This window comes from Pinus tabuliformis, chromosome 1_2, assembly GCF_031772625.1.
Source record: "Pinus tabuliformis cultivar Carrire ecotype Pingquan chromosome 1_2, CPIR1, whole genome shotgun sequence".
Classification (NCBI taxonomy): Eukaryota; Viridiplantae; Streptophyta; class Pinopsida; order Pinales; family Pinaceae; genus Pinus; species Pinus tabuliformis.
This window is the reverse complement of record NC_142298.1, coordinates 711,721,836-711,793,924: the sequence shown is the minus strand read 5'-3', so window position 1 is coordinate 711,793,924 and position 72,089 is coordinate 711,721,836. Positions and strand designations below refer to the sequence as shown.

Here is a 72,089-nt window from a genome sequence, read left to right as displayed (position 1 = left end):
AGGATTTCAACCCAATTAAAGACATTGCCTCTAGAAACAACTAGGTTGAGTAAATAAACCCAATTTTCTTCAAAATATTATGCATTCTTCCACTCATGCAATCTGCAACACATCACCATAAGATACTGGTAAACCTTTCTTAAATATTTAGTCTTGTAAATTGCACTTAGTGTTTGGAGAAATTTTGCATGCTCTTGCCACCATGACTTGAGGACTTCTTTGGTGTTCAATTTAGCCAAAGTCGCATAGAACTATGTATTCAAATATTTCTCAGGAGTTACCATCTTGTAATAGGAATGCAAATGATGTATTAATGGTAGGTGGGAATCTCATTCTCGCTTTCACTTCTAAGAACTAGATTCTTATTATCCATATGTAGCAAGATCCATTCAGTAGCTTCTACAAAATGTAGTATTGGAAATATGCATGCTACTCTACGCATCTTAGAACTCTTGATGTTTATGTATACTTCCTTGTCTTCTAAATTTTCTAGGAATTCCTTTTGCATGACTTGCATATTTTATATCTTTCCATGAGATTTTGAGAGAATTATCAATGAAACATTATGTGTATGATAATATGGGAATAGTTGTCTTGGAACATTCTACTACCTCCTCAATACTAGATTTTGAAGTTTCTTTTGATGTAACCTATTGAGTGGTGGAAGGAATTGTCTCGATCAATGATGAGAGACTAATATATCATGTATCTGTAGAACTTACAAGTTGAAGATCACTCATGGTGAACAAAGATCAGTTCTTGGAAATCTCCTATCTATTGCATCCAAATCTCCTATCTATTAAATATGAAAAAGATAATAACTAAGAAGGATGGCACAAGTTGGGAGCATAAGCTTGTAAAGATGAGACAAGGTGGCTTCACTAGTCACTGGAAGTGAAGACTGCACAAAGGCAAGAAAGAGGGTGCAAGTTAGGATCACAGTGCATAAACAAGTCAAGACTAGGGCTTACAACTACACCATGTGCACTTGCGAGAGAGAGGGACTCCTTCTGGGCACAGGCTGCATCAGTGACAGACAAGGAGAGGCACATTGTTTAATGGAAGTGCATAATTGCCTAAGGAGGTTCAACAAGGGTGTAGGTCACAATTGCAATGGGAACATATGCCTCATTATAGACTAGAAATGCACTATGTGATATGGAAGAAGGTTTCTTCTTAGTTGGGCGTAGTTGTGAATCACAATGAGTGTTTGTTCCTGCAAGTATGCTATCCTCAATGAGAGAAGGATTAGCTCAAAAATGGCTAAGTGATGGTCATTAATATTAAATATCACATTAAAAGCAAGAGAAATAAGTTGCAAGTGTTTATATATCTCATCGCAATCATGACTAGAAGGTGAAAGGTCATGGAACATGAAGAGTCAATATAAACACCACTTGTGACAACATGTTGACACCTAAATAAATAATAAGTGTAACTGATGTAAATAAATAATAAGAAATATGAATAGTCAACAGGAGATGAAGTGAACAGTCTCTCCCTAATGTATATAATAAAGACAAACCTGAATGAATAAATGTGAATTGATTTGGAGGAATTACTGCTTGGCCTAACATGGTATTAGAGCCAGTGCCATTTTTGGCTTCTAACTACCATTGTAACTCCCTTCTACCATTTTTCAGAAATCTCGGTCTACCCACTGCGTAATAATCAAGATCTACCCTCTGCATGATAATCTGGGTAACGCTTGAGCGAGGAGGCCATGAACATTGTTCCATAAACGTTGTTGCTCTCCTCTCCACGCTAGTATAACAATGCTCCATTGCCAGACCTACTCTCTCCACACTAGCCGGCATCCCTCCATATGCTGCTGCTCTCTCCACGCTAGTATGAAATTCTTGGTAAACGCTGGTGTAAACGCTGTTTTATATATACACTATTTCATATATACGTTGCTCCCTCCATATATAACAGCGCTTTCATATATACGTTGCTCCCTCCATATATAACAACGCTTTCACATATATGATGCTCCCTCCATAAGTCTGCTTGCCTGACCTCTACTATAATATATAACATTTCTTTCACATAAATCCGCTGCCTCTTGATTTGTGTCCCTAGAAGACTCGCTTGAAAGTCCAGAAGATGAGTTTGAAGACTTATTTAATTTCCCTTATCAGGCGGCGCCTTACCAAGCATCAGACATCATTGAAGACTGAGAGACAAAAAAAGAAAGAGATGTATTTTCCAATGAGAAAGTATGTAGTCAAGGTGTAAAGCATAGGATTTGAGCATAGGGATTTATATTTCCGTCCAAGTGTTTGGAAAATTCTGATTTGCATCAGAATTTCGATTCACTTTTGAGCAGTTGATATTGTTTATCCTTTATTTCTCTTGAATTGCAACCATATTGTAACGCAAAAAAGAAAAATGGTGATATTCTATATGGATAGAATATAGTTTTAATCTTTGTATATTAAATCAATAAGGAAGATTAAGGCTATATTATTTTGAAGCACATTTTGCCAAAAAAAGTATTTTTACAGTACACCGATTTTACAGTACACAGATTTTTTTGCCAGCAGAAGTTTTTTTTTATAGTATGCATTCAATCATATCTATTGTGGGAATAGTTCTTACTGGGAAGGAGAACTATCTTGAATCGTCCCGGATGATAAAACACACCCTCATTTTCAATGAGCTGTGGAAAGGAGTGTGTATTGGAGACGGAGACAAAGAGCCAGAACAACCTACCTTAGACAAAGAGTTCGCCATTTGGGAAAATAAGAATAGCATAGCCTATGCATTAATTGCATCATCTGTAAGTGAAGAGGTGAGTCACCATATTTCGCCATTTTCAACTTCTTTTGAAGCCTTACAAAAGCTGAAAGGACTCTATGACTCACATTCTGCACTTGAAGTTGTTCAACTCATGATTAAACTCTTCACTCTTGAATTACAAAATAATGATCCTCTTGCTCTTGCATCCGAAGTAAAATCTGTAATGCATGATATCAAAGCCACTAAGGTTGAGTTGGATATTCCTCTTTTTTCTTTTCTCAAGGAAATTTATCCTACTTTCTCCAATTATCTTGAGTCATTGCAAGCAAATGGAAATCTCAAAGATATTACCTTTGACTCTCTTGTGAAAAAAATTGTTGAAAGAGAGAAAGCTTTTGGAAAGGAGACAACCCCTGAATCTTCTAAAGAGGCTGTGTGGCTTGCTCATAAAGAAAAGAATCTTGCCTAAGATTCTTCCAGAGGAAGAGGTGGTCAAAGAGGAAGAGGAAGATATTTCATAGGCAGGGGGGGCAGACACTCTCAAGGAGAAAAGTCAGATTTGCACTACATACGCTGCAAAAGAAATGGATCACATGATGCCTCTACATGCAAGTTACCTTGGGACAAAATTGAGCAGCAAAGAAACCAACCCAAAGGTAAAACTAATGACACAGACAAAGGTAAAGCACCTGAATCCGCTCATTATGTTTTTGCACAATGTAATATCGGAGTAAATGAAGATTTATTTAATGCTTCACTTGCTTCTTAGAAAAATGATTAGTTTCTTGATTCAGGAGAAACTTGCCAAATGACTCATAATTTTTTTTTTTTGAAGAATTTACTGACAATGTTGATGGAGTAGTATACTTTGCAGACCAATCAATAATTAAGCCATCAGGGCTTGGCACAATTAGGCTTAAATTGCCCAGTCTTCCAGACTTTCTTCTGCATCATGTTCTATATCTTCCATTGCTGAAGAGAAACTTGTTGTCCTTCGTCCACATCCACCAGCAAGGTCACTCCATTCATATGTTTGATGGCAAGCTTGAGGTAAGAAAAGCATCTAGATAACCACTCACTTGTCATGAGGGGAATAGAAGAAGAAAGGCTTCTCAAGCTACAAGGTACCTCTGCTCGTGCACAACATTTCTCATACAATTCTGATTATGAATAAGGTACACTTCCATCAAGTTTATTATGGCATGCTAGATTTGGACATTTGAAATATGACAGCCTCCGCTTGTTGAAGAAAAATGGTGTTGCTGGTTTGCCTAAAATTCCTAGGAAACTTAAGCAATGTGATGCTTTCATTCTAGGAAAGCATAGCAAAAAATATTTTCATGATTCACATTCAAGAGCACATAGAAAACTTCAACTCATTCATTCAAATTTATGTGGTCCAATGCCTGTTCCTTCTACAAATGGAAATAAATATATGATGACATTTATTGATGAATACACCAGAATGTGTTGGGTTTATTTATTAAAGAAAAAATATGATGCTTTTCAAACATTCAAGAACTTTCATACATGGATTGAAAATGATGCACAATCTCATACTGGCTCTATTCGCACTGATAATGGGAAAGAATATACTTCAAATGAATTTGAAAACTATCTTCACCAACATGGGATCAAACATCAAACAATTGTGCCTCATAATCCCCAACAGAACGGTGTAGCTAAAAGAATGAATAGGAAAATCTTAAATATGCTGTGCTCCATGATGTTTTTCAAAAATGTAAAGTTGATGTTTTGGGCTGATGCAGTTCTATGTGCTGTATATATAAAGAATAGATGTCCACCTAATGTTGTTAGAAACAAGACTCCATATGAAATGTGGTATGGGCATGTTCCTTTGGTAAAGCATCTCATGGTCTTTGGTTCCACCTGTTATGCCTTGATACCAAAGGTACATAGAAAAAAACTTGGTGCAAGAAGTCATAAGTGTATCTTCCTGGGGTATTCAAACACGTCCAAAGCATACCGTCTCTATGATGAAGTCAATAAAAAGTTTGTTGTATCTAGAGATGTAATCTTTCTTGAATCATCCAAAACTGACAATGTTGTTGAGCAACAACTTGATCGCTTGGATAGATTCACAAATGCAAAATCATTTCAAGACTTTGATAATTAGGTTCCACATCTTGAAGGGGGGATTCCTATACTAGATCAACATGTGGAATCTTCTTCTGAAGAACTCTCTCCCCCACATGAAACTCCAACAATGGATGATGCTTTAAGTGATGTGATTGATAGAATTAGGAGACTCAATCTTGATTTAGTCCCAACTCAATCAACGGAGCAGCCTGGACCATCTGAGAAAGGTCCTCCAAAGTCGCTGATAAAGACACTTGAAAGTGTTCATCCTGATGAGGTTGGAAAGACAGGAACTAGAGATTGAAACCAGCAAAATGGAGGTGATGTAGATGACTTTGATTCACCTATTGATATGGATGTTTCTTATGATTGTGAATTGAATTTGTCTACAGATTTCGAACCAACTTCCTTCAAAGAAGCTGCTTCTCATGATGAATGGAAAGAAGCGATGCAAAAGGAGTATGATGCCCTGATAAATAATGGCACTTGGAATCTGGTTGATCCTCCATTAGGAACCAAACCAATTAGCTGCAAGTGGGTCTACAAGAACAAGTATAAAGCTGATGGATCACTTGACAAGCACAAAGCCAGGATTGTGGCAAAAGGTTTTGCACAGAAGGAAGGGGTTGATTATGAGGAAACTTTTGCCCCCACAACAAAATGGACTACCATCCGGACACTCTTTGCCCTAGCAGCTCAGAACGGTTAGAAATTCCATCAATTGGATGTAAAAACTTCTTTCTTTAATGGAGATCTAAAAGAGAATGTTTTTATGTCCCAACTTGAAGGATTTGCTGTGAAAGGACATGAACATAAAGTATGCAAACTTTTGAAATCATTGTATGGCCTCAAACAAGCATCACAAGCCTGGCATGAAAAACTAACTGAGCATCTTCTGATACTCAATTTCAAACATTATGATCTTGATGATGCAACTTTATTTGTCAAGAAAGTTGGCAGAATAGTTGTATATATTGTGGTATATGTAGATGATCTTTTGATAATAGGGAACAATGAAAGCTACATTGCATCCATAAAGAAGGAATTGAGGAAAGGTTTTGAAATGACTGATTTGGGCTATGTTCATTACTATCTTGGTATTGAAGTAACTCAACATCCAAAGTCCATATTTTCCTTTCTCAAAAGAAGTACATTGGAGATCTGTTGAATACGTTTGGCATGACAGAATGTAATCCTCTTACTACTCCAATGGAACAAAACTTAAAGCTCACATCCATTGAAGGAAAAGAATTTGAGGATGCAACAAAGTATAGACAGCTTGTAGGAAGTCTCAACTACCTAACTACTACCATAACTACTACCAAACCAGACACTTCGTTTTCTGTTGGAATCCTCTCCAAGTTTATGCGAAAGCATTATGAGGGATATTGGTCTATTGCAAAAAGAGTTCTAAGGTACTTGAAGGGAACTCAAGACTTTGGAATCAAGTATACACAGGTGGACGACTTTAGCTTGATTAGATACTCTGATTCAGACTTTGATGGAGAAAAAGAAACTGAGGTATCTACTTCAGGTTATGCTATGAGTCTTGGATCAGGAGTTGTCTCCTAGAGATCACGCAAACAATCAGTTCCAGTAGATTCCACAACAGAAGCAGAATATGTGGCAGCAGCTGAGGCAACAAAAGAAATTGTGTGGCTTAGGAAAATTCTTGAAGATTTGCAGGTAAAATAAGAACAATCAACTCCACTCATGATTGACAATACCTCAGCAATAAAGTTGGCCAAGAACCCAAAGTTCCATAATCGAATGAAGCGCATCAATACTAAATATCATCTGATTCGACATCATGTTGAGGCCAAAATAATCCATCTCTGCCATTGTTCCATTAATGAGCAAATTGCAGACATCTTCACCAAAGCGCTTGGAAGAGAAAAGCCTGAATGATTTAGAACGATGCTTGGACTCACCAACATCCCTTCAAATTAAGGGGGGGAATGTTGACACCTAATCATCAGGATTGTGTGAATATGTTTGACTGATGTAAATAAATAATAAGAAATATGAATAGTCACTGGGAGATGAAGTGAACAGTCTCTCCCTCGTGTATATAAGAAAGACCAACCCGAATGAATAAATGTGAATTGATTTGGAGGAGTTACTGCCTAGCCTGACACAACAAGATGAAACTTGTAGGAGCAAGAATGGATAAAAAAGACACTTATTATGCAAAATCATATTGAAATTCCATTAAGGAAAACAAGATGCCACTAAAAATGATGAAAGCAATCAAAAGCGAAGCTTTGCAAAATATACCAAGAATCGATGCACTTGTGATGAAGAGTGAAGAAAAATTCCTTGTGATGAGAGAATTCTCTCAACCTAGAGTGAATAGTGATAGTGGGAATGAACAATGAGTTGGGATCCTTATCAAGAAAATCTACATGCAAGGGAAGGCTAGGTTTTTTATGCATTTCTCGCTACTTGTCACTTGATCACTTAGTTAGGTGAGTTAAGTGGGATAGGGTCCCTATTTTCTAGGAGTGCACTATGCATGCAAGCAAGGAAGTGTGCATGTGTGAGAGAGTGGAAGTGTGCACCTGTTGATGACAAGGAGTGCACAACTATTAAGGACAAGGAGTGTGCACTCACTATGGACAAGGAGCGTGCTTAACTGTGAATGAGAATTGTGCTCAACTAGGAGAAAGATGTGTGATTTGGCTCATGATGGCATAGTTTTCTTCGACAATGCATGTGTAATCACTAACTTCAGAAAGTGTGCTTTCACTCAGGAAAAATATTGTGCTTTCTTTCTTTTGTGTGGTGTGCATATTAAGTAAAGAGAGCTTGGCTAAGTCAAAGAAAATCTAGTGCTTTTCCTATCATTGGAAAGTCGATAAGATAACTACTAAAAGATGAGAAAGAAACACTTAGGACATTTTGACCCAAGAGAAAAAACCACACTTAGAGATGTTGAAAGAATGGTCGTCACTTAGGAAAGCATGAAAAAATGACAAGACAATACAATATAACTAAGAGGAACAACTCATGAAAAGATAGGAAGGCTCCAAAATTAAATGAGACAAAAAATTTGGAGAGTCGTTGTCACAACAACAACAATATTAAAATAAAAAACATATGTATATGATAATTTTGGAAAGTTTTTGATCTGTTTAGTAATAAAAAGATTTTAGGAAAAAATTAGATAACCTATAAATTTTAAAAATAGAATAAATCAAATTATATTTATCTATATATATATATATATATATATATATATATATATGATAAAAATTTAAATGTAATGGAATACAATAAACAACATATTAATAAATAAAATTTTATTAAAAAACACTTTTAAAATAAACTTTTCTCTCTTGACATTATACATAATTTATGTTTTTTAAATTTTTTTGAGTTAATTTTAATTTACATAGTTAAACATTTTATTTATTTATACTTTTTTGAATTAGAAGAGTGTTTTTATTGATTAGAGAAAACAACATGTATTATATTTTTTCAAAAATATAGAAATTATTTATCATAAAATAATTATAGATTTTAGTTTATCAATTAAAAATACTAATAAATTTATTAACAAATTATCAAATACTAATAATGAAAGTAAAGTATACTTATTCTTTGATGATTTCGGATGAAAACTTAAAGGTTTTGTGCATTGAGAATGATAAATTGCCTTCGACATTGACATGGCATTCCCTAAGTTGACTAACTTTTCTCCATCTCCTTGGATGAAGGCCTTAATTCTCTTGTGTCCCTTTTTCTGTCCTCCTTAATCATTATGGGGGATCTTTTAAAGATTTTGTTGAACTCTTAAATGAGGATTCAAAGAAATCCAACCAGATTGACTATTATCTATTTGATTCTTAGATATCAGCTTTCCCTTGTAAAGAGTCATCATATGATGTTCTGACATGGATTATGGATATTTATTGAGGCAAACCTCTACCAGAATAATTAGCAAGCATGGACCATCTAGATCCATGTCTTCTCGCCTTCTCCAATTATTGAGTTAGCTACCTCCTTTGGTAGAGAATTTTTCTAGTTACCCAATGGATTCTTTTGGGATTTGTTGGGGACAAAAAATATTTGGGAATACTTCCAACGAAGGGATGGGGGAATGATTGATTATCTTCTTGTGTCAAGGTCTCATTATTAGAGGAGAGATATGTGAACCTCTTTCGAAATATGGGGTTTTCACTGGAATTTGGGGGTCCCTATGGTCACAAATTCCATTTCATTTGGGAGAATTTTGAAAACCATCTTTCTCTTTATGAGTTGATTGTTCTTCCAATCAATTCTTTGGAATTAAATTATGGTCTCTAAAGGGATACCCATAGTCATGACAATGTCTGCATTTAAATGAGACATTTTCATAATCTAGTTTCTATTTCCAAAGATTATCCTAACAATAAATGTCTATTGAAGTTGTAAGATGCTGTGAGATATCTATATATATATATATCTAGATAAAGCTACCTCATAATCCTTGATAAAGCTACCGATGGAATTTCCAATGCCTTCATGGATTTATTCCTCCTAATATTTCTTTGGAAGAGGAAAGAGTTGAACCCATAATGGGGTAACAAGGAAGTCTTCCTTCTCATGATTGCATTACTCTTTCCAAAATCAAATGAAGAACATTGTTAAAAAACTAAGGCCTTTTCTGGTGTGTAGAGGGTAAACCCCAGTTTAGAGGAAAATAGCCAACAAAACTCCACAAAAACTAACCCTTTTAGCATCACCCATGAGTATGTGCTGCATCACCCAAGGAATCTTATGAGTGATTGCAAGGACCTAAAAAAGTCCGCTGTTATGAAGGAGACATAGAGATTGTGTTATTTATATCATTCTCAGCATAAAAGAAACTTTTAAGTGTAGCCCTAATCTACATAGTAAACCATTCATTAAGATCATATAATAGATAGATCAAATAATTCACACCATATTGCATAACAATAGACAATTAATCCAAAGATACATTTATATTACTTCTAAAAATCCTTCATTACATTGCAAACGTTGCCACCCACTAGCCTAATCCATCAATTACAATGTTAAATATTTACATAGCATGTGATATCTCTTTATCTTTATCTATCCATATATATCCATATCTATAAATTACATCACAATTTTAGCTACTTATAAGTTTAAATTGGGGCACGATGCCGACAAAAAGCCTACTTTTACTATGGGAAATTTTTATTACCATGGGAGAAAACCCACAAACTAGCCTAAAATTCCTTCTTTCCCGTAATTCACCTGTTAATTCTTAGTGAAATTATCACTTAGAATCCTCAAATATTTCCTCAAACTGCTACTCCAAAAAGACCCCACCACTCACTTGTGGTTCATGCTGAGCCACTCAATCCTTTTGTTATTCCATGATGCTTCCACCATTGCAATAATTTTGTTTCCCCATCATTCGTATTGGCTTCAAAATTTTGTACACTAATCCATCATCTTATACTTATCTTCCTTTCGTTACTTTCCCTCAAGGATACAGGTATTGGCTCTTGCACTTATCTTTTCCACAAAAATCCATATGCCACTTCTCAGTGCATGGAGGCTGACTCTTTTTGGATATTGTTGTCTCCGCAACTTCAAACATCTTCATGTTTCTTTTCAGTAACAATATTCCATTGTAGATTAGGTGAAGTGTCCCCATGAACTCTTTGGACTAATGCTACACTTGGCTTCATTAGTGATATATGGTTCTTTGAAAACTGCCCCTTTTCTGCATTGTCCAAAACTAGTGTTTTACTAGATTTTCCATAGATTGCATAAAATAAATTCAACCAGTGCTCCTTCCATCTTATTTTTAGCGTTGTTCTTTGACCCTCATATCTGGATGGTTGCATCTTTATCTTGCCAACACTTTCTCACTCTATAATTCAGAATTATTTGAACTTCCTTGCATCGATTGCTATTCACCATTCCTTGTAGACATGATGCATTCACTCAAATACTTCTAAAATTTATAAACTTCTTTCAATGTTGTGGTATAATTCGAAATTTGTCTTATCTGATTCGATTTTTTGTTGCATTTAATTCTCATGGTATATATAACTTTAGTGTGCATACTTGGGCCATTAAGCATATTATCTGCAACCTCTCTTGTTAGATTCATTACTCTAAGTAGATCCTTCTCATCATAGTTTACTCATTCGATCATTAGTGAAGTGGCCTTTAATTCCTATCACAGACATGGTGTCCAGGTAATGTTATTGTGGGTGACATTTTCTAGTGCCTTTCTCCACTTTCTACTTCTCGCTCCCCCCTCTCTCTCTCTTTCTTTTTATTTTTTTTAGTCATCCCAATTACACAAATCCCTTTACTGCATAGTGGATTAGTTGCTCCTATAGAGTTTCAACTAGCTCCTATTTACAAATCCATTGATAGGTTCCCCATTCAGTTTCTCTAACTAAACAACTCCTACCTCTAGCACACACTAGATCGTATAAGGACCCAACCAATGCATCTAAAATCTCCCTAGATTCTTTGAAAATTTATTGTCCAAAAGTAGAAGCAAATATCATGTTTGGAACTTCTTTTTCTTTATGAACCTATCAATCAAGGCTTTCTCACGTTGTTTTTGAACATTATGGTGAAATATGACCACTACATGATCTTCCTCCAATTGTAATAGTTCTAACAATATTTTCTCTACTACACCTCTATCTGTTAAATTAGCTAAGGTAGAAATGTGCAAGCTTGGAATTATGAATTTCATAGGAATTACTACTTTATGTCCATAAACCAAATTGAACATCATATATCCTGTCAGTTTCTTACATGTAGTCTTGTATGTTCATAGAAATGTTGGAACTCGTAAATACCAATCATCTATATTTTTATTTCATACTTTTGTTAGTGTTTTATAGGATTTTGTTAAAAACTTCAATATTTCCAGTTTCTTGTTGATGATAGGGGGCACTCTTCTAGTAATAAATATTAAATTCTCCTGTCATGGGAACAATTTCTTTATTTAGTAATGAATACCTTGATCATTCATCAATATTTTTGGGCATCCAGATCCCATAACTATCGTTTCAAAGATAAACCATGCAATTGTCTCTACATTGCAATCATGAAACTGTTCTACTTCTGCCTATCTATTGAAGTAATTTATCACAGTCATGTACTTGTCTCTTAATCTCTTTGTTGGCGGGTTGATTGGTCCAATGAAGTCTATCACCCATTTGTCAAATTCCTACAATGTTACCTGTGGGCATAATAACATCTCATCCGTCCTAAAGGTATTGTGAATCTTTGACATACATCACAATTTCGACATAAATCCTTAACATATTGGTGGAGAGTGGGCCACCACAATCCTACATGCAAGATATTGAATGTGGTAGCTTTCCCCTCACAATGACCTCCTGCAACTGCTTTGTTTTCTTCTAAAAGTATTAATTGCCTTTCATGTTCCAACATGCATCTTTGAAGTATGCCATCTGTGCCTAACTTGTGTTCCAACATGCAGCGTTGAAGTATGCTATCTGCACCTAACTTGTACAAGAATCCTACTACTAGTCGGTAATATAAAAATTTCACCACTAGTTTTTTCTGCTCCACTATTGTAGGAAATTAAAGAAATGTCTACAAAGTAATCATCAACCATTTCTACCCTGAATAATTATGCATCCAATAAATTTTCATCAAGATTTGTAGTATCTTATCCAATCAAAATGTGTGACAAATGATTTAGTCCTATATTTAGTCTTCCTAGTTTCACAATGACCTCAAAGTCATAATATTGAATAGCAACAACCATTTGCATAAGCGCCCCCCCCCCCAAACACTAGCTTATTGACTAAAAACCTCAATGCAGAATGGTTTGTATATATTTTGAATTGTGATCCTAACAGGTAATGTCTTAATTTTTGTAATTAATCTATACCATTGGCAACCCTTCCTGTTCTATCGTGGTATAGTTTTATTATGTTGTTGATAGTTTTTGGCTAGGAAATGCAATGGGGTGATCTATATCCCCCTCCTGGTTGAGCTAATATCGCACCCAAAGCTATGAATGAGGAATCCAAATGAACATGGAAATCCTTTCGCCATTATGGAAAGACAAAAATCAATGCAACAACCTGTTTTTCCTTTAACATGTCTAGAACTTGCTGAGATTTTTCATTCATTTAAGCTTTACTTCTTTCTTCAACATTTTATCCAAGGGGGTTGTAACCTTCGCATACCCTTGTATGAAATTTATATATTAGTATGTATCTCCTAGATTCATGTGCAACAATCACACTGATGTTGGTGGGGGTAAACCTACTATGATAACAATCTTCACAGGGTCAACCAGTAGACCTTGTTTAGATGCCACATGGCTCAACAAAATACCAAAAGGTGAACAAAAAATGCACTTCCTCAAATTTAACGAGATTTTCAACTGTCAACACCAATCAATCAAGAGGCACAATTCTTCGATATGTTCTTTAGTAGGATAAACATTGTCCAATCATCGATATATACCTCCAAGAACTTATGGATAAACTCTATGAAAGTTGGTATGACCACCCCATAAAATATTGTAGGTGTCTTATTTAAAGGGAAAGACATCATTGTATACTGAAAATATCCCATTCTACCACAAATGTGGTCTTATGCGTATCTCCTGGTCTGATATTGATCCTATGGTATCTTGATAATCCATTCGTAAATGAGTAGGTCTCTTGTCCTCCTACATTTTTTAATACTTCATTTATGAACAAGGTGGGGAACATGTTATGTACACATGTATCATTGAGTTTATTTAAGTCCACAAAAATCCTCATTTTTCCTATCATCTTATCCTGCACCATCATTGGACTTACCCACTCCAATTCTTTTATTAGTTCAATAATCCCTAATTCTAGCATTCTGGCTAATTCTTTGTGCACTTTCTTCTTGTAGATTGGGTTCAACTTGTAAGCTCTATTTTTTTAATGGCTTTTCATATAGTGTCAATGGGATATTCCTTTATTTGATATCTTCTATTATTCCTTTCATCTTCGAGAAAGTGGTTGGGAACAAATCTTGATACTTGCACAACATATCAACAATATTTTCTATTGTCTTCTCATCCCAATAGTCTCAAATAATGACAAACTTAGGATTCTCTTTTGTTCTAATGTTTACCTTGCACATCTTCATGGGCTTGGAATAATATATAGATTCAAGTTATAGGCCCACTATTATGTGATTTCCTTTTGTTTCTAGTATCCAAAAATTTTTCAGGTCATCTACTTCTTCATATTCCTTTGTTATGATGTAACATTCAACAAGTTGTTGAATAGGTTGGGATTGTTGATGCGTAAGATACAATGGTATTGATATCTAAGAAACTAGATCATCTACTGTAAAAATATTTCCTTTAACAACTTGTAATGTTGTATCTACAAATGGATCATCTGATTTGAAGCTAAAATTCATCTTGAAGTTCTATATCATTTGTTCCAAATCCATTGTTCCTCTATGTATCTCTAATTCAGTATACCAACTTTCAGGGATGGTGTCTAGTGTATGTACAAATTTGTGCACCTATTCTTCTTCTGATAATCTTTTATTGGTCCATACTATGACACACCATTTTAGATGAGTGTTCAAACACCCCATGCCATCATATTTAGTTCCTTTATTTTTCGGGTCCAATCTAAATCTTATGTGTAACAAATCTCTACATTTCTGCCAGTTTTCTATCATTTCCTTGTGTGTGGCCCACCATCATGCAGGAGTTGCTTTCAGTGCTACATCCAAGGCTATCAATATGAGCTTCTCTGGTATATGTGACTCAAAATGTTTCACAAAGGAACACACATATATCATCCCATCATACTTTTGGGTATCATACACCTCTATTATGATCCAACCCACTACATGGGTTTAAATGTGGGAACATCTTCTGGTGGATACTTCATGCAACCTATGTTTTTAGTTCTCAAGTGCTACGTTTGAATAGGATGCGTAAGAGATACAAATTTTCCATATTAACTCTCCATTAATGGATGGATTAACATAATCATTCATATGCATTATCACATTTTAAATATTATCGAGTTCTTCTGCATTGAACCCATCCCTTACTGGTTCCATGTATCAATCTCCCTCCATTAGATCTAATGGCTTTGTTAACCTCAAGTCTCCAAATTTGAAGATGATCTACCTTCTCACAAGGCTAATTATAACTTGATTTCCAAAGTCCAAATCAATCCCAAGTAATGCTAGATAAGTATTAGTATCATCTATGATTTCAATCACCTCAATATGAGTAGTTCTTTTTACTCCATCAATATTAATGTCTACTCCCACCCATCTACCAATAGAAAATATTCTTAATTGATTGACCATTCTTAACTTGATAGGTGAAAAAATTAGCTTTGGTCTTCCCATTAACTCTTATGACTACATCAGAAGAATGTTAACATCTAAACCATGGTCTATGATAATATGGTCTATTTTGTATGCTTTGATCTATGCATTAAGTCTAAACTCCATGCTTTTTCTCTTCTTACAGATAATGTTCTTCATTGCACACCTAGAAGGAAATTCTTTCTCCTATGCACATTGGTTGATAATATCATGCAACTTATCTAGAGCCAATCAATCCTTCATAATTTCTAGACAACTCTTCAAGAAATTATGAATGAGACATGTCTCTTATCCCACTTCTCTTAGAATAGACTTGACATATATCAGCGTAAAATCATATACAGTTTGTGCATATTGCACTATCGAACTCATTGGACCCCATTCTATTGCAACCAACTCTCTTATGGCCTCCTTATATATCTTTTTCTCTATTTTTGGCTCAAACCTAGGAGGTTCCCTTGTTTCCTTTCTCACCAATTGGTATGGTTATCTTCCTTATCCATTTTCATGATCTCAGGTCCTGATTACTCCATGCGTAGCTGCTTCCATTTGTGGTTGATCTACACATTCTTCAACAATTATCATTTGCACATTTTGTCCCTGCTTCTCCTTCTAATTCATAATAAGCTAAGGACAGTCTTCAATTACATCATCTGGATTTTTATAGTAAGTACATCTCATGTAGGGGCTAGGTAAATCTCGCATGAAATGACCTCGCTACCCATATCTATAAAAAATGATCAAGCCCCTATCTCTCCCAAATCCTCGTATGCCTCTACCCTAAAATTATTGACCTATGTCTTGCATCCCTTAACCTCTTCGTGGTTTATATCCTCTAGGCATGTTATAGATCAACATTGCAAGTTCAGAACCCTTCATATCATGTACCCTATATGTATCACTAGTGCAATCCCTTAATAAATCCAATGTGCTACACATATGAATTTCGTGTTCTAGTGACTTGAAAAAGTCACAAAATGATGTCTTCACCAATGTTTTATATTTATGAAACATCACACAAGATGTTGGTATATGTTCCCAAACTCTATTAACTTCATACCTTATTCTTATACCTTTCACTAATGGATTCATGGCTCCCATGGACATGTATGTTGTGACAGTTTGACATTTATTCTTATGGTGTCCCTATTTCCTATATATGGTGCAACAAGATTCTTCACACTTCTCCCTACCTTTTACTAAGTCTTGCAATTTTTTTTTCAATGCTACCAACAACGACTAGAATTATGTTATCCTTGTGCTACTTTCACTACCTACGGGGAATGCTTCTAACTTCATGGAAGTCTCTAGCCCTTTAGATTGCATGGCAAAATTCTACTAAGTTAGCACAATATCAATATGTGGAAATAAACCTGTAATAAACCATTCTCGATGCAACACATTTGGAATTGAAGATGATAAATGGTCTAGTAACATTTTGAAACTATGGTCGTAATCCCATATTGACTCACCAACATGTTGTTTAATATCCATAACCTATGTGATACATTGGCACTGCAACTTCTGCTTTTGGAACTCCTTTAATAATGTTTGTTTAATTTCTCTGGATCCTCTACCTTGCCCTCTTGGCACAATATTTTGAATTTCATATACTAGGTTAACGCATGGTTCGTAAAAGTGGTTTCCAATTGTGCCACCATTTCATGTTCGTCTTGTACCTACTTGACAGTCCAAACTACCTCACAAAAAAAAATATGTTATTCAGGATCCTTTGATCTAATGTCGTGAAAGACTAAGATTTGCATGGAAGGAACAACATATGTCATGACTCTTTACACATTTATATTCTATGATACCTTTGGATGATTCAAAAATACCTTAGGTCCTATCTGACTACTTCCACTATTATGACAATTTTTACTAGTTGAAACTAACTGTAATAACTTATTGAGTGATTCTTAGTTCTTGGCTTGACAATGTGTGTGGGGTCATGGGTTTGACACAGGGTATGGCCTGAGTAAGGTCTCTGGGATACATTGGTTATTCTTGGTTTAAGTTGAGCTAAGGGTCTCCTTCCTTGTCCTCTCCTTTGCACAATATCTCGTTATTCTCTAGGTACTACACTCCATCAAACAAGTGATTAATGTTGATATACTCCACTATTGTTCTTCCTTCTTATTCTTTATCAAACCTTTCATATAGTCCTTTTATATATCATAGTTCCAATGCAGATGTCTCTCTCACTTCACTTCTGCACTAAAATATCACACCACTATGCAACACTTCAGCTTCTTCCATCATGTTTGAGCCTCCTTCTCTGATGTGCATGCTTTAAACCTTCTTAATTCTTTTGCACTTCTATCCCTCTGATATCTCGACATCCTCAATTCAATCATTCCTTTCCATAATGTATTGTATCCCCTGCCTTCATTACCTTAGGCCATCCATGGGTTATCCCCTCGTCTCCCCATCACACGCGAAGATATTCATCTACTCATGGTGTGAGATTCCAACGACATTATTTATTTGTCACACAAAAACATCTTTATCCAAGTAAATAGTGATTTTAGGAGTTTCCCTTGCAAGTCTTTGAAAAATTTCCTATCAGCTTCACTGCACAACTAAGTAGATTTTATGCAAAATCAATAATATAAGCCTCCAATATATTGTTTAGCCAAAAATCTACTTCTTGTGATACTTTGTTGTTCACAAAATTCACTCTTCTAATCAATTTAGGTTTCCAATTATATGGTACCACAATATGTTAGTTTACGACATTCTTCAGAAGTCTTGGCCCACCACTTAGCAAGAATCACATGAAACTTAGTAAAGAAAATCTTGAGAAAATCTATAAAAACATACCTTTGCAATAACTTTTCAGGATCAATTCACTAGTTTCTATTTTGTTCTATCACAAATTCACTTTCCTTTATTCGTATCCACTATTGTATGTCTTCCTTATTCATCCTCAAAATGCCCTTCAATTACAGATTTTGGTCCTGGAAACATAACTATTTGTTGGCGCGTAGAGGGAAGACATATATTTAGAGTAAAACAACCAACAAAACCCCTAAAAAATTGACCCTTTCGTCATCACCCACAAGAAGGTGAAGTCTTAGTCGAGGCATCTTATGAGAGACTATAGGAACCTGGATACTTCTATAGTGATGAGGGAGAAATGGAGCCTATCTAGTATCACTATCATTTTCAACTTAAAATAATTTTTTAAGTATACCGCTAATTCGCACAGTAAACCAAGCATTAACAAAATATAACAAATAGATTAGATCATTCACAACATAATGCATAACAATAGACAATGAACCCAAACAAACATTTATATTACTTATGAAAATCCTTCATTACATTGCAACTGTTGTGGCCCACTTTCCTAATCCATCAAGTTACAACAAGAAATATTTATGGAGAATGTAACATCTCCCTATCTTCGACTATCCATTTGTATCTAGATTCTATCACATTTTTTCTTTAACTATTTAGAAGTTTATATTAGGACATGAGGCCAACAAACAACCTACTTTTACTATGGGCAATTTCTATTACCATGGGCAAAAACCCACAAACAAGCATATAGTCTTTCCTTCTTTCCCACAATCTGCTCACTGATCCTTGGTCGACATTCCCATGTGGTATCCATCTACATGGTGTTACTCTATGTGAAATCCTGAAAATCCTTCCTAACACTATTGCTGCAACAACCTTCAATCAAAAGCCCTCATTTTATCCTCCAAGTTGGAAAAAGAAATGTGAAGAGATCATTTTCTTCTAGGTCCAGATCTATTTTTCCTTAAATTATGTTCCATTTATTTTATATATAACCTATTAGGGACCCTTTAGAGGGTCATAATCCAATGAAATTTCATATTAGAGTATAATCCTACATATATTGTACATATTTTTCAAAATATTATTGCATTTGATCTTATACTTTGGGTCTGAGATTTCTGTGAGTAACCAAAATCTCTATTTCCTCCAACCTAGTGTTGAAAAAGATGCAAACAATGAAAAATTTAAGAGATATTTCCAAAAAATACAACATTCCTACAAACTCATTAAATAATCTTATCGAGGCTATGCAAAAAAACACAAAAAAATTGAATAGAAAAACCTTTTATATGCCAAAATTCCCCATATTGTTTGAATATTTTATTATTTTTACACTGATAGGAATTCCTCTGTGGGGTTGGGCTTGGAATATCTAGCCAATCATATATTCTTATTTTCATCCTCCTCCATCCAATAACAATTTGACACGTGGATGCTAGCCAATGAGCTTGACGACCAATGAATTCGTTTGTTTTTTATTCTTATGCTTCAATGCGAGATACTCTGGATGAATGCCTGGACTACATCTTCTACAACTTGAACTCCAAAGACTAATGAAAATGCTCTCTAGTGTGCAAGGGATGGTTTCTTTTCTAATGGGTCGAGTTGCCAGTGGCTATCCTTAGATGCCCAGTTGGATATCTCAGCAGCAATCCTAGGTCTCTTTAGTAGGTTTGATCATGTGACCAAGCCCGCTCTCAAGTGCGAGTGCAGGATGGTAATTATAAAATATGAGGGCTTGATTAAATTTGGGATTCATTGTAAGAGCCTTAAACAATTGAAATTGAAGGCTTGTAGTGAGTTATCTGATTTTGGTATTGAGGATTTTACTAAGTTGTGTACTAGTCTTAAAAAATTGTCATGTGGATCTTGTACTTTTGGGGCAAAGGTGATGAATATTATTCATAAGTATTTTGTAGGGTTATAGGAGTTGTATGTTAAACGATTGAGGGATTTAGCTGAGGGGAGTGTCGAGGTTATCGATTTAACACCCTCCTCCCACATCTACCTATTATAGACATTTTTGGGCACTGCAACCCCAATCATATATGTCCATAAACCAAGGGCTTCTGAGTCCCTAAAAGTGTTGTTTCATGCCCTAAAGAAACAAGGTCAGTTGATTACATCATCTCCCAGAAATTCTCCATAGGAAACTGCTAAGAATTGGTCAAAACTGGACCATACAGGTTGCTCAGTGCTAAGGGTACGATGCATCTCACCTGCCCAGTGTAGAAGGTGCGATGCATACTGGAAAGCCCTTCTATAGGGTGCGATGGGCGAGAATGGACAAATGGCAAAGACAGTTTGCGAGGTGGATGATCATGGAATCTTCCAGAAACTTCTCCTGTGACACTTGCCTCTCTAAATTCGCCCAGGGATGAGTAAGAGATCATCAATCTCCAAGTGGAATCAAGAACTATCAGAGAGAAGACACTAATCAGAATCCTAGAAGTTGACTCACCTCCCTGCAATCATCTATATATGGATCCCTCATCCCAGAGATCTAGAGGCTGGAATTTTGTATCTTGTAAGGAAGTGTTGTTGGTTTCCTGGTGGAATATCATAGTGTTGGGTGATATAAGCTTTTCATGAGGTGAAGAAGGGCTTTCATGCTGGGAGGATAATGCTAGGTCAGATCAATAGGTTGTAATCCTCTCTTCTAATCTTTATATCAATAAATCTATTGAATTTTTCCTCCACATTCTTGTATGTTTGATAATATATGCATTTGTGTGGTCAATATATATCTGGTCCTATATTGCTTATGATTGTAGATCTCTGCACTTTGAAGGTATTATGCTACTTTGATAGAAATAAAGCAATATATGTCCATAAAACAAGGGCTTCTAAGTCCCTAAAAGTGTTGTTTCACAACCTAAGGGAACAAGGTCAGTTGATTACATCATCTCCCAGAAGTTCTCCATGGAAAAACTACTCAAAACTAGTCAAAACTGGATCATCTCACTTGCTCCATGGCCAGGGTACGATGCATCTCACCTTGTACACATGGGAGGTGCAATGCATACTTAAAAGTCCTTCTATAGGGTGCGATGAGCGAGAATAGACAAGTGGAAAAGACATTTTGCTAAGTGGATGATCAAGGAATATTCTAGAAACTTCTCATATGACACTTGCCTCTCAGAATTCGCCCAGGGATGAATAAGAGAAATGAAATCTCCAAGTGGAACCAAGAACTATTAGAGAGAGGACACTAATCAAAATCCCAGAAGCTGACTTACCCCCCTACAAACATCTATATATGGATCCCTCATCACAGAGATCCAGAGGTTGGAGGCTGGAATTTTGTATCTTGTAAGGAAGTGCTGTTGGTTTCCTGGTGGAATATCATAGTGTTGGGTGATCTAAGCTTTTCATGAGGTGAAGAAGGGCTTTCATGCTGGGAGGATGACACTGGGTCAGATCAATGGGTTGTAATCCTCTCTTCTAATCTTTATATCAATAAAGCTATTCAAGTTTTCCTCCACATTCTTGTATGTTTGATAGTATATGCATTTGTGTGGTCAATATATATCTGGTCCTATATTGCTTATGATTGTAGATCTCTGCACTTTGAAGGTATTATGCTACTTTGACTTTACAGGTACTCTTTGAAGCAGAGCGGTCAAGGGAGAAGCGGCAAACACCTGTCGGTGGGGAGAAGGAACAAGCAAAGAACCGAGCGAAAGATCGAGGTTGGTATTCTTTGATCCTCTCCTATCTACTTTTCATAAAGGAAGATGAAAGTAACTTTAATCTATTTGTTTCTAAGATAGCTACCCGTCTTAGTGGGACTAGCAGCTCTGCATAGACACTAGATTTCCTGATAACAAAATGGCGACTCCACTCAGGAGCGAATAGCTTGTTTACTTGTCTATACTTGTTTGCTTTATAAACTTACAGACGGAGCCTGAAGTTAAGCCAGCTAGCCTTTGAACTACATTTGCTATGCAAGTGCAAAGTAGATCAACGGTGCTTAAGTCTATCTCTGGGTTTTGTTTATAAACTGAACAATCAATTTGCAAACATCCTAATTGCCCTAGTGGTGGCTCTAGTAACCTCACTAGATCAGCCCCTGTGATTTCTATTTACTGACTATCATTAGCTTGGCCTAAATCCCTGAACTAAGCTGCAAACTGTGACCAAGAACCAAGTTGAAGTCTCATCCCTAGACCATTGCACTTTCTCCTCTTGCGAATCTAGATGCATTGCACCTCCCGTGGGTTGTAGGTGCACTGCATCGCACTTTCCCTGTGTTGCAGGTGCGCTGATCAGATAAGACCTCTTCTGCTCTCAGATTTTGGTTTCTTTGTTCACTCTCTTCAGCTTTATTCAGGAGTTTTGCTGTCTGTGATCAGTATACCACTGTGGAAACTCCCTTCCTTTGCATGATTCTGCCTCCATAGTACAAAGAATTGTGAATGTTTTTATGTATTGTGCGCCATTTATAGTTCTCTTTTACAAAAAGTAGCGTAATCAAACTGTCGTCTTTTGATTTGGAAGTGTCGCAAGTGTCATTTTCAGTCAAAGAAAATAATTCTATTGTTTTTTATTGTCGATTATACAGTTACTATTGTATTTGATTTCAATTAGTAGTTTTTCAAGTGTCGAATGCAGTTTTCAATTCAAAGTCGCAAAGTGTCGTCATTATCTTCCTTTTGTTTTTGAAGGGAAATTTGTTAGTACTGTCGCTTTGAAAAGATAATTTAGATTTGTACCTAGCATTCTTCTTGTCATTCGCACATTAAGAAGGCTAAAAACAAATACATGCATGTGCATTTGCATTTAGACTGCTTGTTGGTTTGATTTAGGACAGTGCATCTAGTGTGTGCTCTCTGCTTTATGTTGAAAGAATATCATCTCTCTTTCTTTAGTAGCTAGGATTTTCATTGCAAAAATAAGATTAAAAGATTGTTTATCATCTTAGATTACATTTTAGGAATTGTATATCTACATCATGCAGTGAACCTGAAAGGAAAATTTCTTAAGAAAGATCAACTGTAAAATAAATTCAATGAACATAAAAACGCTTTGGAACCTAACGCACAACATTTAGAAGTCTAGGCTAGAGATGTATTCCGGCGTCATAAAGCCTGGTAACTATCGCTTTCATTGTTGGTTGGGTGATTCCTCCTCTTTGAGACGACAAGTGTGAGTACGGACTTGTGCTCCCACGTACCGTCGACTATATATTGGGAGACAACAATAGGCTATATCCTTTATCCATAGGAAGCCGTGTCTGCCACCCTATCGATCGCAATGCACCAACACAACATTCAGGAAGATTGACTGCTGTACCGTAAAAAGTATTCCGTAGTTTTGCGATTGGTTTGGTAATCCCTCTATCTAGATTTCCAGAGTAGTCTCTTTCGTTCCTTTTTAGACTCCTTAAAGGAAAAGGTCCATCTTAGCACTTGTCACTTGAGGCTCATTAAAAATTGAAGGCGACTAGAGTCATATTTTGTTTTTTCTCGACTCTTAAAAATTGAAAAAGAAAGTTGTGTCAAAGTGTCTAAAATTCATTTAATTTGGAAACATTTTCCCCTTTATTTTTAGTTGATTGAGTCATCTGCAATCGTGGAGGAAATTCAATCAAAACCCCGTCATTTGTGGAGACTTATGAGTCAACCATTTTTGTCTCTGGAATCAAAACTATTCCGGACAAAGCAAACTCATTTAACCGGTTCAAAGTCCCCTGGTTTGGTTGGAACAAGTGTTCCAACATCCTCAGAGACTCTGGTTACTCCAAACATTTCTGGTATCCCTGCCTCTACAGAAAAAGTTCCGCAGCCACTAAAGGACAATAGAACTCATCCTAGTGTGAAGGTAAACACTTCTATTCCTAAACCGGCTCCATCTACAGCTGATTCGGAAGGTGTTATTCCCCAAACATCTTTCACTGCAGAATCAATACATTCTTCGGCACCGGAAATATTTTACGAACCTGACAGTCTTCCTCTTCCACCTGGATTGATTGCTATAGAAGAGATTGTGGAGGATCCTCCATCTAGTACTCCATCGCATTTTGGAATTGGGATCACCCTATATCCTTCTTCGTCAGAAATTAGTCTACCGTTATCAAAAGTTCATGTAGAATTGCTAGGAAATCTTTTGGATAGACTAGATGTGTTTGAACAACCGTCGACATCTAGGACTGTGTCATCTGACACAGCAGTGGCAGAACTTCCTGTTGTCACTCCAACAATGTTCACCGGCGTACCGTCTATCGCAACCATCTCTCAATCGCTGGATTGAATCCATCCAGCGGATGTTTAGACAGTATGGTCTACTCCCGTTTGTTCGTCCGGAATAATATCTGGAATCTCTTATGTTGAATCTCAGCAAATTGATCCTTCGCAGTGTCAATTTCGGCAGTCCAGTCCTCAAAGGCAAATCATTCCTTTGAGCACTGGATTACCGCCGTATGGGGGGCAATATACCCTTTCATTGTCTCCTCTAGGAGAACAGACATACGAGAGTTGACAACAAAATTCAGGTTATGTTGGAATTACATCCAGTGGTTGGGTGCCAATACTGCCTCAACAACCAAGAGTTGTATACTCCATGCAACAAAGTCTGCCTATGTCAAATATCCCTACTACACCGGCTATTGTGATGGTGTCGCAAGTACAAGCATTGCCTGTTGTATGCCAACCTCAAGTCTCTTAGGTCGCAATTCAACAGCCTATTGTCTCTACGACGCCACCACAATCACCGATTAGTGGATCCTTAACTAGAGTGACCCAGGCTCAAATGGGTACCATCACCCCTCATCTTGGTCAAACAACCAGTATTGGACAACAGCAAATGGTTTCACAACCATGGCTGGTGCAATATCAACAACCGCAATTCCAACAAGTTTACCAAGGATCTGAGCACCAAATCTTTGCAAATAATGGGCAGCTGTATATTCAAAATGGTCAAAATCAACCATTTCATAATGGTTATGCCCATCAACCTTACCAAAGTTATCAGCATCAAATGCATTATGCTGGTATGCAAAGACCCACTGCTCAGGCAATCCCATCTTATCCTAGGTATGCTTCACCGAACTTGAATCAACAGTTGCCCTTCATGGCAACTTTAGAGTTACTAGATCTAAATCGACTAACAAACGATCCAATTTCTTACGCCCCTTGGTGGCCAGTGATTCCTCATAAACTTCCATCAGATATTCCTAAATTTAATGGAAATCCGGGTGAAGACCCGTCGAATCATGTGATGACTTTTCATCTGTGGTGTTCATCTAACACTCTAAATGATGATTCGATCAGGCTTCGCCTTTTTCAGTGAGCGTTAACTGGACCGACAGCAAAATGGTATATCGAATTACCTAGAGCTTCATTTGATAACTCCAGCACCCTAACCACAACCTTTTTAACCCATTTTCTGTTACCCATAAGGTACGCAATAGGAATAGAGCTTCTTACCAATCTCAAACAGACAACGGCCACTCACATATCTGATCATATTCATGAGTTGTGATGTCATCGTAGAATGGTGAAAACATATGTTCCTGATTAGCTGCTAGCTAAATGGTTTATTAAGTCATTATTACCTTCTATTACGGAAGATGTGGAAAAGGGAGGGGTTGTCACTGAAGATCAAGTAATTGTTCGTGCGCAATATCTAGACTTGATATATACTCAGTCTGGCATGCTCTACGATAAAATCCCTGATGCTCCTAGACCAGAATTCTCCATTCCTCCCCCTCCTAAATCAAGTAAAGACTCTCATGTCGGAGATGGCGTGATAGGTGCAACTAGCACGAAAACCGTAAAAGCTACATCAAAGAAAGCTCGTACGGTTCTAAGTCAAAATGCAAATGAAGAACTTCTTGCCTCAAAGGTAAATGTTGTTTCAACTGACAAAGGCAAAGAACCAAAGCAACCAAGGGGCAAGAAGAAAAAGAAATGGAATAAGAAAAAACAGGAGGAGTTGTCTCCTGAAAAATCTTCTGCAAACCCTTCTGGAGATAGGAAACCAAGTCATCCATGCTTTATATGTGATGAGGATCATTGGACGAAATATTTTCCATACAAAGCCGAGCTTAGAAAATTCTTAAAGAGTTCAAAAACCTCAGCAGTATTGACTGATCTGTTTCCAAATCCAGGAACAAATATGGTTGCTAGTGATAATGCTTCCCCGTCCCAAGTGCTAATGTTGTCTGTTTCGAAACAACAAAATGATGCTTTAATATCGACAAGGAATAAAGATTACGGGAATCCACAGCTGTCGAACAACAAGTCTAATGATCAACCTAGTAGTTCAACAACAACTTCGACTGAAGTTGTGCCACCCATCATTCCTGAACTAATGATAAAGCCGCCAAAGGGAGTAGTACACAAATCGACATTTAATCCTCGTGCCAGAGCAGCACAACATTATAATATAGTGGAGGATCTGGCCCAATTGCTGTCCGCTATGTTGACACTTGAGGTACTGCAAAATTGCCCCTCCCAAAAGCAGGCTTTATTATCAGTAATAGGTGGGATTGACCCAACAGATTCCAAGCTTGTGTCCTTTAATCACAAAGGATATGACCCTCAGTTACTAGTTCAACTAGCTTTCCTTATTCAAGTGAAAGTCCTCAACATAACTGTTCATCAAACAATTATTGATGAGGGGGCATCTACATGTATTATGTCGATGAGTTGCTGGAAAACTTTAGGATCTACACCCTTGTCGTGATCTTCGACGACATTAAAATCATTTGATGGACGAACATACACCCCATATGGGATTTTAAGTAACTTGCAAGTCGAATTGGGGGGAAAAACAATAGAAATTGATGTTGAAGTGATCGATGGAAACCTCGATTACAACATCCTACTAGGAAGGCCCTGGATTTATGTTATGGCTGCAGCTGTGTCAACATACTTTAGAAATATTGCATTTCCTTTTCAAGGAGGAATTACAATCATCGACCAAAAAACATTTCTCCCCAACAGTTCACAAGTTACGGGAAGCATTCCAATTATCCACGGAAGCCCTCATCCACTTCAAAATATCGGAGTAGGCCTCCTAAAAGACCCTGCGTTAATGGGTACTTTCGCCCTACTGCCTCCGAGTAATCTGGCAGAAGTGGCCACGGTGGAAACCTGTAATATGATACCTTCTATATCTAAAAGATTCAGAAGATTCCTGAACATTTTGACAGCATGGATCATCGCCATTTTAGAAATATTGTAGCAATCAATTTTCTTGGCCTGGGGGGCAAACCCAAATCAACGCTCATCGAGTGTTTGGATAGATAGGTCTAAGGAATATGGCACCTCTTCAGATCCTTGGTCACATGTAGATTCTACAGACGAAAGAATCAATCCATCAAAGATGATAAGAGAGGCACCATGGGAAGATTACCACCATCGTTCCCATCTTCCGAATTGCCATGAAGATTATTCCAGCGACCTCAATCATCCTTCAGTTTTTGATTTTCTATCAAATACTATAAATACGATGGATTCCAAGGATAGTTATTATCTTGTGTCAACCTCGTGAAAAAATGAAACAAGGAGTCATGAGGATAGTTCTTTTACTGTGTCAACCTCATTAAAAAATGAAACGACTCCCTTTCCAAATCGAGTCTTTGATTACGATCTCGTAAAATCCAAGTCAAGTCTTTCAAAGATCTCAAAGGTAATCCTTCATTCCAACCACCATGTTGAATGCAATGAAGCTTGGAGGGCATGCACCTCGATTTGCATTATTATGTTGGGGGCATGCAAACTTATCATGAGCAATGTTTCTGCAAAGTTCAAGCTTGTTAAAAAATAAACCTAGCCACGAGAAGTTTTACGCAAAGTTCAAGCTCGTTAAAAATTAAACTTGACAATGAGAAAATGTTCCACCAGAGTTTAAGCTCATTAAAAAATAAACCAACCTCCGGTAAATAACCATTGTGAATGCATTATCATCAGCTTTTGAGCCTTGATCGTGTTCTTATCAGCACCTCCACTCTGTTTTAGCCGATCATACGCCTCCATTTGATTGTTTACCCTTTTGAGGAACAGCTGCAACGAGTGATCTTGTTAGCCATCCTTGTGACACTGCCGTCATTGGAAAATTCCAAACCTTAACTGGAATCTGCTACTACCAGAAATTATCACTGGTTCCTCAAAAATGAGTCTCCTTTAAGCTCTTTTCATCTGACTTGTAAAATATGAAAAGATTGCCGAGAGCAGTTGGCCTCTCCAGCTCGTTAAAGCTACCAGGAGTGTTATCCCTCCTCTAGATTTTAATCTTTTTGGACTTGAGGGATTTTTACACAAAAAGATCGAGCACTTGTCTTGTTCGGCTCGTTAAAACTATCAAAAACTCATCCCTTTCGTATTATTTTATAATTTTTCGAACTTAAGGGATTACATGACGAAAAAGGATCACTAGAGTTTCCTTTCCGTTCCTCTTTCAGACTCTCTAAAATTGAAAAAGGACCGAGTTGTCTTTGTTGTTAAACTCGTTAAAACCAATAGCGACAAACTTGTCCATGCAGACAAGAACGAGTTTCACTATCACTAGGCTCGTTAAAACATAGTGACGGGTTTGCCCGAAGGGAAAATTATAGAACAAGCATATGTTATCCTCCTCAAGCTTGATAAAAATAAAGAGGTACTGGTCAGAAATAACTGGGGAAAAATTGGGAAGAAAACTTGAAGAAACTTTATTAGTAGCAAAGTCGCTCTTGAACATGACACTTTCACTCCATCACCATGATTGAGTCGGGTTGGGTTATTCCGTTCACCGGTCATATTACCATTGGTCCACCGTACCATCCATCTTTGGGGTTAACGCTACCAATCCATTTCAGTGTCACTGATATGTTCAAGAGAAGTCGATCAGAGAATTCACCAACCCATCTTGTGTCTCATCCGCTGCAATACATTCACGCTCCATTCTTTCATGACCGCCACCCTGAACCTTGTATCATCAGATCGTTTTCACCTCCACAAAATCATTTTCTCTGTTCCGTGTCGTATATGTGGGATTCATTAAGGCCCTCCTACAATGGGTCACTTCTTGTCGACGACAGCTCATGATCCAAGAAGTCGACCTAGGAACAACCCTTTCAGTACTTTGAAGCTTGCATGCCTCAATGGCAAGTTTCTCACTTCCAGTGACAGGTTTACATCAATGGCCTTTGACCGAAAGATTTTGCGTGGTGTTCAACGCCAAGTCCCATTTTCACACCACGTGAATTGTACTGTCGTACCTTGAGGGTGATCATCATTATCAGTGATTCTTCTCGTGCCTGTTAACAGCTTACATCATTGGCTAGTAATCAGGCGATGTCTTTCCATGTTCGACTCCAGAGCATCTTTTCACATGGATCAACTTGTACTTTAGGTGAATATTGGACGAGTTTGAAGACCCCGAATCTAGTTTCATCCATCCGGGTTGCGATATATTCAGGAAAATAAAGACATCATTGCTGCACATATGATCATCTGAATCAAATGATGATGTCTCTATCAGAATATTTAGTCTCCTACACAAACGGTTGTCTGTCCTATGTACATGAAAATGAATTTATAAAGCTAAGCATGGGAATGCCCGCCTCAGCTAGATCATGAAAATGTTATGAAGATAATGTATTGTATTGTATCTTATTACAAGTTTCCTTCCAGTTGAAAAAACCTCGGATCCTCATGATAAAACATTTCACCCGACATCAAAAGATTAATGACCTCATGCTATAGGGGGCAACTGTTATAGACATTTTTGGGCACTGCAACCCCAATCATATATGTCCATAAACCAAGGGCTTCTAAGTCCCTAAAAGTGTTTTTTCACACCCTAAGGGAACAAGTTCAGCTGATTACATCATCTCCCAGAAGTTCTCCATGGAAAAACTACTCAAAACTGGTCAAAACTGGATCATCTCACTTGCTCCATGGCCAGGGTGCGATGCATCTCACCTTGTACACACGAGAGGTGCGATGCATACTGAAAATTCCTTCTATAAGGTGTGATGAGCGAGAATAGACAAGTGGCGAAGACAGTTTTCTAAGTGGATGATCAAGGAATCTTCTATAAACCTCTCATATGACACTTGCCTCTCAGAATTCGCCCAGAGATGAGTAAGAGATCAATTAAATCTCCAAGTGGAACCAAGAACTATCAGAGAGAGGACACTAATCAAAATCCCAGAAGCTGACTCACCCCCTGTCATGTGGAAAGAGTCAATTTTGCGGACAAAACCGACCTCCCTAGAAGATAAGGCTTTCTAGTGACAAACAAAACAATCAAGCACTATCTTTCCCTAAATATGCATTTAAAATAAAAGCAACCAGGTGTTTAAGGCTTACCTTTAGTCCAACGCTTGTTTGTAGTAGCCAAGCCTCTTCGATCCAGATGAGCTCCTTCTCCTTGAAGCCTGAATTCACCAACAAGCAAACGATTACATAGCACCTGAATAACTCATATCATAAAACATATTCATCATAAAGACCAAGGAGTATATGAAACAAATTATATATAACAACTTGTTGAGAAAAATGAACTTAATTGTATTAATTGGAAACAAAAGAAACCATTACAACCAGTGCCTTGGTGTTGTGCAGGTCCCTCCCAGGGTCCAGCAAGAGTTCTCCTCTACTTTGATCAGCTCACCCACTTCCAAATGAAGCTAAGAAAGGATTGGAATCTCTCCTCTCAAGCTCTATAAGGGAGTCCTAATTTTAGCAGCATCTACCCTTAGGAATGTTCAGCTTTCAACCTCCCCTCCCTCTGGCCCAATGCCTGTATTTATAATGCTTTGGAGGAAGTTAATCAGGTCCACCATCAATGGGATAAGCCCCTCTTTCAATGGGATAGCTCCCCTCTTCATGGGATAAGTTCCTCTTTCATTGGGATGCATGAACCATCTGGAGGCGCTCAATACACGTCAAACCATCTTCTAGAATGCTCTAGAATCGACCACAAGTAACTTTTTTGAAGTAAAACTTGCGCCTTTTGACCTTTACAAGAGTACGCACCCACCCCTTTACAGAAAGAGCGTACAAGTACGCAGGTATTATGAACTTGAGGTGCGTACACGCAGGTAAGGGTAGGAGAAACTGCGTAACCAGAGTTATATTGATTTTTAAAGACTTTCTCTCTTTTTTGGAGTTTGACATGATGAGCAGAGGTATAAGACTTGCCAAGGAGGACAGTATGGTTGTTGATGGAGCCATACTGACTGCAAATAGTCATGGTGACAAATTTTAGTGTAACAGATTGCCCCCTAAAGTGCGAAGCCTGTAGTAGATTAGGGTTTTTATATCATCTAGGAAGGGTGAAGCACTTTATCATTTCGAGGATTATCTTGTGGAGAGCCTAGTTGGAACCTGCAAATATTCAACACAAAATACATATATGAGATCATATCATTGCTGAGGTAGGCATTCCCATACTCAGATCAAAAGCTTTAACTAACAAACTAACTACTGCTCTGATATAGGAATGATTTTGCAATACATCACAATCATAGACATTTGTAGACACAGTATGGACGCAGCCATCTATTTATGATTAGTCTACTATATAATGAATACAAAACTCCTCGCAGCCTAGATGGTGGAAACTAGATCCAGGGTCTTCATTTCTAGTTCTCGAAATAGTACGATTCTATCCATGCGAATAAATGAGTTGATGTCGAACATGGTAGAAACCACTTGATTACCAGTCAATGATGTAAACTGTTAACAAGTGTGAGAGAGACCACTAGTGATGTCAATGGTTCTCAAAGTACCCAGTACAATCCATGAGATGTGAGTAGATGTGTTGGTGTCGAACATGTCACGGAATCCTTCGATCGAAAGTCAATGATGTAAACTGTCGTCAAAGGCGAGAAACCTGCCATTGAGGCATGCAGATTTCAAGGTACCGACGATTCCTTGATCATCTTTCTAGATAATGTGCTGATGTCGATAGAAAGCGATCCGTTGCAGGCAAGCCCACAATACGAAATCATAGGTCAAGTTGAAGAAATATAGCTGTAAGGACTGACTCAGGGATGGTCAAGATGGATGACAGATATTTTGTAGATGAATGTTTTATTTGCAGTGACCTCTTGAACACATAACGACACAACAGATGGCTTGGTGACAATTGACCCAAAGTTAATACCCAGAAACCGGCTGAAGACTTTCAATGTGGTCTGATCAACTATTAGGCAAAGGATTTCCCAACCCAGGTGAATGAAAAAGTGTCGTGTTCAAGAGTGGTGATAAGGTTTTTCTGAGACAAAGGATAACAAATAGGCTCATTTTTCTCTCTTTTCCCCCACCATTTCTGGCAAGTACCTCTTTATTTTTTTACAAGCTGGAGGAGGATAACATTTGCTTGATTATAAGCTCATCCTTCGGATGAGTCCAACTTAGTTTAGATTCGAACCCTAAGAAGGAGTGGTCCGTTCCTGTTTGTAATCGAACATGTCCTTTACTGTGAAATTTTAACGAGTCCAGTATAGGAGAAACTCGGCGTTTTTCAATTTTAGAGAGTCTGAAAAAACTTAAGACTCCAGGGTTGACCTTTTTCGTAAGTTTGTGTCTCCCAAGCCCGAAAAAGTATGAAATAATACTTGAGAGAACCGCTTGATCTTTACGACCAAGGAGTACTTTCATGATTAGTGTCTCTGATCTGAAAAGTAAAAAGCGATCAAGGACACGTCGTTTTATTTCCAATATCGAATTTGAAACGACAAAAATCCGGCAATCTTTTCATGTTTTTACGGTAAGAAAAGGGCTATAAGAGGACCATCTTTTAATTCCGTTTTAACGAGTGTAAAAGAAACGCTCGGCAATCTTTTCATGTTTTAGGAGTCAGAAAAGGGCTTAAAGATGACTCTGATGTTTTTGTTTGTAAAAAATGACAATTTTCCCTGAAAATCCTTTATCCTGCACAAAAACCAACACATTACTCATACCTGTTGAAGATAGATAAAAATACTTTGAAAAATACCTTTTCATGGTGAAAAATAAACAAATTTACCATTTATTTACCCAAAAAACCTATAAAAAGGGCTTTTACCAATTCATTTTTACCATTTTACTGTTGAGGAGAGAAAAAGGGCTTTTGGCAAGAAACTTCCCGTGGACATTGCGGAGAATCCGACCATCGAAACCGAACACTGTCTCTTCCAGGTAATTTTCAACATCCTCCTCTTCAATTTCATCCGTTTAGAATTCTTTTTTAGGCCCCAAATTTCATTTTTCGGAGGTTTTGGGGTTTCAAGAACCGCCTCTCGGGGTACGCAGGTGCCACACTAGGGACCCACGTACCCCAACATTTTTTCAGTTGGGAAAATGTCGGGAGTACGCACCTTGCCTTCAGGGAACCCGCGTACCCACGCTCTGTTCCTAAAGGCGGGGTGCGTACTCCGCGCAACAATTTTTTAAACCCCAAATTCTCCAAAATGGACCAAATTTTTTTTATTTTATGGAATCTAATGGATGTTTTTTGGTGTGTAGATTGTTCACCATGCTTGATTGGCACAAGAGAGAGCACAAAGATGTTGATTTGGCCGCCATTAATCATCAACCGTCAATTGATGCTTTGAAGGCATGCGGCCTTTATAAATACTGGGCCATACCTGGCATGAGGGCCCAAGTGAGCTTTCTAGAGTGGCTGGTAGAAAGATGGAACGTTCAGGACTAGTGTTTTTATATTGGAGGGCACCAGCTCGAGATGGAGCCCACAGATATTTACTTTCTCACTGGTTTGCCCAAGAGAGGCGAACACTTAACTCTTTTCGGGACTAGGCCGGGTGGCCAGTCCATCGCTAGTCTCCGACTAGAGTGGTGTAACACTCAGACTCAGGAGAAGGGGATAGAGATCAAAACTATATCCCGCCCTGAACTTAAGGTGATTGCTTTTACAGTTACCAGACTTTGCGGGGCTGCTGCTTTACACATTGCTACTGGATCCCAGATGCAGATGGCGATTGATTGCTATCGAGGTACCATTTTCAACTGGTGTGATGATGTGTTGGCCAATATAAAAGGCCAACTGACTAGAGCCAAAAACGGACAGCTAAAGACTTTTGGTTATGGGCCTTTAGTTGTGAGTTTTGGCTTAGAGAGCGTTCCGATGCTGATCCCACAGCAGCTCACTGTTGGGGCTGGGCTTCCTCGAGAGCCCAAATTGATGCGATGGGTTGCGGTTATGGCCCGTCATCCTGATGAGGGAACGGAGGTTGTCCGATTTACTCTGGAGTACTTTCGCTGGTTAGAAGACCAGGTATTTTCTATACAGGATTTTCCTTATGCCGGAGTTGATTTTCGTGGAGATCTGGACATGGTTCTTCCACCGGGAGAACAATGGGATGACATAGGTAACTTCATTTTCCACAAGTTTTTTAAACTATCTATTTTTTTTTTGTTTGTTTTATATCGTCTCAAAACTGATAGTAATAATTTTCAAAATGCAGATGTAGGCCCACGACGTCCAGCCAATCTCTGGCCTTACGAGAGGAGACTACCAGTTGCAGCGGCACCGGCCCAACAGGACGAGGCCACAGAGACTTTGGCTGAGTTGGAAAGTGACCTAGAGTGTCTTATAGCAGATATACCAGAGACTACCATAGATGACATTCCAATCCGGCTTCAGCGCTATGTAGTCGGGGTCCCAGGACCTTTTAGGAGGTTCTTGTGTAGGGTGGCTCGTGCAGTGGTGTCATATAGAGATCATCACCAGTGATTGGATGGTCGTTTTGTAGACACATGTGACATTTTGGTTTTTTGTAGTTATCATTTTTGCCAATCATAAGGTGTTTTTCAACCTATGATCGAAGACGATGTATTTTTTGACACACTCCTATCTATATATATATATATATCATTATTATCGGCTTATCTTCTAAATCATGTTATGGAATGGTTTTAAATTTACATGTATGATTATTGCAAATGTCTATTTAACATTCGAGAAGAAATTGCATCTGCTAATGTATTTAAAGACCTTGGAATATGCTGATATTCAATGTAATCAAACTCACGTTCCAAGAGACGCACTCTCAAAAATAACCTTAATAACACTGGATTTCTAATGGCATACACTCTATTAAGCTGTAATACAACGAGTTCAGAATCTAACCTCACTATCAAACTCCGAATCCCAAATGAAATAGATTCAGACAATAACTCAATCACTGCACTGTATTCGGCAATGTTGTTTGTTGTTTGACCGAGGCTCACCCCATGCATAGATACTAACTCGTCAGAGGGTGAATAGATAACCCAAGCTGCGGAAGAGATATTCCGTGTACTACGACAAGCACCGTTAGCGAAACCAATGTATGTTTGGAGAGGCATCGACATCTACATCATCAAGAGTAAAACCAAGATAAGCCAGAATAACGACGGAAACACACTTTCTAAGCTAAGCACACTGTCTAAACTAACAAACACACCAGCTAGAAAGAAAAACTAACCTAACTAAAAATTCTCCATACCCATCTTTTAAGCATAATACGTCTTTAGGTAAAGTCCATTTCTGGGTTTACCCAAAGAGTCCCCGTCAAATTCTACCAGCTCATAGGCCCCTTTTGCTAGCTTTCGCTTGACAATATAGGGCCCATGCCACATAGGAACAAATTTTCCAGCACCTAATTTATCATTAGCTTGATCATATAATAACACTAGGTCTCCTTCCGAAAAATTTCGAGGGGTCACATTTCGATCATACTGAGCTTTCATACGTTTTGCGTGAGTCTCAATCGCCAATGCAGCATCACGTCGATTCTCATCTAATTGAGCTAAGTATAATAAATGCTTCTCCTCTTCGGAAGTAGCTGGAAGTAACTCGATGGCCATTTGCAGTGACGAGATTTCGCATTTAATGGGTAACACAGCTTCCAGACCATAAACTAGTTGGAAAGGAGTGAACCCTGTTGATGTTTTCACTGAGGTTCGGTACGCCCAAAGCACTGAAAATAACATGTTGTGCCAATTCGACCGATGAATACCAATGATTTGTCGGATCATGATAACTAAAACTTTGTTGATGGACTCAACCAGACCATTCGCTTGTGGATAATAAGGAGTTGAACTATCGTGACGCAAACCAAGCTGGCCTGTAAGTTCTGTCATCATAACGTTTCAAAAATGGCGCCCATGGTTAGTGATTATCGCTTGTGGGACACCAAACCTAGCAATTATATGATTGAATACGAAAATTGCAGCTGTCTTGCTGTCTGCCTCGAACGTAGGCATCGTCTCGGCCCACTTAGTAAAATAATCTACCGCAAGGATGATATACGCATGCCCCCCAGCCGAGTGAGGGTTACATGTAATAAAATCGATACCCCATTTGGCAAAAGGACCAACGGCAATTATAGGGTGGAGAGGAGCAGGTGGAGCGCGCATCTTTCAATCAAACACTTGACAGTTGTGGCATTTTCGGACCGCAATAATACAATCTTTAAACAAGGATGGCCAGAAGTAGCCAGTGCGCAATATCTTTTGGGCTGTGGCATACCCAGACATATGACCGCCACACGCTCCAGAGTGACAGTCATTTAGAACCCTTTCAGCCTCTTCGTGAATTAAGCAATGTCGAAAAATAGAGTCCGCCCCACGGCGATAAAGAGTATCTCCAATAATTTTGTATTGTTGGGACTGGAATCGAATTTTCTGACGTTCCGACTTGGAAGCTTCGGGCCGAAAGGATTGGGTCTGGAGATAGATGATGATATCCCCATACCACGGATCTAAAGTGCTGATTAGAAACAAAGATTCGTCCGCAATGGGCTCCTTTGCCACAGTTTCCGTATCAGCACGCGGGAAGTCACACATTAACTCTGCAAAAACTAAAGATTTCTTAGACTTAGATTTCTCAAACTCCAAGTCGAACTCCTGCAGGATAAAAATCCATTTAGTGTACTTGCCCCCTAGCAATTGTTTGGTCAAAATGTAGATCATAGGGTTGCAATCCGAAATGACTGTAGTTTTACGAAGTAAAATGTAGTGACGAAATCGTTGGACAGCTTGAACGGCTGCCAATGCCAATTTCTCCACATGTGAATATTTTAGCTCAGTTGGATTTAACGTCCGACTAAGGTAATATATCACATGTTCCGTTCCGAATTCATCTTCCTGAACTAAGACCATCCCAATGGTGGAATGAGTGGCGGCGAGGTACAAAAAGTAATCCTGGTTGTAGTTGGGAGGATGCAACAACGGTGCATGGGTCAACGCGTGTTTGAGTGCATCAAAAGATTTCTGAGCTATCTCATCCCAAGAGAATTGAGCGTTCTGTTTCAACAACCGTGTAAAACCCTTTGTAACCTCGGCGTAGTTAGGAATGAATCGTCGTAAAAAGTTTGCTTTCCCCTGCAAACTTTGGAGTTGGCGAAGACTCGAAGGAGGAGGCAATTTGATGATAGCTTCTACCTTCGAGGGATCGACGCGAATGCTGGCCTTCGACACTACAAATCCCAGCAATCGTCCTGCTTCTATACAGAAGACACATTTGTGTGGGTTCAACCGAATACGATAATGCCTACACCTCATGAAGATTGCTCGTAAATGGACAAGGTGATCATCTCGATGTAACGAATGAGCAGGCAAATCATCGAGATATGATTGCACAATGTGTTTGATGTCATGAAACGCATAAGACATCGCCCTTTGAAAAGTTGCTCCGGCATTCTTGAGCCCAAAAGGTAATTTGCAATAAGCAAATGTCCCCCATGGACAAATGAAAGTCGTTTTTGGTTGATCGGCAGGTAGAATATTGATTTGATTATAACCGGAAAAACTGTCCATAAAGGAAAATATTTCGCTGCCAGCACAATCATCAATTATTTGATCGATGTAGGGTGTTCGGTAGTTGTCCTTTGGACAAGCTCAATTAATATCCCTATAATCGATGCATATTCTTATTGTTCCCTGTTTTTTGTTAACAGGAACAATATTCGATACCCAATCTGTTAACGGGATTGGATAAATGAAACCTGCTTTCAACAGTTTTTCAACTTCTGCTTTAATTGTAGCAGCTTTCCATGGGTGAATCTGACGCAAACGTTGCCGGACGGGTTGGTAAGTCTTGATCTCATGAACAACAATCGCGGGATCAATTCCTGGCATTTCCTCATAGGACCAGGCAAACACGTCACGGAATTCTTGAAATAGGGCCTTGTATGTCTGAATTTCGTCAACTGTACACGAGGCACCTATATGAGTGTTTTCAATAATTCCAGGCTTAACCGAAATGTCAATGGGAATAGTTCGAGAGATGTTTCCTAAATTCAGCTCTGAATCAGGATGTTTCATGGGATTCTGAGCTTCCTTGACATATTCAGCTGTAAAAATTGATGAGAAATCATTTTCAAAACGATCATCCTCAGGTAAAAATGAAGATCTACGATGGAGATTGTCCCATGGTAAATCATCTATACACAGGACTTCACGAAGTTGCTCGTCAGATGACACAACTTCGGGAAACGCTATTAACTCCGAGGTTGATGTGAAAAGCGATTCCTCACGGACCACATTCATTAGGTCGATTTTGGTTGAACACGGGTCGGTAAAAGACTGCACGGCTTCATAGGCAATTTCATATGGACTCAAAGGCATAAAATTACCAAATGAGTCTATTTCAGATTCAGAAGGAACGATCCAAGGATCGTCATAATAAATAGTGTCTGATGTAATCATATGAATGGTTGCAAATGAAGATGATGCGTTGAGTGGAGGAAAAGGAAAAGTTCCCAGTAAACCGGAATCTTTAACTAATCCTACTCCAACATCCTTATATGGGATAGTCGTTTTACTAACATGCTGAATACTCTCTGAAGAGGCTGGGTCGGATGAAAAGTACGACAGCTGGTCTATTGTTACGATCTTTCCATTATGTGGGAACTTTATGACTCGGAAGACCGATGAAATGACCGCTGTCATAGCGTAAGACCAACTTCAACCCAAGAGAAGGTTGTAGTCTAGAGGGGCATCAACCACCTCAACATCTAGACTAACGGTTTTTCCTTCAACCCCTATAGGAAAATCCTGTAGAATGCCAAAAGGATGAAACCCACGGCCATCAAAGGCCTTAAGAATAGTCGGGGATTGATTTAGTGAAGGAGAACCAAGCGATCTCCAACACTGTATCGACATAATACACATTGAAGCTCCCTCATCAATTACAATCCTATGAATAGCCTTGTTTTTGACTATCACTGGGATCTGGAAAGCCATTTGATGAGGCAAACGCGGTGTACTATTTTCTAGATCAAAGATTATTAGGTTCGGGTCCTGAACATCAACAGCTCCTATAGCCGACAAAAGTAATTTTCGCTGTGCTGGGCATGATTGCAGCACTTCCAAAGCCGACATTGCTGAGGGTGAAACAGCTAAGTCCTCAACAATATTGTAATTTTGGGCCACTCTCGCATGTGGATTGAAAGCAGACCTTCGAAGTACACCCTTGGCGGGCGGTTTGATTACTAAGTCTGGGTTAGGCTTCTCGATCTGTAGTGGATCGGAACCGGGAGCTGAGGTTGATGGATTAGAATGAGAAGATTCTGCTTCTTTGCCATCAACAGGACTTTTACTACCATAATCTTGCGATCGAGTCGCAATCCTTACATGGGACATCATCAATATGGGTTCTTCATTGGCACTCGAGGAAGAACCTATCATTTTGCTATCTTTTGGAAATGGATCCTTCAAGACAGCAGGAATTTGGGAACCTTTGACGATTTTCGCAACCTCTGCTCGATGAGGGCAGTCTCTTGTAAAATGTTCCTCTTCACAAATGAGACATGGATAACGAGGTTTGCGCTTTTCATCATTGGATTCCGCTTTTTCAGTTTTCTCCTTTGGAGTTTTGTCTGCTTTATTCTTCTTCTTCCCTTTCTTCTTCCCACCGGATTTTGATTTAGCTGTAGATGACTCTACAGCGTGAATATCGGCGGAGAGTTCAGCAGAAGAATCTCCTGTCGGGGAGTCTGGTAAGGTTATAATAGGAGAAGAATTCTTAGAAGACTTCTTCTTACTTTTAGTGTTCACCGTACCAATCATGCCATCAGCAGCATGAGACCCTGACGGAGCAGCAGCGATTTGATTTGACTTAGGAAGATCAGGGATCTTTTCGTGTAACGTACCTGACTGAGTATAAACTAAGTCAAGGTACTGCGCTTGAGCAATCACTTGCTCCTCAGTAACTACTCCAGCCTTAGCTACGTCTTCAGTAATCTTCGGTAACATTGATTTAACAAACCATTCAGCTAAGTTCTGGTCCAGGATAAAAACTTTCACTAACCGCCTTCGACGTCTCCATTCATGAATATGATCGGAAATATATGTGGACGTCGATTGCTTTAACGAAGTTAGTAACTCCGTGCCATTATCATATCTGACCGGCAACTGAAAATGAGTTAAAAACAAGGTAGCTAACTGGCTAAAATTATAAAAAGAGGCCCGTGGTAACTCAATATACCACTTGGCCGCAAGACCAATGAGAGTGCGCTGGAAAAGACGTAAGCGGATCAAATCATCCGAGATGGAATTAGAGGCACACCAGAGGTGGTAAGTCATCACATGATTCGACGGGTCCTCTCCAGACTTACCCTCGAACTTGGGAATGTCACTGGGCAACTTATTTGGCATTGGCGGCCAAAACGGAAGATAATTAATTGGATCGTTCGTTAGGCGCGACAAGTCTGGTAAGTCCAAAGTTGCGATAAATGGTAGCTGCCGATTAGGATCCCTAAAACTCTGAGTCATTATACCAGCCCCAGGAGGAGGATATCCAGGATAACTAGGAATGGGAATCGCATTCGGGATATTGTATCCTCCTGGAAAACCAGGATTAACCAGACCGTACTGGGGTTGCTGTGGTTGTTGATAAGTGTACCCAGGATACGGTTGATACTGGTAAACTGGCTGTTGGACAGCAGGACCGAATTGGTACTATCCCTGGTACGGTTGATAAGTGAATTGTGGTTGACTAGTGACAACCGTACTTAGACCAGGTTGTCCTACAGGCATCTGAACCGTAGTTTGAATCGTGGATCCAGACGATGGTAAAGATGTCTGAGGAGTAGATACAGGAACAGGAGAAACCGGAGCTGTCGATACTCCAGAAGTAAGTGGGGTAGATTGAACAGATGTTGCGGCAGTTGCAGCAGTCGTTTGAGATGGAGTACGAGGCGAAATAGGCCCAGACTGAGAAACTACCGAAGGTACATAAGTTTGAATATTAGACTGGACTGGTTGCTGGGGTGAACCAGAAACTAAGGGTTGTCCAGTTTGAGATGACAACTGTACATTTGGTTGCAACACCTGTTGAATTTTCGATGGATCCTACACTATGTTTATTCCGGGGTATTGACCCATAACAGGTTGAGGATATTGAGATCCATAAGCAGGTTGAGTGTAGGATTGATAATTGAAAGGTACATTTCCCATGCCTTGAATATAAGATTGACCTTGGGGTGGTTGGAAACCTTGGTTCGAGTACTGACCTTGGGGTAGATACCCTTGAGGCATGTACTAATACTGGGGTTGACCTTGAGGTATAAATTGATACTGGGGTTGACCTTGGGGTACATATTGAGTCTGGGGTTGACCTTGAGGAATGTATTGTACCGTAGGCACGTACTGTCCTTGAGGTTGCCCCCCAGATGCAAATTGTGTACCTTGAGGTTGCCCCCCAGGCATTAATTGAGGCTGCCCCCCAGGCGGTAACTGGCCACCTTGAGGTTGAGAAGTGGGAATAGAACCTGACATCATAAGAATGTCTTCTACACTCAACGGCTTTGCACCATTGCTTCCAGTGAATATCCTTTGTTCAATGGGTTGAGGAGATGCTCCCGAAAAAGTACCAGCAAGAGACTGATACCCAGAGGGAACAGAAGGACCGCCGTACAAAAAAGATTCAGGCGATTGAGTAAACATGGATGACTAACCTGACATATTTATGGGAGTATAAATACCCCTAGGTGGATAAGGAGTACGAGGTGGTGAAAAACTTAAACCTGAGTTGTCCAAATAATTAGTTAAAGAAAGATACCAAGTAGTACTTCTAGGTGGACTGTAAAAAATCGATTCACGCTCCCTTAGATCAATAGTAGGTTGATTTTCAGGGATAGGGATGCCTATTTCTTCTTCTGGAGCAAGTTCTTCAATAGCTATCAAACCAGAAGGAAGATTTTCGGTGATGACTCTTTCTACCCTAGGTGAATCAGGAGCACTAGAAGTTGGAGAGACTAACCCCGATGTTGGAGTAGCAGGTTCAGATATCTCAGGTTCTTCGCCTATATCACTAGTAGATGAAAAGCTACCAGCAAGTTCGTAAACCGAAATAGCTTCAGGATTATAACCTGTTTCTAGAGTTTGGTAATCAGGATGAACAACCAACGAAAACTCTCCTTCTTCAAGTGACCCTACTTTACTGCCACTAGGAGTTACGAGGACTTTCAAACCTTCGTAATGGCCCAGAACGTCTTCAGGAGGTTGGCCCCGAAGTGTACGGGACTTCCTCAACAAATCAGCCACGGTTACAACCTCAGGAGACTGGCCCCGAAGTCTACGGGACTGTCTTGGTAATTCAGCCACAGCTAAAAACTTTTAACTACTGCACACGCAAAAAAAGTAAAATCTCAAAGCAAACCACCTAAAGTCTCTAAAGAACCAAACAAATTCGAATCACACGCCTAAAGAATCTAGGGCGTCAAACCACACACAAATAGTAACCTTCCGGACCGAAAACACTAGTTGGTGATGAAATCCAACATCGCAGAATTTAGTACAGAAGTGGCGGGTGGAACAGTTACCCCGGCAACCTGCTTAATGAATAGACTGGACCAAGTTCCTCCACTTTAACTGTCTCGAGTGAAGTGAACCCCCCAGAAAATCCAAGTGAGTCTAGCCGACGTCTGCTCCAGGTACAGTGGGATCTTCCCTCCACCGTCACCTTAGGAAGAATCCTAAAGATAATAGTCACTAAGGTCACCAACAGCAACAAATATACCTGGGGGAACAGTCTACGATCCGATACACACGCAAGAGCAGAGTAACAAGCTCAATCCCCTTGTTGGCTCCTTGACAATAATCCAAGGTTTACCGACAAGTGACCCCAGGCTCCTCGACAATGGTTAATCCGAGGTTTACCGTTTGTAGTACGTGCATATCTGGCGTCGTTCCCAATGAAGGAGGATTGATTCCCTCACTGGTTCGGACACGATATCGTGCTTCTCCTTTAAGAGGAGCTTTCCCAAAGCATAAATGTAACAGTTGGATTTATCCTACCGCAAGATAAGCTACTTGTTTGGTTTTGTTGTCTTGGAGAGTTAATTACTCTCCTACTCCAAGACACTAGCCTGATCTATATTGGTGTATCAGAGCCCTAGTAAATAAAAAGTTACTAAGTGAATTTTACTTTAAGCGTTAATTTTTATGGCTTTTCTTTAGGACAAAAGGTAGTGGAGATGAAACTGATGGTGTGTAGACTCGACTCAAATCCACTAAAAAGATGCACCTAAGATGATTTAAACTATCTTTCCTTTTCAATGAATTCCCTAGCTAAGAGAGTTGGAGAATGTAAAATTTATAAAGACAACTTTCGTAGCAATGAAAATCAAAGAAAAATCTCTTTATCTTTTCCAAAGCACACAACACAAGACCACTAATTATTTCATGAAAACTTCCTTTCTCTTTTCAAAGACTTCAAACGCTACTAAAACAAACCTTCTTCAAAAGAGATTTTTGTATTTTTTCCTATTTTAACAAAGCATATAAAACTAATCAAAAATCAATTGTAAGATCTATGAAAATCTAAGAGAAATCTATCTAAAAGCAAATCTGAGAGAAATTTACCTAAAAGCAAATCTAATGAGGTAAAAGCCTACAAAATATAATTCCAGGATGTTTTACTATGTTACAATTCAACCAAGGACTAATTCATGCAGAATCATAAATCAGTCAAAAACAAAAATAAAAAACTTTTGTTCTTTTTCTTAAGAATGAAATTCACAGCTTAACAAACAAGCCTTCTCGAAATTCCGCAAAGAGACAACACAAAGGTAGGTTTCTCAAACAAAGGTGATTTTACGAAAGGTCTAACTCCTAAGAAGACTGAAAAGACCAGGGATATCCAAGGTTTTTACAACTTCTAAAGCCAGAGTCACTACAAGACCAATACAAAATCAAACCTAGGGCTAGAACTTCTATGAACTTCACTAAAACCCTTGATGCTAATGAAACAAGCTTAGATGAAAACTTTTGACAGGTAACCAGTGGATCTGGGCAGCAAAAACAAGCTATAAACAAAATCTAATGGGTAAAAAGGAAAATATGGAAATTTTCTAAACTTTTGACAGGGTATGCAGGCAGCCTGTTTGCATAGGTGCGGCCACGCTCTGTGTACAAAGCCGAAGTGCGTACAGGTACGCACTGTGCTTAACGCAGAGGGTGCATACTGCTCTCAAAATCAAGAAAATAAAAAACTAACTTAATCCTAAGCTATTCCACCCAAATTCACAGTCAATCAGTCAAAAACTAGAAAGAAATCAGATTTTCTCAAATCAAAGTATCAATCAAAAGAGAAATCAATCAAATCCATGGATTCCCTAGTGGAGTCGCCATTTTGTCATGCGGAAAGAGTCAATTTTGCGGACAAAACCGACCTCCCTAGAAGCTAAGGCTTTCTAGTGACAAACAAAACAATCAAGCACTATCTTTCCCTAAATATGCATTTAAAATAAAAGCAACCAGGTGTTTAAGGCTTACCTTTAGTCCAACGCTTGTTTGTAGCAGCCAAGCCTCTTCGATCCAGATGAGCTCCTTCTCCTTAAAGCCTGCATTCACCAACAAGTAAACGATTACATAGCACCTGAATAACTCATATCATAAAACATATTCATCATAAATACCAAGGAGTATATGAAACAAATTATATATAACAACTTGTTGAGAAAAATGAACTTAATTGTATTAATTGGAAACAAAAGAAACCATTACAACCAGTGCCTTGGTGTTGTGCAGGTCCCTCCCAGGGTCCAGCAAGAGTTCTCCTCTACTTTGATCAGCTCACCCACTTCCAAATGAAGCTAAGAAAGGATTGGAATCTCTCCTCTCAAGCTCTATAAGGGAGTCCTAATTTCAGCAGCATCTACCCTTAGGAATGTTCAGCTTTCAACCTCCCCTCCCTCTGGCCCAATGCCTGTATTTATAATGCTTTGGAGGAAGTTAATCAGGTCCACCATCAATGGGATAAGCCCCTCTTTCAATGGGATAGCTCCCCTCTTCATGGGATAAGTTCCTCTTTCATTGGGATGCATGAACCATCTGGAGGCGCTCAATACATGTCAAACCATCTTCTAGAATGCTCTAGAATCGACCACAAGTAACTTTTCTAAAGTAAAACTTGGGCCTTTTGACCTTTACAGGAGTACGCACCCACCCCTTTACAGACAGAGCGTACAAGTATGCAGGTATTATGAACTTGAGGTGCGTACACGCAGGTAAGGGTAGGAGAAACTGCGTAACCAGAGTTATATTGATTTTTAAAGACTTTCTCTCTTTTTTGGAGTTTGACATGATGAGCAGAGGTATAAGACTTGCCAAGGAGGACAGTATGGTTGTTGATGGAGCCATACTGACTGCAAATAGTCATGGTGACAAATTTTAGTGTAACACCCCCCTGCAAACATCTATATATGGATCCCTCATCACAGAGATCCAGACGTTGGAGGCTGGAATTTTGTATCTTGTAAGGAAGTGTTGTTGGTTTCCTGGTGGAATATCATAGTATTGGGTGATCTAAGCTTTTCATGAGGTGAAGAAGGGCTTTCATACTGGGAGGATGGTGCTGGGTCAGATAAATGGGTTGTAATCCTCTCTTCTAATCTTTATATCAATAAAGTTGTTCAAGTTTTCCTCCACATTCTTGTATGTTTGATAGTATATGCATTTGTGTGGTCAATATATATCTGGTCCTATATTGCTTATGATTGTAGATCTCTGCACTTTGAAGGTATTATGTTGCTTTGACTTTACAGGTACTCTTTGAAGTGGAGCGGTCAAGGGAGAAGCGAAAAACACCGGTCGGTGGGAAGAAGGAACAAGCAAAGAACCAAGCAAAAGATCGAGGTTGGTATTCTTTGATCCAGTTTTGACCAGGAAACTGCTCAGAAATGTTCAAAACTAGACCATACAGGTTGCTCAGTGCTAAGGGTGTGATACATCTCACTTGCCCAGTGTAAAAGGTGTGATGCATACTGGAAAGCCCTTCTGTAGGTTGCGATGGGCAAGAATGGACAAATTAAGTCATATTAAGTCAACTGTTATAGACTTTTTTGGGCACTGCAAACCCAATCATAAATGTCCATAAACCAAGGGCTTATGATTCCCTAAAAGTGTTGTTTCATGCCCTAGAGAAACAAGGTCAGCTGATTACATCATCTCCCAAAAGTTCTCCACAGGAAACTGCTCAGAACTGGTCAAAATTGGACCATACAGGTTGCTCAGTGCTAAGGGTGCAATGCATCTCACCTGCCCAGTGTAAAAGGTGCGATGCATACTGGAAAGCCCTTCTCTAGGGTACAATGGGCGAGAATGGACAAATGGCAGAGACAGTTTGTGAGGTGGATGATCATGGAATCTTCCATAAACTTCTCCTGTGACACTTGCCTCTCTAAATTCGCCTAGGGATGAGTAAGAGATCATCAATCTCCAAGTGGAATCAAGAACTATCATAGAGAAGACACTAATCAAAATCCGAGAAGCTAACTCACCTTCCTGCAATCATCTATATATGGATCCCTCATCTCAGAGATCCAAAGGCTGGAATTTTGTATCTTGTAAGGAAGTGTTGTTGGTTTCGTGGTGGAATATCATAGTGTTGGGTGATCTAAGCTTTTCATGAGGTGAAGAAAGGCTTTCATGCTGGGAGGATGACGCTGGGTCAGATCAATGGGTTGTAATCCTCTCTTCTAATCTTTATATCAATAAAGCTATTCAAGTTTTCCTCCATATTCTTGTATGTTTGATAGTATATGCATTTGTGTGGTCAATATATATCTGGTCCTATATTGCTTATGATTGTAGATCTTTGCACTTTGAAGGTATTATGCTGCTTTGACTTTACAGGTACTCTTTGAAGCGGAGCGGTAAAGGGAGAAGTGGCAAACACCGGTCGGTGGGGAGAAGGAACAAGCAAAGAACAGAGTGAAAGATCGAGGTTGGTATTCTTTGATCCTCTCCTATCTACTTTTCATAAAGGAAGATTAAAGTAACTTTAATCTGTTTGTTTCTAAGATAGCTACCCATCTTAGTGGGACTAGTAGCTCTGCATAGACATTAGATTTCCCGATAACAAAATGGCGACTCCACTGGGGAGCGAATAGCTTGTTTGCTTCTCTATACTTGTTTGCTTTGTAAACTTACAGACAGAGCCTGAAGTTAAGCCAGCTAGCCTTCGAACTGCATTTGCTATGCAATTGCAATGTAGATCAATGCTGCTTCAGTCTATCTCTGGGTTTTGTTTATAAACTGAACAACTGATTTGCAAACATCCTAATTGCCCTAGTGGTGGCTCTAGTAACCTCACTAGATCAACTCCTGTGATTTCTATTTACTGACTATCATTAGTTCGGCCTAAATCCCTGAACTAAGCTGCAAACTATGACCAAGAACCAAGTTGAAGTCTCATCCCTGGACCATCGCACTTTCTCCTCTTAGGAATTTGGATGCATCGCACCTCCCGTGTGCTTTAGGTGCGCTACATCGCACTTTCCCTGTGTTACAGGTGCGCTGATCAGATAAGACCTCTTCTGCTCTCAGATTTTGGTTTCTTTGTTCACTCTCTTTAGCTTTATTGAAGAGTTTTGCTATCTTTGATCAGTATACCACCGTAGAAACTCCCTTCCTTTGCATGATTCCACCTCCATAGTACAAAGAATTGTGAATGTTTTTATGTATTGTGCGCCATTTACAGTTCTCTTTTACAAAAAATAGCGTAATCAAACTATCGTCTTTTGATTTGGAAGTGTCGCAAGTGTCATTTTCAGTCAAAGAAAAGAATTCTATTGTTTTTTATTGTCAATTATACAGTTACTATTGTATTTGATTTGAATTAGTAGTTTTTCAAGTGTCGAAAGCAGTTTTCAATTCAAAGTCGCGAAGTGTCATCGTTATCTTCCTTTCGTTTTTGAAGAGAAATTTTTTAGTACTGTCACTTTGAAAAGATAATTCAGATTTGTACTTAGCATTCTTCTTGTCATTCACACATTAAGAAGGCTGAAAACAAATACATGCATGTGCATTTGCATTTAGACTGCTTGTTGGTTCGATTTAGGACAGTGCATCTAGTGTGTGCTCTCTGCTCTATGTTGAAAGAATATCATCTCTCTTTCTTTAGTAGCTAGGATTTTCATTGCAAAAATAAGATTAAACGATTGTTTATCATCTTAGATTGCATTTTAGGAATTGTATATCTACATCACGCGATGAACTTGAAAGGAAAATTTCTTAAGAAAGATCAACTGTTAGATAAATTCAATGAACATAAAAACGCTTTGGAACCTAACACACAACATTTAGAAGTCTAGGCTAGAGACATATTTCGGCGTCGTAAACCCTGGTAACTATCGCTTTCATTGTTGGTTGGGTGATTCCTCCTCTTTGAGATGGCAAGTGCCAGTACGGACTTGTGCTCCCACGTACCGTCGAGTATATATTGGGAGACCACAATAGGCTATATCATTTATCCATAGGAAGCCATGTCTGCCACCCTATCGATCGTAATGCACTGAACACATCATTCGAGAAGATTGACTGCCGTACCATAAAAATTATTCTACAGTTTTGTGATTGGTTTGGTAATCCCTCTGTCTAGATTTCTAGAGTAGTCTCTTTCGTTCCTTTTCAGACTCCTTAAAGGAAAAGGTCCATCTGAGCACTTGTCACTTGAGGCTCATTAAAATTGAAGGCGACTAGAGTCATCTTTTGTTTTTTCTCGACTCTTAAAAATTGAAAAAGCAAGTTGTGTCAAAGCGTCTAAAATTCATTTAATTTGGAAGCATTTCCCCTTTATTTTTAGTTGATCGAGTAATCCGCAATCGTGGAGGAAATTCAATCAAAACCCCATCGTTCGTGGAGACTTACGAGTCAACCATCTTTATCTCTAGAAACAAACCTATTCTAGACAAAGCGAACTTGTTTAACCGGTTCAAAGTCCCCTGGTTTGGTTGGAACAAGTGTTCTGACATCCTCAGAGACTCCGGTTACTCCAAACATCTCTAGTATCCCTGCCTCTAAAGAAAAAGTTCCGCAGCCACTAGAGGATAGTAGAACTGATCCTAGTGTGAAGGTAAACACTTATATTCCTGAACTGGCTCCATCTACAGCTAGTTTGGAAGGTGTTATTCCCCAAACATCTATCACTATAGAATCTAAACCTTCTTCGGCACCAGAAATATTTTATGGACCTGACGGTCTCCCTCTTCCACCTGGATTGATTTCTATAAAAGAGATTGTGGAGGATCCTCCATCTAGTACTCCATCGCATTTTGGAGTTGGGATCACCCTATATCCTTCTTCGTCAGAAATTAGTCTACCATTATCGGAAGTTCCTGTAGAATCGCTAGGAAATATTTTGGATAGACTAGATATGTCTGAACAACCGTCGACATATAGGACTGTGTCATCTGACACAGCAGCGGCAGAACTTCTTGCAGTCACTGCAACAATGCTCGTTGGTGTACCGTCTGTGACAACTAGCTCTCAATCGCTGGATGGAATCCATCTAGCGGCTATCTCGACAGTATGGTCTATTCCCGTCTGTTCGTCCGGAATAATATCTGGAATCTTTTATGTTGAATCTCAAAAAATTGATCCTTCGCAGTGTCAATTTGGGCAGTCCGATCCTCAAAGGAAAATCAGTCCTTTGAGCACTGGATTACTGCTCCATGGGGGGCGATATATCCTTTCATTGTCTCCTCCATGAGAACTGACATACGAGAGTTCACAACACAATTCAGGTTATGCTGGAATTACATCCAGTGGTTGGGTGCCAATACTGCCTCAACAACCAAGAGTTGTATACTCAATGCAACAAAGTCTGCCTATGTCAAATATCCCCACTACACTGGCTATTGTGACGGTGTCACAAGTACAAGCGTTGCCTATTGTATGCCAACCTCAAGTCTCTCAGGTCGCAATTCAACAGCCTCTTGTCTCTATGACGCCACCACAATCATCGATTAGTGGCTCCTTAACTGGAGTGACCCAGGCTCAAACGGGTACCATCACCCCTCATCTTGGTCAAACAGCTAGTATTGGACAATAGCAAATGGTTTCACAACCATGGCTGGTGCAATATCAACAACCGCAATTCCAACAAGTTTACCAAGGATCTAAGCACCAAATCTTTGCAAGTAATGGGTAGCCGTATATTCAAAACGATCAAAATCAACCATTTCATAATGGTTATGCCCATCAACCTTACCAAAGTTATTAGCATCAAATGCATTATGCTGGTATGCAAAGACCCACTGCTCAGGCAGTCCCATCTTATCCTGGGTATGCTTCGCCGAACTTGAATCAATAGTTGCCCTTTGTGGCAACTTTAGAGTTACCATATCTAAATCGGTTGACAAACGATCCAATTGCTTATGCCCCTTGGTGGCCAGCGATTCCTCATAAACTTCCATCAGATATTCCTAAATTTAATAGAAATTCGAGTGAAGACCTGTCAAATCATGTGATGACCTTTCATCTGTGGTGTTCATCTAACACTCTAAACGATGATTCAATCAGGCTTCGCCTTTTTCAGCGAACGTTAACTGGTCCGGAAACAAAATGGTATATCGAATTGCCTAGAGCTTCATTCGATAACTTCAGCACCCTAGCCACAACCTTTTTAACCCATTTTCAGTTACCCATAAGGTACGAAACAGGAACAGAGCTTCTTACCAATTTCAAACAGACAACAACCACTCACATATCTAATCATATTCATGAGTGGCGACGTCGTTGTAGAATGGTGAAAACATATGTTCCTAATCAGCTGCTAGCTGAATGGTTTATTAAGTCATTATTATCTTCTATTACGGAAGATGTGGCAAAGGGAGGGATCGTCATTGAAGAGCAAGTAATTTCTCGTGCGCAATATCTAGACTTGATATATACTCAATCTGGCACACTTTACGATAAAATCCCTGATGCTCCTAGACCGGAATTCTTTGTTCCTCCCCCTCCTAAATCAAGTAAGACTCTCATGCTGGAGATGGCGTGATAGGTGCGGCTAGCACGAAAACCATAAAAGCTACATCAAAGAAAGCTCGTATGGTTCCAAGTCAAAATGCAAATGAAGAAATTCTTGCCTCAGAGGTAAATGTCATTTCAACTGACAAAGGCAAAGAACCAAGGCGACCAGGGGGCAAGAAGAAAAAGAAAGGGAAGAAGAAAAAACAGGAGGAGTCGTCTCCTTAAAAATCTTCTGCAAACCCTTCTAGAGATAGGAAACCAAGTCATCCATGCTTTATATGTGATGAGGATCATTGGACGAAAGATTGTCCATACAAAGCCGAGCTTAGAAAATTCTTAAAGAGTTCAAAAACCTCGCCGTATTGACTGATTTGTTTCCGAATCCAAGAACAAATATGGTTGCTAGTGATAATGCTTCCCCATCCCAAGTGCTAATGTTGTCTATTTCGAAACAGTAAAATGATGCTTTACTATCAACAAGGAATAAAGATTACGGGAATCCACAGCTGTCGGACAACACGGCTAATGATCAACCTAGTAGTTCAACAACAACTTCGACCGAAGTTGTGCCACCCATCATTCCTGAACTAACGATAAAGCCACCAAAGGGAGTAGTACACAAATCGACATTTAACCCTCGTTCCAGAGCAGCACAACATTATAATATAGTGGATGATCTTTCCCAATCGCCATCCGCTATGTCGACACTTGAGGTACTGCAAAATTGCTCCTCACAAAAGCAGGCTTTATTATCAACAATAGGTGGGATTGACCCAACGGATTCCAAGCTTGTGTCCTTTAATCACAAAGGATATGACCCTCAATTACCAACTCAACTAGCTTTCCTTATTCAACTGAAAGCCCTCAACAAAATTGTTCATGAAACAATTATTGATTAGGGGGCATCTACATGTATTATGTCGATGAGTTGCTAGAAAAATTTAGGATCTCCACCATTGTCGCGATCTTCAATGACATTAAAAGCATTTGATGGACGAACATACAACCCATATGGGATTTTAAGTAACTTGCAAGACAAACTAGGGGGAAAAACAGTAGAAATTGATGTTGAAGTGATCGATGGAAACCTTGATTACAACATCCTACTGGGAAGACCCTAGATTTATGCTATGGCTGCAGTTGTGTCAACATACTTTAGAAAGATTGCATTTCCTTTTCAAGGAGGAATTACAATCGTCGACCAACAAACATTTCTCCCCAACAGTTCACAAGCTACGGGAAGCATTCCGATGGTCCACGGAAGCCCTCATCCACTTCAAAATATCGGAGTAGGCCTCCTAAAAGACCCTGTATTAATGGGTACTTTTGCCCTACCGCCTCCGAGTAATCTGGCAGAAGTGGCCATGGTGGAAACCTGTAATATGATACCTTCTATATCTAAAAGATTTAGAAGATTCCTGAACATTTTGATAGCATGGATCATCGCCATTTTAGAAATATTGTAGCAATCAATTTTCTTGGCCTGGGGGGAAACCCAAATCAAAGCTCATCGAGTGCTTTGATAGATAGGTCTAAGAAATATGGCACCTCTTCAAATCCTTGGTGGCATGTAGATTCTACAGATGAAGGAATCAATCTGTCAATGATGATAGGAGAGGCACCATGGGAAGATTACCACCATCATTCCCATCTTCCAAATTGCCACGAAGATTATTCCAATGACCATAATCATCCTTCAGTATTTGATTTTCTATCAAATACTGTAAATACGGTGGATTCCGAGGACGGTTATTATCTTGTGTCAACCTCGTTAAAAAATGAAACAAGGAGTCATGAGGATAGTTCTTTTATAGTGTCAACCTCATTAAAAAATGAAACGACTCCCTTTCCAAATCGAGTCCTTGATTACGTTCTCGTAAAATCCAAGTCGAGTCTTTGAATGATCTCGAAGGTAAACCTTCATTCCAACCACCGTGTTGAATGCAATGAAGCTTGGAGGGCATGCACCTCGATTTGCGTTATTATGCTGGGGGCATGCAAACTTATCACAAGCAGTGTTACCACAGGGTTCAAGCTCATTAAAAAATAAACCCGCCACGAGCAGTTTTACGCAAAGTTCAAGCTCGTTAAAAATTAAACCTAGCAATGAGAAAATGTTCCACCAGAGTTTAAGCTCATTAAAAAATGAACCAACCTCCGGTAAATAACCATTGTGAATGCATTATCATCAGCTTTTGAGCCTTGCTCGTGTTCTTATCGTCACCTCCACTCTGTTTTAGTCGATCACATGCCTCCATTTGATTGTTTACCCTTTTGAGGAACAACTACAATGAGTGATCTTGTTAGCCATCCTTATGACACTGCCGTGATTGGAAAATTCCAAACCTTACCTAGAATCAGCTACTACCCGAAATTATCACTCGTTCCTCAAAAAATGAGTCTCCTTTAAGCTCTTTTCATCTAACTCGTAAAATATGAAAATATTGCTGAGCGATTGGCCTCTCCAGCTCATTAAAGCTACCGTAAGTGTTATCCCTCCTCTAGATTTTAATCCTTTTGGACCTGAGGGATTATTACACAAAAATATCAAGCACTTGTCTTGTTCGGCTCGTTAAAATTATCAAAAATTCATCCCTTTCATATTATTTTATACTTTTTCAGACTTAAGGGATTATATGATGAAAAAGGATTATTGGAGTTTCCTTTCCGTCCCTTTTCAGACTCTCTAAAATTGAAAAAAGGACCGAGTTATCATTGTCATTAAACTCGTTAAAATCAATAGCCACAAACTTGTCCATATAGACGAGAACGAGTTTCACTATCGCTAGGCTCGTTAAAACATAGCGACGGGTTCGTCCAAAGGGTGAATTATAGAACAAGCATATGTTATCCTCCTCAAGCTTGATAAAAATAAAGAGGTACTAGTCCGCAATGACTAGGGAAAATTGGGAAGAAAACTTGAAGAAACTTTATTGGTAGCAAGTCGCTCTTGAACATGACACTTTCACTCCACGTCTGAGTTGGGTTGGGTTATTCCGTTCACCAGTCATATCACCATTGGTCCATCGTACCATCCATCTTTGGGGTTAACGTTACCAATCCATTTCAGTGTCACCGATATGTTCAAGAGAAGTCGCTCAGAGAATTCACATGTGTCTCGTCCGCTGCAATACATTCACACTCCATTCTTTCATGACCGCCACCCTGAACCCTGTATCATCAGATCGTTTTCACCTCCAAAATTCATTTGCTCTATTCCGCATCGTAGATGTGGGATTCATTAAGGCCCTCCTATGATGGGTCACTTCTTGTCGACATCAGCTCATTATCCAAGAAGTCGACCTAGGAACAACCCTTTCAGTACTTTGAAGCTTGCATGCCTCAATGGCAAGTTTCTCACTTTTGGCAATAGGTTTACATGAATAGCCTTTGACCGAGAGATTTTGTGTGGTGTTCGACACCAAGTCCCATTTTTACACCATGCGAATTGTACTGTCGTACCTTGAGGGTCATCATCATTATCGGTGATTCCTCTCGTGCCTGTTAACAGTTTACATCATTGGCTAGTAATCAGGCGATGTCTTTCCATGTTCAACTCCAGAACATTTTTCACATGGTTCGACTTGTACTTCGGGCGAAGATTGGACGAGTTTGAAGACCCCGGATCTAGTTTCATCCATCCGAGCTATGATATATTCAGGAAAATAAAGACATCAAATGTACATCATTGTTGCACAGATGATCATCCGAATCAAAGGATGATGGCTCTATCAGAATCATCAGTCTGCCACACAGATGTTTGTTTGTCCTATGTACATGAAAATGAATTTATAAAGCTGAGCATGGGAATGCCCGCCTCAGCTAGATCATGAAAATATTATGAAGATAATGTATTGTATTGTATCTTATTACAGGTCGCCTTCCAGTTCGAAAAAACCTCGGATCCTCATGATAAAGCATTTCACCGGACATAAAACGATTAACGACCTCATGCTTTAGGGGGAAAATGTTATAGACATTTTTGGGCACTGCAACCCCAATCATATATTTCCATAAACCAAGGGCTTCTGAGTCCCTAAAAGTGTTGTTTCATGCCCTAAAGAAACAAGGTCAGCTGATTACATCATCTCCCAGAAGTTCTCCACAGGAAACTACTCAAAACTGGTCAAAACTGGACCATACAGGTTGCTCAGTGCTAAGGGTGTGATGCATCTCACCTGCCCAGTGTAAAAGGTGCGATGCATATTGGAAAGCCCTTCTGTAGGGTGCGATGGGCGAGAATGGACAAATGGCAGAGACAGTTTGCGAGGTGGATGATCATGGAATCTTCCAGAAACTTCTCCTGTGACACTTGCCTCTCTGAATTCGCCCAGGGATGAGTAAGAGATCATCAATCTCCAAGTGGAATCAATAACTATCAGAGAGAAGACACTAATCAAAATCCCAGAAGCTAACTCACCTCCCTGCAATCATCTATATATGGATCCCTCATCCCAGAGATCCAGAGGCTAGAATTTTGTATCTTGTAAGGAAGTGTTGTTGGTTTCCTAGTGGAATATCATAGTGTTGGGTGATCTAAGCTTTTCATGAGGTGAAGAATGGCTTTCATGCTGGGAGGATGACGCTGGGTCAAATCAATGGGTTGTAATCCTCTCTTCTAATCTTTATATCAATAAAGCGATTCAAGTTTTCCTCCACATTCTTGTATGTTTGATAGTATATGCACTTGTGTGGTCAATATATATCTGGTCCTATATTGCTTATGATTGTAGATATTTGCACTTTGAAGGTATTATGTTGCTTTGACTTTACATGTACTCTTTGAAGCGGAGCGGTCAAGGGAGAAGCGGCAAACACCTATCAGTGGGGAGAAGGAACAAGCAAAGAACCGAGTGAAAGATCAAGGTTGGCATTCTTTGATCCTCTCTTATCTACTTTTCATAAAGGAAGACGAAAGTAACTTTAATCTGTTTGTTCCTAAGATAGCTACCCATCTTAGTGGGACTAGTAGCTCTGCATAGGCACTAGATTTCTCGATAACAAAGGATTTCCCGATAACACTACCCAAGTAACCGGTCAACTGGGTAAACATGTAACGAGAGGCTACTGTAATGGGATTCAACCTCCTGGGTTACCTTAAGGAAGTGGAATCGACAGAAACACACTACAAATACATTCCACATCAGAAACAAAACTCTCAAGAGTCATTCCAGCAACTTAGGCAGTCAACCCGTGAGACCAACTCAAGTTTTAGACCGTTAAACTCCCAGACGCTCCCTTTATATGGGCATGCATGCATCTAGAGGGCTTTGAACGCTCCCATAACATGGTATTCCAACATCTAGGGACTATTTTACTCAGTTTTGTGTCAGCATACAAATGAAATTACTTGAACAAGTCCTTGACTAGACCCCTACTAACCATGATAGGAATTTCTTCAAACATATCACAAATATGTAATCTACAGGAGTAAACAACAGATCTGAGTATAGGGGTCTCATATTTATTTGATAATCACTAAGAAGAATTTTTCCCTTTTATCATTAGCTGCATTATCATCTATTAGCTCATAGATAAAGTGTCCATTCATTTACCAATAAAAACACGAGGAAATCCATATATCATCACTATCATAATACATGCTTATAACCAACATAATAACCATAGAAATATCAAGGATACATCAGCCATAGAATCCACATATATAAACCAATAAATTTACACATAAGATACCAGGGAAAGAACCTCTTATTAATGAATGCAAAATCCAACTGGGTATGGGACTATTATGCTCCACCCGACCATATAATGGCTGAGTCAATTCTCTCTTCAGCCATTCACCCCCATGCCATATTCCAAGCATGAATTTGGGACTGAAACCAAAAGAACCAACCAGGGCATCTCGAGGCTAAACCACCTCACCCTCATCAATAGAAACTAGGCTTTACTACAATTCACACCAGATCACTAGGCCAAAACCATAAACATGTAATAACAGGCTTTTCCATGATCTCCACCAGATCACTCAGCAAAAACAAGCATGGATGCCACCAGATTTCTTTACCTACATCGTGAGGAATTTTCTTGTCTCCTAGTCTCTTAGGCTTTACCAAAATCCACACTAGATCACTAGGCCCCAAACCGAGACCCACTCTCTAGGCTTTACTGCATATCCCATCCCAAGATTACTAGGCCTAATGGAGAGCAACCACCTCTATGCTCCACCTATATACCATTGTTCACCGATCAAGGATTCCTAGGCCCATCGAGTCACACAATACCTAGATTTACTGCAACCCACAGTCTAGTTCAGGGGTCACTAGGCTAGTGGCTTTACCACAATCCACAATCTGATCCAGGGATCACTAGGCCATGTGTTATTTCTTTCGAAGATCCACCTCACTCAGCTTCGAATCCATCCAGAAATCCAGCTCAACCAAAACATGAGAACCCCATCACACCATGGCTATCCGGAAATGGCAAGGCTAGACTGAAAACACTGTCACTCCTAGAAAACCCCATGCCATAACAACAAATAACCACATGCAATACCATGCATGAAAAATATAGCAAGGAAATCACACATGCAAATCTGTACCTAAAAGAATTCTGTTGTAATTTCTTGATCCTACTCTTCCTTGCTTGTTCTTTCCTTCCTCTTGCCTTCTTTTTCCTTTCTTGATCCAATGCCAAAGTGCTCTAAGAAAACTCTAAGTGTCCAAGAGTTAGAGAGAGAGAGAGAGAGAGAATAATGAGATAGTCCCAAAATTGAACTAAAAAAATTTCCATGAACTAAACCTCAGAAGCCTTTTTATCAATGGCGCATCTATTTTCCTCATTTTCCTCCTTACATGCAACCTGTGACCTTTCACCTTCCTTTTCTCCCATTATTTTCATAAATAAATGTTCCAAAAATGCCTCATGCCTTTCCAAAGCCTTTTCCATTGCATTTCCCAATTTCCTTAGCCATAATATCTTAAATGAACACCTACTAGGATGGTTTTCCCACCATTTAGCTTGGAATACGTGTCCCATGACCGTGGTCTTATAATTTTTACATGGATTTTTAACCAGGGTTGTTACAGAATGCTCTGCCTTGGGGGAACACCGTCCTTGGTGTTCAATGACACCTATAACCAGCAACACTAGTGAAAACAAAACATATTTTCCATGAAGCTTTATAACATAGCTTGTTGCAGTATTTATAGTGACCACTGCTGAAACATGCCAAACATACCATTTATTGGAGATTTATAATGCAAATAAATATGGTATTTACAATAATAACCACATATACATGCATACACATTTGATTCCCTGAACAAATAATCATACTATCTATGGAGCTTTGTAAATCCAGCTCAATAAGTATTTACAATAATACACACATATGCACATTTTCTAAACCAACAAATAAAAGGATACAATGCATGCATCAATAACAAGGGAATCCATAGGCTTAAACCTCCACCCTCAAAATTAATGCTAGGATTCACCTCCTTCCCAAGAATTCCATAATCCACTACCAAATTCAAAGCTACATCCAATGTACAACTCTACAATCCTGCGCCACTTGTTCTCTCAGTGAATAATTACTGACTCATTGTTCTAGGGTGCATTCCCAATGTGCATCTGATTCCATATGGAAATGCTAATGATTAAAACAAATCCATCCTGGACCTTCCCTTCTCTGCTACACAGTCCCTCGGGCAATCCGGTGTTTCGGGCAAATTTAGTGTTTTATCAAATGCCTAACCCTCTATACTTAGTAGCTAGTCTAGAAACAATAGACAAAGTAATTCACTACTTTTCCTTTAATCAATAGATAAGAGAGGTAAGAAGAGAAACCAACATGTAGCTTTCGCTTGCTCACTCTCTCCCTTGATCGACCCTGCCACTCCTTTCCGTACTTAACCCACTTAGAAAGTACCTGCACACAAGCCAAGACAAACCCATCAAAGCATACAATAAAGATCTGTTAATTTAACATATCATAGAATCCAGAATACGATATAATCATATAAGAACATGAACGAAAAAAGTTTTGAATTCTTTATTGATAAAAGGAAAGATTACAACCCATGAATGTTTATGCTTGATTCAGTGTCTTCCTTCCAGTTTCGATCCCTTCTCTCCTCATGAAGCAACAATTCGACATCATTACAATACTCTTACTAATCTCATTCAAACAGCATCTCCTTAGCTCAAGAAATTCCAACCTAGACCAGCCTTTGAATGCTTGGTCAATTTATAGCTGAATGGAGGAGGTTAAGCCATTAATGGCCTTCATGAATGCTCTACCAAATTTGGGAAGTGGTTCCATGGAGGAAGGGATAATGGATTAAGGTTCATTCATCTTCTTCCTCATCCAAATGTGAGCTCAACCAACTTGGAAACTTCCAGAAGTATCCATTGGATGAGGAATCCAATGGATTCATTTAAAAAATTAGTTGAAACTCGCTCAGCGCAGGTGAAACAAAGGCTAAGTGCACTGCAACGCACCCAATCAGTGCAGTTCCTGCATTACAATGCAGCCTGATAGAAGGCTACCTGCGCTAATCTCCTTAGGGACACTTTTTGGATGAATGGTGTCATGGAAACTCTTGGGAGGCAAGCATGATGTAGGTTGACCTCATTAGGGAATGAAAACAATTGAATTAGGGATTGATGAACCCTAATATTACTAATCTGGAAGTCAGGGTTGATGTGCCCAAATTGACCTGTAACATCCAGTCACCCCTTCTATGCAGTCACTCACCTTCCAAGTTCCCTGACATCCCCTATCCCAGGTGATCCATCACTTGGAAAGGATTCCTCGCATCATAAGGTCAAACAACCAATGGATATACTTGCCTCAAAACCATCATATAGGTCATATAATTCTCATGACAATCAATGGACACTATTGGGTGCCAGTGTCCCACAATGGCCCTGCTCCTGAAGTGCTTTACCAACATACTGCTACATGTTCCAATTTATTTCACTATTGTTGCTAATTCTTGCAGTCAGTTTCAACCACCCTACTCTGCATTTCCCATTCTTTCCTATACTAAGAACATAACTACCATTAGATTCATAATAAATTGAAATAAATTCAAATCATACCTCATTGGTGGCACGTTAATAAGGTACACTTGCAATTCTCTTCGCTTCCTATCACAACAAGTCAAGCTAACATCTTTGACCAAATCATCAGGTATAAACATATCACATCATGTTAGCTCAAAACACAACCATCATAGATCAAAATCATAAATCACATGTAACCATCATAAACCATAATCATAGATCACATGTAATCATCATAAACCAAAATCATAAATCACATGCATAATAAAACTGAAATAAAATGCTAATAATTTTCCTTTAATCAATCCTTAGCTTCTACCTTTGTCCTTATTCCGTACGCACTCCAGATCAATTTCCACACTAGAAAAACACCTAGTTCCTTCTCTTCAACCATGTACAAATACATATACAACCACCACGGCATACAACACCATGATATACATACCCCTACACTTGACATACAACTCATACACCTAAACCCAGTGTACAACACAACACATACATACACCTACATCTGGTGTACACCACCACATGATACATACACCTACATCCGATGTAAAACACAATACATATACGTACACATAGTACAATACAACGAATACACGTCATAATACGATGACTACATAATGCATATACATAGTATCGCATGCTTGTGACACAACATGTATGACATGCACACAATACCACATGTACATCAGTACCATATGTACAACATGTACACAATACCACCTGTACATTGCACCACCTACAAAACATGTGCATAACGTCACATGTACATGGCACGACCTGCACAACATGTACACAATGCCACATGTACATTGTACCACCTGTACAACGTGTAGACAATTCCATATGTACACAACACCACATGCACGACATGTACATGACACCAGATGTACACAACACCATATGCACGACATGCACACAACACCATATGTACAATGTGTACATGACACCATATGCTCACAAAACCACTTGTACAATCATGCACTCAACACCATATGTACATAGCACCACATGTACAACATGCACACAACACCATATGCACATAACATTGCATATACAACATGTACATAACACCCTATCTAAACAACAGTGGATATCCAACATGCGCACAACACCATATGCACACAACACTACATATCGATCATGTGCACAGTACAATATGTACACAACACCACATATCCATCATGTACATAGAACCATCTATACCTAGCATTGCTTATGAAATATTTGCACAACACTATTTGTACCACCCTATACATAAAATTGCATAAACAACATGTACACACACTATATATACACAACACTGCATGCGTACAACATCAAAAGTGCAACATGTACAACATTTGCACAAAAATAGTACCGCACATCCAAAACCACATTGTCTCTAACTAGCAACCTTGCTTCTGGTGTCTCTCTGCCATCCATGCTTATCCTAGCATGTCGCAGATCACAATGATTTCATTCAGCTGATGTATCCCTCAAAGTTACCTATCATAACATAAACATAGGCATAATATAAGCATATAATATTGATTCATATCCACATATTACTGACCTCATATATTTGTCATGACTACTCTTCCCACTTGATTCCTCATAAACCAAGAATCTCTTCATGCCATTCACCTTCATAAGAAATCATTCCTTGATAAGAATTATCCCTCGTGACCCTATCAGACAACAACATAGATACATAGATACATACATATATACATATAAACATTAGAATAAAAATAATCATGATCCATGATGACCCTTCTAGACATGACATACATACATTCATACATACATACATACATACATACATGTATACATATATAGACATCAGCATAATCATGATCACAACATAATTACTAGATATCATAAGGGCAATGTTAAGAGAACTCCCTTTATTTGTTCACAACATGCACAACATTGAGAACAATGATTCCCAACATAGCTAAGGCATCTGACACCTCAAGTCCATTTACTTTACCTTTCCTGATTACTTTTCTCATGACTGTCCTTCCATCGTCCATTTACACCAATGGACCCAACTAATCCAACTTGTTGTAATACACTTGCCTTCAATTTCCCTTATACTTGCATTGAGATTCATTTGGGCCTTACATCAGTTGTCGGGTTTCATTCAGCTCTTCTCGAGCTCCATTAAATTTTTTCTTTCCCAATCAATTCCCAAGACTTTCAAATAGAGAAGGCAATACCAAGAAGAAAGCAAGAGAAAACCATGAAAACCAATAACAATATGACACCAAAAGCAAAGCGGTATGGCCATACACCAGACGTAAACAAAGTCTCAATCAAGCACAACAAATCACAAAATACCAAAACCATAAGACTAGAAACAAAAGCCATGACTCAGTCCCATGGTTCCCAAGGAAAACTCAACTCAAGCCTTCTTCAAGATTTCATGGCAGTCTCTTTTTTCCTTGCAATCCCCTGCATCATAGTTCCATAAACACATAAATGTGAGTGCATAAGTAAACGTAACAATACACTAGTTACCTTACCTTGTTGTGCCAAGCACGTTGCCTTTCAATTGAACACATCAATGCCATCTCTCAAGGGACTCCAATTCCCTTGACAGATGTAGCGATAACTAGACACTATTTGTTATACCTGGAAAATACATGTCCATGAATATAGCACATACCCACATAGTGTCAAACAAAATCAAGCTTAAGAAGACTTCATGTATGCAAAGCACTCATTCGTTTGGAATTAGGGTTTCCAAGCATAGCTGAAGGAATTCTTGCCCAATTCCTTTTCTTTTATCATTTACATTGATACAATTGAGACTTACTATGTACTGTCACATCACCCAATGGATAATTATATAAACAAATCAACTATTACCTAATACCAAGCATGTTTCTTGCAACTATTCACACATGTCAACCACATGTTCCAAATATCAATACAATGATATCTATCAATTTGAAATGAACATTTACCAAGACTAACAATCATGTCATAATCCATAGTTAACTCATAGTCATTAGAGATAATGCTATAACTGTCACCTATTACACTCAAGTACATATCAACTATCTCAACACATATGTGTTAGTACAATCATCTTAAAACAAGATCATTTGAACACATACTCTTATTATGCACTTGCAAACATCCAACCAACTTGCAAACATACCATGTTAAATTAATCAACTAGAAGACATAATCAAACAGTCAAGTACCAAATATATGACATAAGAAAACTCATACTTTAGTGTATATAAGGGGAGGCTATCTTGTTTGCACAATCAATCTAGTTAACATGATATAATTTACAGAAACATCAACTCAAGAATAAATAAGATCATGATATCCATAACAATAACTAGATAACATGTTCACATCATAAACTCCTAAACAATTTTTCACAACCACATATGCACCATCAGTCTATATTAGTACAACACAATGTCACAAATAAGTTGACTCATACTTGAATATCGTAACCATAACCATATGCATAGGCCAATCCAAGTTTTCACAATACATATGACATCAAGATCTTAAATGCAATATTCCTAATCATTAACTAACATATAACAACAACAAGCTAACATATAACATGCTCATCAACGACATATAACCTAATCATCAAGCTAACTATCATATAACACCAACAAGTTAACCTATAACATACTCATCAACAACATATAACATAATCATCAAGTTATCTAACCTAAAACAACAATAGCATTGCATACAACAACAGGGTACTATCATTCATGACTATTCGACACATGCGCATATGACTACGCTAATCAACTAGAATCTATCATGTATGTAACCATAACAACAATTAAATGATAAGTATATAAGTAAACCTAATTCTTATAACAACCATTAACCACATACCTGCATACCCATCATACAAACCTGTATGATGATCCACTATTACCCCAAAGTCTAGTGTTGTAATCTCGTGCAGGTGATCTACCTCTCCTACTCTATCTCAACCAACACATCAACATCATAACAACCAACAACATCATGATGACCTAAAATTACTACAGTGGCCACACAATGCATGTTTGAACTACTACACATGCATATCTATAACCATGACAATGCATGCAAAACAACTTATAAACACTGACATGCATAAAAAATGCATATGCAACGATACACTCATGACGACACATTGCACAACAACACCATGAACCTTCACCGGGAGACATCACTACAACCATGACCAACACCATGCAAATGCAACAGGCACATGGACTACACTCATAAGGAACACATACGCAACTCACATGAATTCATGATCCAACACACTACCCATTTAGTCCAAGGTTTGAACCATGCTCTGATACCACTCTATGGTATCCGATATCACACAAGGAGAACACAAATAAAAAACCACCCAAAGAGAATGGAACCCTCTCTGGTACCACTCTGTAACACCCTCCTCCCACATCTACCCAAGTAACTGGCCAACCAGGGTAAACATGTGATGAGAGGATACTATGATGGTATTCAACCTCCTAGGTGACCTTAAGGAAGTGGAATCGACAGAAAGACACTACAAAGACCGTCAACATCAACAACAGAACTCCCAAGAGCCATCCCAACCACTCAAGTAGCCAACCCCTGAGACCAACTGAAGTTTTAGACCATTAAAATCCTAGAACCTCCATTGATATGGGGATGCATGCATTGAGAGGGCTTTGGACGATCCCACAACATGGTGTACCAGTGTCCAGGGACTATTTTTCTCAGTGTTGTGCTAGCATCCCCGGGATTTGAGCCACATTTTTAGGCCCACAGCCCAAGTCACTGCCCAAAATTAAATGACACCTTCAAAACAGAAAGATAATAAGGAATGATGATACAAATGCAATTACTTGAACAAGCCCTTGACTAAGTCCCTATTAACCATGATAGGCATTTTGTCAAACATATTACAAATATGTAATCTATAGGAGTAAACAACATATCTGAGCATAGGGGTCTCATACTTATCTAAGAATCACTAAGAATCATTGTTCCCTTATATCATTAGCTACATTATCATCTATTAGCTCATAGATACAACGTTCATTCATTTACCAATCAAAACATGAGGAAAGCCATATATCATCACTATCATAATACATGCTTATAACTAGCATAATAACCACAGAAATATCAAGGATACATTAGCCATGGAATCCACATATAAACCAATACATTTACACATAAGATACAAGGGAAAGAACCTCTTATTCATGAATGCAAAATCTAACCCACTATGGGACTACCACATTCCACTCGACCATAGAATGGCTGACCCAATACTCTCTTCATCCATTCACCCCTGTCACATATTCTAAGCATGAATGTGGGACTCAAACCAATAGAACCAACCAGGGCATCCCAAGTCTGAACCATCTCACCCTCATCAATAGAAAGTAGCTTTTATTGCAATCCACACTGGATCGCTAGGCCAAAACCATAAACCTGTAATATCACACATTACTATGATCTCCACCAGATCACTAGGTGAAAAAAAGCATGGATGCCACCAGATTTATCCACCTACACCGTGAGCAATTTTCTTGTTTCCTAGTCTCTTAGGATTTACCACAATCCACAGCAGATCACTAGGCCCTAAACCGAGACCCACTCTCCAGGATTTAACACATATCCCATCTCGAGATTACCAAGCCTGATGGAGAGCACCTGCCTCTAGGATTTACTGTATATCGTGCCATTCACCGGTCGAGGATTCCTAGGCACACAATACCTAGATTTACCACAACCCACAATTTGGTTCAGGGGTCGCTAGGCCAGTGGCTTTACTGCAATCCAAACTCTGATCCAGGTATCACTAGGCCATGTGTTCTTTCTTTCAGAGATCCACCTCACTCAACTTCGAATCCATCTGGTAATCTAGCTCAACCAAAACATGAGAACCCCATCATGCCATGGCTATCTGGAAATGGAAAGGCTAGGCTGAAAACATTGTCAGACCTTGAACTACCCTTGCCATAATAGTAAAGAACCACATGAAATACCATGCATGCCAAATCTAGCAATGAAATCACACATGAAAATCGATACCTGCAAAGAATCCTGTTATAGCTGCTTAATCCTACTCTTCCTTCCTTTCTCCTTCCTTCCTCTTTCATTCTTTTTCCTTTCTTTATCCAATGCCAAAGTGCCCCAAGAAAAATTTGTGTCCAAGAGTGAGAGGGAGAGAGAATAATGAGAGAGATCCAAAACTGAACTGAAGAAAAGGTACATTAATTGATCCTTGGAAGCCTTTTTATCAATGAGGCCTCTATTTTCTTCATTTTCCATTATTTTCCTTTATTTTCCTTAATTTTCCTCCTCACATGCAACCTATGACCTTTCACCTTCCTTTTCTCCTAATTTCCATTATTTTCATAAATAAATGTGCCAAAAATGCCTCTTGCCTTTCCAAAGCCTTTGTCATTTCCTTTGCTAATTTCCCTAGCCATAATAACCGAAATGAACACCCACTAGGATTTTTTACCCACCATTCATCTTGCAATAGGTGTCCCATGACCGTGGTCTTATATTTTTTACATGGATTTTTAACCAAGGCTATTACAATCAGCCCGAGGTGTGCGAAGTTGGCAAGTATTTTCCTGAAGGAAAAAAGTGTTAATATTTGCAAGAGTTGGTGTTGATTGGCTTGAATCTGACTACAACAAGATTGAGTCCTCTAGCTTCCAATTGGCAGGCCTTAGAGAGGTTGGATCTCTATGGCAATGAGAGGATTGGGGATACAGAGGTCTCTTGTATCGCTGTGAAATGTATTTCTTTGAAGAAGTTGTGCATCAATGGTTGTCGAGTTTCAAATGATGGGATCAAGTCCTTGATAAGTGGGTGTCCTAAGTTGGTGAAGGTGAAGGTGAAGAAATGCAGAGGGGTTACTTGGGAAGGCGTAGATAGGTTGAGGTCAAGTAGAGGACCTTTGGTTGTTAACTTGGATAGTATGTCGTTGTCGAATCCAGTTGTTGGTCCACCTTCCGTAGCTAGTGCTACTAAAGCTAGTGCCCCTTCCACCAGAAAATCATCCATAGCTAAGGCAAAGTTTTCTCTCTTTGTTGGAAGAAACCTTATGGGATTTATTTTGGATCTCTGATTGCTAGATCGAAGAATTTGCATACCCTCAAAGTTGTTTCAATGTTCAGGGAATTGGGATAAACTCCTTGAGGTGATCACTAATCATGTGAGTGGATTGGTTGAGGTGCATCAAAAGAGGTTGCAGGTAAGCAATCAGGGCCTGATAGTTGTTTTGAGGTGTGCATGATTAGAGGTCTTGCATTTGGTGAAGACTTAGGAGTGCAGGAACGCAAACAAATGAAAAAAATTGAGGAAGTTGAACATAGATGGTTGGAAAATGAATCAAATAGGTGATGAGGGGCTTGTTATTGTGGGAAAAAAGTGTCAATATTTGCAAGAGTTGGTGTTGATTGGCTTGAATCTGACTGCAAGAAGCTTGAGTCCTCTAGCTTCCAATTGGAAGGTGTTGGAAAGGTTGGCTCTCTATGGCAATTAGACGATTGGGGATACATAGATCTCTTGTATCGCTGTGAAATGTCTTTCTTTGAAGAAGTTGTGTGTCAATGGTTGTCCAATTTCAAATGATGGGATCGAGTCCTTGGTGAGTGGGTGTTCTAAGTTGGTGAAGATGAAGGTGAAGAAATACAGAGGGGTTACTTGGGAGGGCACATATAAGTTTAGGGCCAGTAGAGGATCTTTGGTTGTTTACTCGGATAATATGTCATTTTTGAATCCAGTTGTTGGTCCACCTTCAAGAGTTGGTGCCGCTGAAGCTAGTGCCCCTTCCACCAACAAATCATCCATATGTAAGGCTAATTTTTCTCTCTTTGCTCGAAGAAAACTTATCGGATGTATTTTGGACCCTTGATTGCTGGATCAAAGAATTTGCATACCCTCAAGTTGTTAAAATGTTCAGGGGATTGGGATAAACTCCTTGAGGTGATCATTGATTATGTGAGAGTATTGGTTGATGTGCATCAAAAGAGGTTGCAAGTAAGTGATCAAGGCCTGATTGTTGTTTCGAGGTGCACAAGATTAGAGGTCTTGCATTTGGTGAAGAATCTAGAGTGCACGAATGCCAACATTTGAAATAAATTTAGGAAATTGCACATAGATGGTTGGAAAATGAATCAGATAAGTGATGAGGGGCTTATTATTGTGGGAAAAAAGTGTCAATATTTGCAGGAGTTGGTGTTGATTGGATTGAATATGACCGCAACGAGCTTGAGTCCTTTGGCTTCCAATTGGAAGGTCTTGGAAAGGTTGGCTCTCTATGGAAATGAGATGATTGGGGATATGGAGATATCTTGTATCGCTATGAAATGTCTTACTTTGAAGAAGTGCATCAATGGTTGTCCAGTTTCAAATGATGGGATGGAGTCCTTGGTTAGTGGGTGTCCTAAGTTGGTGAAGGTGAAGGTGAAGAAATGCTAAGGGGTTACTTGGGAGGGCGCAGATCAGTTGAGGGCCAATAGAGGATCTTTGGTTGCTAATTTGGATAATGTGTCATTGTTGAATCTAGTTGCTGTTCCACCTTTAGGAGTTGGTGTCGTTGAATCTAGTGCCCCTTTCACCAACAAATCACGCATAGCCAATGCAAAGTTTTCTCTCTTTGCTGGAAGAAACCTTATGGGTTGTTCTTTTCTAATATTTTCAAATGGATCCAATGGAGATCATAAATGAGTGCCTGCAAGAAAATGAGTTGTTTATCGTATTGGGAAAAAAAGGGCAATTCATGTTATTAATCTCTACATGAATTTCTTTACTGCTCATGGATCTTTTGGCATAGTGTTTCCTAATGCACGGTGCAGATATATGACTTGGAATCTAAACTAGGTAATAATAATTACGGAGCAGGAAAGAATTGTTTGCGATTGGGTATTGGCGTTAAGGTTTTCTAGTGTGCTATCAGTTAGTCAATCTGGTTGTAGAACATGTTCTTCCAAAGAAGAGAAACTGCTTATGTGTGCTAGAAATCCAATGTTTGGCTTTCTCTGACTGGATGCATCGTGGAGTTAGTTCCTTTTTCCATTGAACAATATCTTAAGGACTGATTTGACTTGTTTGCAATGGGAATGTGTACAACTAGTATTTCAGATGTAAGCTTTGTCGACTGTACATGTAGGTATTTTCTTGACAAAGTAGATCTCTAGGTTGTCAGCTTGAGATTCTATCAAATACTTTATTAAGTCTGATTTTGTAATTTCAATGCAATGCAACAAAATCTGTGAAAGGATGGAATTAATTTATTCAATGTTGGAAAAATAATCAATATGAATTTGTCATACATAATATCTAAAAGAGCTCTCATATCTGATAGAAACAATATATTTTCAATGGGTATGTGTGCAGTGGTCAATGACACTTTCGGATGAACCTTTATTGGTTACATCAGTGAACATGTATTAAGTCCAATAAGAAAGGAGATCTCCGTATTTTGTCAAATGTTTAATTAAGTCGTTTGCTGTAATTTCTTCAGTAAATCCAATATAATCTGCACAAGGTTGGAATTTCTCTCTGCATTATTGGCGGAATGATCAATGTTCTTTTGTCATGCAAGATGTTTTAAAAAACTTTCCTTTTTAATTGAATGCCACCAATATATGTTGTCAAACAACACTTATTGTAGACTAATTGAATTACAGTTCAAATGCGTTTAAATTCTTGATTTAGAAATATAACAAACTGCTTTATTTTTGTTATTGTAGTTAATCATGTTTTGATTTATAGTTATTTTTTGTTCTGTTTTAGAATAATTGAACTGCATTCCAATTTCTTCTTAAAGATCAAATAAAATGTTCTTATATATTATTTTAGACCCTCAGAGAGAGAGAGCGAGCTCCTGCTATGGTTCACGTACACAAATATTGACATATATATGTTGCATATTTAAAACATAAAAGATTCAAAATAAACCACTGATGTCCATTTAGATAGTATGTACCTATCTTTACATAGAAACACTAAATGACTTAAAAATAATTGTACAAAATTTAGAACAGAGCACATGTAGTACTAACAAACAACACATTTTAGACATTTGGACAATTTGAGACATCGAGTTGACTGTACTGGGATGCCGATCATTGACAGTTGTGGCTGGAGTTCGGAATTTCTTTACCCATTGTATAGGACTTTCGATAATAGATTTATTTTATATCAATGGATTCTGGTAACTAATTCAAGATCATTCTCAATATTTTTCATGGCATTCATCTGCTCAATACCAATGTATGGTGTTTAACTTGATTTCCATCTTGTTTAAAGAGAAAACACTTATTTTTATCATTGAAGAGGTTCATTTATAGATTTTAATGGTCATTGAACTGGTTTAAAGAGGTACATTTCTAGATTTTAATGGTCATTGAACTGTGTTGTTGTGTATAAATATCTGAGATAATTGGTTTATTGTAGTTTCTTAGCCATAAATTTGTCTCACGCAAAATAAACCCACCTCTAAAATATGATCAGAGTATAGGGAAGGCATGATTTAATATACTGGGTTCTGAAAGAGTTGGGTCCCCAAGTGAAAAAAGGAGAAGCTTTTAGACACTTTCTAATTCTATCTACCAGAATTGTAATGGCATCACGTCTCTAAGTCTTGTTTGAATTAGTTGTGGGAAAAACATTTCCAACACCAAATTCTAAACATGCTATTATAGATCTATGTAAACTTTTTAATTAGCAGTTTAATCTACCAACAAATTCCTATCTCCATTGCCTTTAGAAACTATTTGAGAAGAACAACCTTACTTACCATGTACAACATTATATCAATTTCTCTTTTTCACTTAGGAATCCTCATTTAATGTTTATGCATGGCATACATGTGAAATGGAAGTGTCCAAGAAAATTCATGAAAGATACTACATTCTTCTAATATTTTGTATATCTCTGCATCAGCCTCAGATGCTTCTTCAAAAGTGCCAACATACCATTTAAGACAGTAGATAACATATGATTGAAACAACACTCGAAACAGTTTGAGAGCTTTTCTCATACCTCAGTCATATATGTTCATAAAGTACTTCCACTTTACTATTTCTTAAGTACTTTGAACTATTTGAATTTTGTTTTAGGTTCCCTAACATCCCTTTCATCATATGCAATGGCAAACTCACAAGGAAAAACAATGAGGTAGCTTGGAAAAGATCGAAGCTTGGCTCAACCATGATCTTAATAATATGTGGTCTAGCTGCCTCAAATTCAATCGTGCTACAAACGTAGGCTAGTTCATCATTGATGGTAACTTTCTTAAGACAAGTATTAGTGTAATAATACCATTTTAAGTTTCTCAGAGAAGGTTCAAAGATATTTTCCTCTTGTGTTCACAAAAAATAACCCAGTCTATAATATTATTAAGAGGGAATTGTAAACCTTCCAGGTTCTTCTGTGACCAAGAATCCTCAAAGAATTCCTTCTCCTTGGCTTGCTATGCATCAATTCTATTGTACATCTTTTCCTATGTGTCAAATTCATTACATAGGTGAGGATACCTTCCCTTGTGTCAACTTTGGAATCAAAAAATACATCACAAAGGTGACGATACCTTCCCTTATGTCAACTCTGGAATCAAAATAGTAGGTGCAAGAATTATTTTTAATGTCTTCAATAAGATGATAGGGGATTCCTTCCTTGGAATGAGTATTAATCAAAGGGAATGAGTTCTCTGTTTCCATTTCAATAGGTTCATGGCCAATAATCGCCATAGTCCTGTGTTCATTCTCACCATTGATATCATAGACATCATAAATAGGAATGTCATTGAAGCACACACACTAGGATCCTCTTTTGTGGTATGAGGGTGTATGAAGGTTTATTTGAAAATTTTGATGATCC

General features: G+C 38.7%; 1 pseudogene; it reads left to right on the top strand.

Moving 5' to 3' along the window:
• Positions 1 to 19,491: 19,491 nt before the first annotated feature.
• On the top strand, positions 19,492 to 68,933 carry LOC149207714 (putative F-box/LRR-repeat protein 8 pseudogene; annotated as a pseudogene).
• The last annotated feature ends 3,156 nt before the right edge of the window (positions 68,934 to 72,089 follow it).